This window comes from Cervus elaphus, chromosome 1, assembly GCF_910594005.1.
Source record: "Cervus elaphus chromosome 1, mCerEla1.1, whole genome shotgun sequence".
NCBI lineage: Eukaryota > Metazoa > Chordata > Mammalia > Artiodactyla > Cervidae > Cervus > Cervus elaphus.
The window spans coordinates 34115131-34187219 of NC_057815.1; the positions used below are offsets into that span (position 1 = coordinate 34115131).

Sequence of the window (72089 nt, forward strand, 5' to 3'; positions counted from 1 at the left end):
AAGGACAAATAAGTAGTAAATAGGGGAGGGGTGATCAAGGGAAAGAGGTCAAAATAGTGAGAAAGAGTGCAATGGTTTTAACCTAAGAAAAGAATGGGTTGTTACCTATTTCTCCACCAGAATCTCCAACACAGTTACTGAATGCACACAATAGACATTTAGAAAAGGCAGAGGAACCAGGAGGTCAAATTGCCAATATCCGTTAGATCAGAGAAAAAGCAAGAGAATTCCAGGAAAACATCTACTTCTATTTCATTGACTATGAGAAAACCTTTTGACTGTGTGGATCACAACACACTGTGGAAAATTCTTAAAGTGACAAGAATACCAGACCACCCTACCTGCCTCCTGAGAAACATGTCAAGAAGCGACAGTTAGAACCGGACATAGAACAACAAACTGGCTCAAAACTGGGAAGGGAAGATGTCAAGGCTGTATATTGTCACTTTGCTTATTTAGTTTCTGTGCAGAGTACATCATATGAAATATCAGCCTGGATGAATCACAAGCTGGAATCAAAATTGCCAGGAGAAACATCAATAACCACAGATGATACCACCTTTATGGTAGAAAGCCATTAAGAAGAGGAACTAAAAGAGTCTCTTGATGAAGGTGAAAGAGGAGACTGAAAAAGCTGGCTTAAAACTCAACATTCAAAAATGGAGATCATGGCATCTGGTCCCATCACTTCATGGCAAATAGATGGAGAAAAACAGAAACAGTGACAGATTTTATTTTCTTGGGCTCCAGAATCACTGCAGACGGTGACTGCAACTGTGAAATTAAGACATTTGCTCCTTGGAAGAAAAGCTATAACAAACTGAGACAACATGTTAAAAAGCAGAGACATCACTTTGCCAGCAAAGGTCCATATAGTCAAAGCTATGATTTTTCCAGTAGTCATGAACAGATATGAGAGTTTGGTCATAAAGAAGGCTGAGTACCAGAAAACTTGATGCTTCAAATTGTGGTGCTAGAGAAGACTCTTGAAAGTCCCTTGGACAACAAAGAGATCAAACCAATTAATCCTAAAGGAAATTAACCCTGAATAATCATTAGAAGGACTGAGGCTGAAGTTGAAGCTCCAATATTTTGGCCACCTGATGGGAAGAGCCAACTCATTGGAAAAGACCCTGATGCTGGGAAAGATTGAGGGCAGGAGGAGAAGGTGGCGACAGATCAGATAGTTGGATGGCATCACTGATTCAATAGACATGAGTTTGAGCAAACTCTGGAGACAGTGAAGGACAGGGAAGCCTTTTGGCTGCAGTCCATTGGGTCACAAAGAGTCAGACATGACTTAGCGACTGAACAACAAGACATTTCATTAACATCTGTGGTTTAACTTTTGAAGAATGGTAAGAAATGTGGAAATAGCAACAAATATGGTATCTTGGTAAAATCAGAATAAGAGACTAAATAAAATGAGTTGTCATCCATTTTCAAATCAACATTAAGAAATTTTTTTTTGATACTACTTCAAAAAATCTCTGATAAGAATGCCATTTCTGGGAGTCCTGATATGTTTGGTCAAATCAGCTTGTCTTTGAAACCTCTCTGAAAAAGGATTCTGAGTTTCAGCTGAAAGTTTGCTCATGAAATCATGCCTAAATTTTCCCCCAGAGAACACTGTTCTCTAGGAATAGCTTCAAGTCCAGAGAATGTTTTCTCCCCCTAGAATTTCCTGTCTTTCTGGTCTGAGAGAATGAGAGGGCAACATTCTTTTAGCTCCATGCTAACACTTTTAAACAAAGCCTTAATCACTCGTCTTGAAAGTCAAGACATATGTGTTTATAACACCTTCTACTGATCCTTGGCATGCTTTTATCCAAGAATAATAAACATCAGATTTCTCTGCTTTTGACTGTTTTCCTGATTCGAAATATAAAATATAGATATAACCAATTAATTGTCACTTAAGAAATCTTGGCCTTCCTAAATACCTTTTGTTGCTTAGAATTAAGTTTCAGGAAGCCAATCCTTCACTGTTTCTTCAGTTTTTGGAGAATTGAAAATGCAACTAAGGAAGTCAAGTTATTTTTATTTCAGGAAGAAGAGACTGTGTTTAATACTATACATGAATTCTCAATTATCTAAATATGATACGAAGAAAATTACTGAAATGCTGCTTACAAAAAAACAGGAAGAAAGAAACATGTCCATATAAAAGTTCTCTCTCTCAGGAACAAATTATAGAAGTTTGATGCTTTGCTCATATAACGATTTTAAGTATTCAGAATATAATGTTGTTGCTGTTGTTTAATCATTAAGTCATGTCCTACTTTTTTGCCACCCCATGGACTGTAGCCCACCAGGCTTCTCTGTCCATGGGATTTTCCAGGCAAGAATACTAGAGTGGGTTGCCATTTCTTTCTCCAATAAGAAAATAATGGAAAACCTTGATTTTGGGTATCTTAGATAAATAACTTACTATTTTCATATTAACACTCACCATACTTTTATATCATTTGGTTCCTGTTTAAAGTTTTCTGTTAATATTAGTATGATTTATTGTGGAAAGTATAGTACATTCTATACTGAGAACCAGACCATCAGTGGCTGACTTTATTTTTCTGGGCTCCAAAATCACTGTGGATGGTGATTGCAGCCATGAAATTAAAAGACGCTTGCTCCTTGGAAGGAAACTTATGACCAACCTAGACAGCACATTAAAAAGCAGAGACATTACTTTTGGGCAACAAAGGTCCATCTAGTCAAGGCTATGGTTTTTCCAGTAGTTATGTATGGATGTGAGAGTTGGACTATAAAGAAAGCTGAGCACTAAAGAATTGATGCTTTTGAACTGTGGTGTTGGAGAAGACTCTTGAGAGTCCCTTGGATGGCAAGGAGATCCAACCTGTCTATCCTAAAGGAAATCAGTCCTGGGTGTTCATTGGAAGGACTGATGCTGAAACTGAAACTCCAATACTTTGGCCACGTGATGCAGAGAGCTGACTCATTTGAAAAGACCCTGATGCTGGGAAAGATTGAGGGCAGGAGGAGAAGGGGACGACAGAGGATGAGATGGTTGGATGGCATCACCGACTTAATGGACATGGGTTTGGGTGGACTCCGGGAGTTGGTGATGGACAGGGAGGCCTGGTGTGCTGCGGTTCATGGGGTCACAAAGAGTCGGACACGACTGAGCAACTGAACTGAACTGCACTTGATGTTTTGCTTATGTTTAAGAGGCATATTTCTGTGTCTTAGAATCCTGGGTTGGAGTCATCGTTCCTGCGGTGATACTGAAGCACACTCCCTTTTAACAGAGGTGTGTCTTTCACACCATTGTGCTATGCTGTGCTCAGCCGCTTCGGTCATTTTCACCTCTTAGTGACCCCATGGACTGCCACGTGCCAGGCCCCCCTGCCCTTCACTATCTCCAGGAGTTTGCTCAAACTCACGTCCATTGACTCAATGATGCCATCTAACCACCTCATACTCTGTCGTTCCCTTCTCTTGCCCTCAATCTTTCTCAGCATCAGGGTCTTTTCCAATGACTAGGCCCTTCACAACAGGTGGCCAAAATATTGGGGCTACAGAATCAGTCCTTCCAGTAAATATCCAGGGGTGATTTCCTTTAGGATTGACTGGTTTGATCTCCTTGCAGTCCAAGGGACTCTCAACAGTCCTCTCTAGAACCACAGTTCTAGAAAATACTTATATATTCAAGATTTACACCTCACTGAAAACATTGGCTAAAGTGAAGATACATGTTAATAATTTAAGAAGCCATTCAGTTGCCATAAAAAAGTGGTTTTGCTTCTTCCAAATTCCAGATTATTAGGAGATTTTTCTCTTGAGTATTACTTTTTAAAGTCATTATGCACATCAAGACTGTCATAGCCACAAGGAATCATAGAAGTTTTATTATCTGTTGATGTGAATAAGAAACTAAAATTTCCATATTTAAAACTGTCAGATGAATTTTAAATGGGTAACATTAAATTACTGACATAAATGTTCAATATTTTCTCATCTATATACAGTTGTTTCTTGATAGAGTAAAACTACAATCTAATTTCTTAGGCTGAACGATCACTTTTCCACTTTGTCCCCAAACTTGCTATCAAACATATCCCAAATGCAAAGGGGTGAAATTAAATCATTTCCTAAGTGTGCCTGTGTGTGAGAGAGATAGAAATAAGCAGAAAGATAAGGAGATATCTCTGAATGGCATATTTCTTAAATCAAACTTTTCTCAAATAATCTTATGATTATGAGGAGGATACTTGGAAACAAACTTTTGTTCAAAGACTTTCAAAGTCTTTTTCAAAGACAGTTGCATTTTTTGGTATAGTTAAAATGTAAAAGTTGGGAGCCCAAATATCAGGATTGATTTTATTTTTTTTTTAATCCAACATTGTGAGAAAATTTTGAGAACTACAAAACCCTGGCTTAGGTTCTATAGGCTTCCCAAGTGGCTCAGTGGTAAAGGAATCCACCTGCCAATGCAGGAGACTCGGATTTGATCCCTGGATTGGGAAGATCCCCTGGAGGAGGAAATATCTACCCACTCCAGTATTCTTGCCTGTAGAGTCCCATGGACAGAAGAGCCTGGTGGGCTGCAGTTCATTGGGTCACAAAAGAGTCAGGCACGCACACATACACACACTTTAGCCTCTGAGGGTAAAGAAAGAAGACAACTGGGACATTATGATGAAATTACTTAAAACTTTTCTAATTTCTGCTCATAATGCAGTATTCTGTGAAAGGGACACAGGAATTTTGGGAGGGGACTGTAGAGGACGTGTATAAAGCAAACAAGCTGCTACTTACACTTTGTTATTGTTTTTTGTTGTTCAGTCACTAAGTCTTGTTTGACTCTTTGCGACCTCATGGACTGCAAGATGCCAGGCTTCTCTGTTCCTAACTATCTCCCGGAGTGTGCTCAAATTCAAGTCCATTGAGTTGGCGATACTACCTAAACATCTCAGTTTCTGCCACCCCCTTCTCCTTTTACTTTCAATCTTTCTCAGCCTCAGGGTCTTTTCCAATGAATTGGTTCTTTGCATCAGGTGGCCAAAGTATTGGAGCTTCAGCTTCAGCTTCATCACCAGCACTTCCAATAAATATTCAGAGTTGATTTCCTTTAGGATTGAGTGGTTTGATTTACTTGCTGTTCAAGCAACTCTCAATAGTCTTCCCCAGCACCATAGTTCGAAGGCATCAATTCTTCGGCACTCAGCCTTCTTTATGGTCCAACGCTCACACGTATACCTCCACTGCCTCCTTTTCAAAAGCATAAATATCTTTTAAGACATAAACCTTTTAATGGTATTTAAAACTTTGAAATAAAAAGTGTGCTAAAGTACATATTAAAGCAATGGTAATTTTAAAATGCACTTAGTCAAACCACAATAAAGACATGCAAAAGGTCAGAGTCAGGCTCCCCTCAACAACATGATAACATGAAAATTATCCACTTGAGAAAAAATAGCAAAATAAAGAAACTTTTAAAGATGTATAAACAGTATTTGAGGCTTCCCAGGTGACTCAGTGGTAAACAATCTACCTGCCAATACAGGAGACACAGAAAGGGGTCTCTGGATCGACCTATAAGTCACTGGATCTGGAAGATCCCTTGGAGTAGGATATGGGAACCTACTCCAGTATTCTTGCATGGAAAATTCAATGGGCAGAGGAGGCTAGCAAGCTACAGTCCATGTGGCACAAGGAGACAGACAAGACTGAGTGACTGAGCACACACACAGAAGATATTTGAGGAGACAGAGTTTCCAGCCAAAAGATTCGTGGTGAAAAAGGACTTTGAGAACTGGTAGAAAGTTTACAGGCCTCAGTTCAGTTCAGTCGCTCAGTCATGTCTGACTCTTTGCGACGCCATGGACTGCAGCATGACAGTTTTCTGTCCATCACCAACTCCCAGAGTTTGCTCAAACTCATGTCCATCAAGTCAGTGATGTCATCCAACCATCTCATCCTCTGTCGTCCCCTTCTCCTCTTGCCTTCAGTCTTTCCCAGCATCAGGGTCTTTTCTAATGAGTCAGTACTTCACATCAGGTGGCCAAAGTATTGGAGTTTCAGCTTTAGCATCAGTCCTTCCAATGAATATTCAAGGTTGATTTCTTTTAGGATTGACTGGTTTGATCTCCCTGTAAGGCCTCCTCAGACAACCATTTTGCCTTTTTGCATTTCTTTTTCTTGAGAATGGTCTTAATCACTTGCCTCCTGTACAATGTCATGAACTCCATCCATAATTCTACAGGCTCTCTGTCTATTAGATCTAACCCCTTGAATCTATTTTGTCACTTCCACTGCATAAGAAATTCTCACACTGTTTAGAAAGTTCTAGGACCCACAGCAGATTTCCCAAACTGGGGATCTGGCAAAGAGAATGAGAATCCCCAGGCAATTTGACTTTGGAGGCCAGTGGGATTTGATTACAGAACTTCCACAGGACTGGGGAAACAGACTCTTGGAGGGCACAAACGAAACCTTGTGCACACCAGGAGCCAGAAGAAAAGAGTAGTGTCCCCACAAGAGACTGAGCCAGACTTGCCTGTGAGTGTCCAGGAGTCTCCAGTGGAGGCGTGGGTCAACAGGAGCGCTGAATACAACAGTGCAGTGTAGGTCCTTTGGAGGCAGGTGACCTTTACCCTGCCATAGTTTGGCCTCAGGCCAAACAACAGGGAGGGAACACAGGCTTGCCCATCAACAGAAATCTGGATTAAAGATTTACTGAGCATGGCCCCGCCCATCAGAACAAGACCCAGATTCCCCCACAGTCTGTCTCTCACATCAAGAAGCTTCCACAAGCCTCTTATCCTTCTCCATCAGAGGGCAGACAGAATGGAAACCACAATCACAGAAAACTAACCAAATTGATCACATGGATCACAGCCTTGTCTAACTAAATGAAATTATGAGCCATGCCGTGTAGGGCCACCCAGGACAGATGGGTCATGGTGGAGAGTTCTGACAAAACATGGTCCACTGAAGAAGGGAATAACAAACCATTTCAGTATTCTTGCCTTGAGAACCCCATGAACAGTATGAAAAGGCAAAAAGATAGGACACTGAAAGATGAACTCCAGGTCAATAGGTGTCCAGTATGCTACTGGAGAAGAGTGGAGAGATAACTCCAGAAAGAGTGAAGAGACGGAGTCAAAGAGAAAATAACGCCTAGTTGTGAATGTGACTGGTAATGGAAGTAAAGACCAGTGCTGTAAAGAACAATATTGCAGAGGAACCTGGAATGTTAGGTCCATGAATCAAGGTAAATTGGAAGTGGTCAAACAGGAGATGGTAAGAGTGAACATTTTAGGAAGCAGCGAACTAAAATGGACCAGAATGGGTGAATTTAATTCAGATGACTATTACATCTACTAGAGTGGGCAAGAATCCCTTAGAAGAAATGGAGTAGCCCTCATAGTCAACAAAAGAGTCCAAAATGCAGTACTTGGGTGCAATCTCAAAAATGACAGAATGATCTCTGTTCATTTCCAAGGCAAACCATCCAATATCACAGTAATCCAGGTCTATGCTCCAACCACCAATGCTGAAGAAGCTGAAGTTGAACCACTCTAGGATGACCTACAAGACCTTCTAGAACTAACATCCAAAAAAGATGTCCTTTTCATCATAGGGGACTGGAATGCAAAAGTAGGAAGTCAAGAAATACCTGGAATAATAGGCAAGTTTGACCTTGGAGTACAGAATGAAGCAGGGCAAAGGCTCACAGAGTTTTGCCAAGAGAACACACTGGTCATAGCAAACACCCTCTTCCAACAACACAAGAGATGACTCTACACAAGGACATCACCAGATGGCCAATACTGAGATCAAACTGATTATTTTCTTTGCAGCTGAAGATGGAGAAGCTCTATACAGTCAGCAAAAACAAGACCAGGAGCTCAGTGTGGCTCAGATCATGAACTTCTTATTGCAAAACTCAGACTTAAGTTGAATAAAGTAGAGAAAACTTTCAGGTATGACCAAAATCAAATCCCTTACAATTAGGGGCCTCAGTAAAATGCTACAAGTCACGATCCATGATCTCCCCAACACCCAGAACCATCTAGAGATGAGAAATCTGAGACTTGAGCTGAGCTGGGCAGAGCTGGGCTGGACTCGCCTCATCTTACTATCAGAACCAATTTTTACTTCTTCTTCATGCTTGTAATTTTATGGCCTTAGTTCCACATTTAGAACAGCACTTAGAATGTATTTCCATTGAAAATGGGAATCTGTTGACTTAATTTCACAGAAAAATGTAAGAGCGCAATACTAGATCACAAATCTTGATCAAGGTAATAACACTGAATCTTTAATGAGTGTGAGATGGGCTGCACTCGGAGGAACAGGGAGGTTTTACAGAAGTGCTGAAGGGGCATCAAAGGCAAACAAGCATCTCACGTTCTGTTTCTGGGCAACTGTTTACTAATCAGAATCCAGACTCCCCTCTCCTTGCCTGTGGAGGCTGGCTTGTTTTATAAGCCTTGAAAATGCAGTTTTGAAAGTCAGATGTTGCTAGTGGCTGAGTTGAGTCTATTTTCTTTTACCTTAATTTCTAAGTTACAAAATGCCCTTTTGCTTCACTCGGCAGCGCAGACTCTGACCACTAGAGGGAGCTGCTCCATCAGCTGTGTGATGAATCGACTTCAGGCTCCGCATTCTCTTGCCTCTGACAATACCAGTTTCCTCAGAAGCATAAATTGATCATTGACCTGATTATCTCTATTTCGAGACCTTCAAAACGTACTCACCCAGCCTCGGAGTTCTGAGTCGAAACACTGCTGTTGAGCAGAATGAGTTCTCGGAGACCTGGTTTTCTTTCTGCAGAATGTCTCCTGACTGACACTACTTACTGGTGAAGTGTAAACTGAGAGTCCTTCCGGGGAATTCCAACAGTAAACAGCAAAGGCATAGGCCCCCTTCTCTCTCCCCAAACTCTCCTCTCCAAAAACCTCACTGGGTGCTGGATTAAATGATAGAGGAACTGGGGAGGGTACTGATCCTGTGAGTTAGGGTGGGGCCAAATGACTACTTACACTCTGAGTCAGCCAAGACCTGGATATCAAGCACATGCAAAGTAGGAAGAAATGCAAGAAACTAGTATTCCCAGTGAGTAAGCAAAAAAAAAGAAAAAACTGAATAGAATTTCTTTAGAAAAATTAAAATTTTTTCAACTGGTTTCTATGGAAAGTTTGTGCTCTCAAGCATATTCTGATTCCAACAATCCTTCAGAGGTCCACAAACTTAGAAGAACAAACCAATATTACAGGGGAAGGTGAACAGACTGTAAAACATCTATAAATGATGGAAGATGAAGAGTTCCTATCTCTCCTGGAGGTTCTAAGTTTTATGAATCTTAAATAAAATCCATTTACGAATCATTTTCCTGTTTCAAATTCATAGCATATTCATTTAGCAAAATTAATTGTCTCTGTGTACCAGGAACTGTTCTAGGTACCAGAAAGTGTGTATGGAGCACAGGTACTACATATGAGATCATCTTTGCTTTTTTAAAATGCTTATACTTTTGAATTAAATGTGCTATTTTGAAATAATTGTGGATTCACATTGAGTTATAAGAAATAATGCAAAGATTCCATCCACCCTTTATCCATTTTTCCCCAAAGGAAACATTTTACAAAACTAAAGGACAATTTCACAACCACAATGTTGACATCAATACAATCAGTAAAAGTATGTTTCCATCACCACAGGAGCTTCCCTGATAGCTCAGTTGGTAAAGAACCCATTTCTGGGTTGGAAAGATCCACGGAGAAGGGATAGGCTACCCACTCCAGTATTCTTGGGCTTCCATCATGCGTCAGCTGGTAAAGAATCTGCCTGCAAGTGGGAGACCTGGGTTCGATCCCTGGGTTAGGAAGATCCCCTGGAGAAGGGAAAGGCTACCCACTCCAGTATTCTGGCCTAGAGAATTCCATGGACTCTACAGTCCATGGGGTCACAAAAGAGTCAGACACGACTGAGTACCTTTCACTTTCACTCCATCACCACAAGGATCCCTCATGCTGTCCTTTTATAGCCACACCCAATTCACCTTACCACCTCCTGTAGGACCACTCCTCAACCCCTGGTAACCACTTATCTGTTCTCCATTTTTATAATTTTATCATCTTGAAATTGCTGTATAAATGGAGTCATACAGTATATGACTTTTTGAAATTGGCTTTTTTCACCCAGAATAATTCTCTAGACATTCATCCAAGTTGTTCATAGTTCATTACTTTTTATTGCAGAGTAATATCCCATGATATGGATATATCATAGTTTGTTTATTTCTCCATTGAAGGACCTCTGAGTTGTTTCTAGCTTTTATGTATTACAAGCAAAGCTGCCATGAACATTTATGTGTAGGATTTTGTGAGAACATAAATTTTGATTTCTCTGGAATGAATGTCCAGGAGTACATTTGCTGAGTTGTGTGGTAGTTGCATGTTTAGTTTTTTAAGAAACTGCCAACTGCTTTCCAGAGCTGTACAATCTTTATTATTATTAGCAATGTATAAGCTATTCGGTTTCTCTGCATCCTTACAAGTCTTTGGTATTGTCACTTTTTTTTTCTTTTTTTTAGCTATTCTGATTGGCGTATAGTGATATCTCATTGTACATTTATATTACATTTATCTGATGGCTAACTAATGGTGTTTAACATACTTTCTTATGCTTACTTGCTATCTATATATCTTCTTTAATGAAACATCTCTTCGTGTCTTTTGCCCATTTCCTAGTTGAAATTGAATGGTTTGATTGTTTTTGTTTAGTCACTTAGTCATGTCTGACACTTTTGCAACCCCATGGACTGTAGTCCACCAGGCCTTCTGTCCATGGGCTTTCCCAGGCAAGATTACTGGAGTGGATTGCCATTTGCTTCTCCAGGGGGTCTTCCTGACCCAGAGATCGAATCCAAATCTGCATCTCCTGCATTGGCAGTCAGATTCTTTACCACTAGAGAACAAGGGAAGCCCATGCTTTGATTATTTTGCCATCGAGTTTTGAGAGTTCATTAATTTATACATACATATATCTATATATTTTCTAGACACTAGTACTTTGCCAGAAATGTGGTTTGCAAATATCTTCTCTCAATCTGTAGCTTGTCATTTCATCCTCTTAACAGAGTGTTTCTCAAGGCAAAAGTGCTTAATTTTAATGATATACAATCTATCAAATTTTTATAGATCTTAATTTTATTGTCAAGTCTAAGAATTCTTTGCCCAGCTCTAGATCCTGAAGATTTTCTCCTGTTTTTGTTGTTGTTTTACAGGAATCTGATAGCTTTACATTTTATTTTTAAGTCCATAATCCATTTGAGTTAATTTTTATTTAAGATATGAAGTTTAGGTTAAAATACATGGGGTGGGGTTGCCTATGAATGTTCAATTGCTTCAGCATGATTTGCTGAAAGGCAATCTTTCTCCCACTGAATTCCTTTTGCATCTTTTGTCAAAAATCAGTTGGCATATTTGTGTGAGTTTATTCATAGGTTCTCTAAACTGTTCAACAGATCTCTGTGTCTATCTCTCCACAAATTTCATACAAGTTTGATTACTGTAGCAAATGATGTCTTGAAATCAGATAGACAGATTGCTCCAATTTTGTTTTACTTTTTTCAAAATTGTTTTAACTAGTTTACTTTTGTCCATATAAACTTTAGAATAATTGTGTCTTCACACAGAGAAAAAATCTTTCTAGGACTTTGGTGGGAATTTTATTTTGGGAAGAATTACTATCCTTTCCATGTTAAATCTTCCAACTCATGAACATAACATGTCTTTCATTTATTCAGATCATCTTTGACTTCTTTCATTAGCATCTTGTAGTTCTCAGCATATACTTTCTAGATATGCTTTGTTAGATTTACACCTAAGTATTTCATTGTTTCAATGAATCACTGGGCAATTGTAAACAGTATTTTTTTTTTAATTTTGATGTGTACATGTTCATTTATAAAAACTAGTATATATACTATATATATAATTTATAATTGATTTCCTATGTTTATTGTATATCATGCAATGATACTGAATTCACTAATTAGTTCTAATGTAATTCTTTTTGGGGTTTCCCAGGTGGCCCAGTACTAAAGAACCTGCTAGTTTCCTTGGGATTTTCTATATGGATAACCAGGTCATTTGCAAAAAGATAGATTCATTTGTCCATCTGATCTGTATTTCCTTTGGTTATAAAAAGCAAGCTTTTTGTTTTAGCCTTCCTTTTATTTAAGTTTGTCTGTGTTTGTTGCTATTTTCAGATTGCCCATTATTTGGCTGCACGAGCAGCAGCAGCATGGGATATATGAGCGGGAAAAATATCCAGTCAAATGATTGCAGTGTTTTGCCCGAGTCCCAAGGCCCCTAGGCAATCTGCCTTCTCTCTACTTTTCAGAGCATTTTCATGTTTGCTTGATATATATAATGTGCAGGGGCTGTTGTTCTTAGCAAATAGGTGTTGTTTTTAGCAAATAGGTGTTGTTCTTAGAAACAGGGAAAAGCATGTCTACTCCATATTCCAGAAGTAGAACCCAGTGTTATTTTTAAATAATATATTGAGATATTAGCTTGTGTCATTTTTATGCTTATTAATTCTTGCTACCCATTTTGTCCTCTGCCATAGAAATCTTGGAATCTCTTGCCTAGAAGCAATCAACAAAGCCAGATTTCAGCGTGTAACTTCTTAAATAAGCTTCTCATGCACATTTTGAAGATAAGAATGCCAGATATTTATTTTTAATTTTCAAGAGCCAAACTTTGTTAAGCTGGGGAGAAGGGGGAATACTTTTGCAGACTTTAAAGCAGCAAAGCGTAAAGGACTTGAATACAGAATGCTTAGCATGAAACATAGAAATACTTATATGATCAGGATATGATATTGTAACAGAGAAAGCATTTCTCCCAGCCTGGAGGCAGAAAAGAGAGATAGTAAGACATAGGTGAGTATACTTCCTTCCAGGAATGAGACTGGCTTGGTGAAAAACAGAAACCCTTAAGTGGGTTTAAGAATCTAAGGAAAGAAGAGTCTGCTTTATACCAAAAACAGAGACAGAGTGAGAGGGGGAGTCCTTCGTGTGCCCTAAACCATCACAGTTTAGATTCAGAACAAAAATGGAAGATAGCACATTTAGGTAGGGAGCCAGAGAATTCCTGACCCTCAGAGCTGGCTTCCTTCCCACGGCTCCAGCATGCTGCAGCAGGGGTGGGGAGCAGAGTAAGCAGGTCACAAAGTCCACAGGCCTGAAGATCAGATGGCATGACTGCAACCAAGGGCACCAGCTGAGATGCTGGTACTTTCAGAAGGATGAGCAGGGACTGGCAGCCTGACATACTCAGGTGGAGACAACTCCGGGCCAGAAACCCCACCTCTCCTCCGCGCTACCATACAGGCAGCCCCTGCACCCAGAAGGCATCATGAGGAAGAGAAGCAGCGCAAGCAGAGGAGGGTGAGCAGGGGGAGAGGGAGGAAGGGGAGGAGAGAGAAAAGGAGGATGAGGAGGGAGTCGGGAGGAGGAAAGGGCAGGCAAGGACAGGCAAACAGGGCAGAAACCTAGGGAGGACAAGGCAACCCTAACAGAGACCTTGAATTTCTAATCAACTAAGTTTAAATACTGGGCAACTACACCAAAAGACTAAATTCTAAACGAGAAGAAAATAAGGTACTTTGAAGTGGCAAAATACAGTGGTTGGCTGTTTGTTTTCATTTGTATGTTTCTCTGTCTCCGCCATCATTAGAATAGGCACTATGAGAATTCAGTTTGGCTAAAGAGAGGTTAAAAAGGACTACACGCTTACATATGCAGACAGGATATTACTGCCCTGCCTAAACCTGAGGTCCTGGAGTGGACTTTAAAGCTATCATAGTCCAATCGGCATTGTATTGAGAGGAGACAGAGGCGCAAGCAGAGAGTTAATTACATCAGGGTCACAGAGCTAGTTAGTAAGAGAGCCAGAACAACATTCCACACCTCTGAAGTACCCTAAAATCTGAGTGCTCAAAATCAAGAACCACTTTTATCCACAAAAATAGATGGTGGGAATCTCTGGGTTCACCAGATGCTGCTATCTCTGGTTTATAAGCAACATACAACTCCTCCACAGTTGGGGCAAACCGATCAGCAGTCAGTGAGGACTTCCCCAGCTCTTGGCTTTCACTGCTAATTCCCTTTGTTGGTGACTTTCAGTGTTTTGCAGGGCCAGTTGGTCGTGACTGGTTGTAGCGCACTGGATTCTGTTTTAAAATCCCCTGGTTGCATTTCAAAGCTAAAAATAAAATTACGTTGTATCATCTGATATGATCTGATGATCAGCTACCCCACTCCCTCCTTTCTGAAAATAACAGAGGTAAGTAGATTTTAAAATTCTGTTCTTTCAACAGCCAAATTCAGAGAACAATTGCATTGTACCATAAGCACATCTAACTTTAGAGAATTCAACTGTACAGATTCAGCTTTAATCCCAGAATGAGAAAGAGACAAAGAGAAGTAGAGACAGAGACCAAAAAAAGACAGAGAGAAATACAGAGAGAATTTCATTCTCTCCAATTTTGTCAAGAATAATTGGACTCTGACTAACTGACTTCCCTTTATCTTCAAGAGGATCTCCTCAGAGGTTATTTCCTCTTGTTTCATGAGCTGCTAAAAAAATATAGAAACAATTGTGTGGGTCCCAGATCTATGGAGTATGTATCCCAATTAGCGTGAATTGTGTGTGTTAGTAGAGAAAACTGCTTCTGTGTGCTACAAAAGTAGGGTGCATTTTAAGTGTGACCTCACCTCATTTTACTCTTCTCTATCCACTTTCCTTTACCCTAACTTCCACATCTGTTTTTAAATTTTATTTTACATAATTAAATATTTCTGTATCCCAGCTTACAAAAATCAGAATAGTAATCAATTTTGCTTACTCTCAGCAGACTCAACCAAACTTTTCTTTCACCCATCTTCAAATTATTTACCTGATTATATCTACAAGTTAAAATGAAGTGGAGAATAAAAAAAAGAAAGAAAGAAAATGAAGCGGAGCGGAAAAACATCCTGCTCTTTAGGATGGAAAGCATCTTTCATTTAATAACTAGTCTATTTTTGAGACTATGAACACAGATGATGATATCAGATAGGTGTTTCAGTGGGGCGGTTTCACTCCACCCATATGGATCTAACCTCAACTTAGTGTTGTAACTAAACTTGATTGAAACAAGAGTGAGCTTTAACCTTTTAAGATCAGAAAGCACACCTTCTTTTAAAAGGTAATTCAACTTTATTTTTGTTGGAGACTCACCCAGGGTATTTATTACATACTCCGCAAAAACAAACAAGAATCTTAAGAACCTGAATGAAATACAAATAGTTACTTGAAAACCTGTAACTACACAAGGTGAAATTTAAGATTTGAGTTGGGAAGGCCCATTTGTTCTTGGCAAATTGCAAATAAATAAGTCCCCTTCCTTTGTGCCATAACCACAATGTAGTAGCTCACAAGTACAAGATTCGTACTAAGATAAATAAGATCGTGGAGAATATAAGTCAGAGTACCCAACAATTTCTCCTTTTTGTGAGTCTTCACTTTAAAATTACAAGTTCCAATTCAACGTAGACAAACTGGACTTGCACTTTATCTCTTTTTTTAAAATGCCTCTATTCTTTAGCTTTTTCTAATCAAGGAAATGAATGGGTATCTTGGCAAGAGAGGCCCTGAGGAAGAGTTCAAGTATTATACTATACTTTTTTGAGCGAGTTCAAATAGCTTACAATATATTATCATAAAAACAGATTGTCATCAATAGCATAATTGCTGCATGAATAATCTTAGAACATGTGAGACCTTTCAAGGCTTTTTTGTTGTAAGCAATCATTATGCTCACCGTAGTAAAAAAAAAAAAAGTGCCTTCTGGGAATTTGTTTTTTTAAATACACGGCTTTCTCTAGTTCATATTTCATGGTTTCAGCATGAGATAGCTAAAAGATGAAAGAAGTTTTCTGTTCTGCCTATCGAGATAATACTATATGTAGCCATTGATGACTTATGCAGTAAATTAGTGGGGAAAAAAGTTGCAAATATAATGAAATATTGGTGAGCTAGTCCTCATTACCATCATAATATTTGGTGCTGAAATTTGATAACTCTTTCTGCACATAGATGCCAAAGAGCATCTTAACATTAATCAAAACCCCACAATGCCTTAGATGAAAGGGATGCAGTTAACCCAATTTTGCATATAAGAAACAGAGTGGTAGAGACCAGCACATATTTTTTAAATTATTCACAATGGCACAATATGTCACTGGGGAAAATGGAAATAGGTGTTGAGTCCCACAACCGCTGCTGCACTCAGCGGTGCCCTGTAATGGGATAGAAGCCTGATAATTAGGGCCTCTTATTACTACAGATGTCCTCACTCACTCTTGCACCCTGCATTCCCTCAGCACTGATGAATTCAGGATTAATTTGAAATACATGACTGAAAAAATAAAAAGCTTTCTTCAACTCCTTTAGGGCAGAAGCCAGTTCTTTGATTTTCTCCAAATTTCTTCCTATTTTTCAGGCTCAATATGATGAAATGTGCAAGTAAAAGAAGAGTTCATAGGCTGGGCACTGTTAAAAGACCTCTTTAAGAATTCTCTGGAAAAAAAAAAAAAAGAATTCTCTGAGACTTTACTATGCTGATGAAGATCTCAAAACTCCAAGAAGGAAATATTATTTGCAGAATTATGTTACCACCAAATTCCCATATCATGGGTGTGGAAGACAGGCTAATGGCCTCCCAAGTGTATCCACGTTCTCACCCCTGGAACTTTATGGGGAATTAAGGTTGTCTATCAGCTGACTTTAAGCTTAGAGAAGTTCTGGATTATCTAGGTGGGCCCAACATAGCCACCAAAGTCCTTTAAAGTGGAACTGGGAGGTGGAAGAGGGTCAGTAAGGCAGCATGAGAAGCACTCAAAAGCCAGCCGTGGCTGGCTTTGGAGATGGAAGGGAACACAGGAATATAGGCAACCTATAGAGGCTGGAAAAGGCAAGGGGGTGATTCTCCCCTGCAGCCTCTAGAAGGAAAACAGCTGGGCTCACAACCTTATTTCAGCCCAAAGAGACTCAATTCAGACATCTTGCCACCAGAACTGTAAAACAGTAAATTTGTGTTGTGTTAACTCACCAAGTTTATAGTCATTTATTACAGCCATAGCAATGTCCCACGGTGGGACACCTATTAATCTCCAACTAACAACTCCCAGACTTATAGTCTGTGTTAGAATTTAGGAGGAGGGTAATGCTATCCTACCTGGAACAGGGACCCACATCAAGCTTGCAATCAATAAATATTATAGATTGAATAATTAATTTTTGTCACATGAAAACTTTTGGTATTTTTTCAGTGGGTCAATCTGTTCACCAATCCCACTAGCTTCCTATTTTAACTTTAAAATAATGATAACTATCAATTACTTTGAATTATGAAGTAAAAATGTATTTAATTTAAATGATGTTAAACTACCACACAATTGCACTCATCTCACACGCTAGTAAAATGATGCTTAAAATTCTCCAAGCCAGGCTTCAGCAATAAGTGAACCATGAATTTCCAGATGTTCAAGTTGGTTTTAGAAAAGGCAGAGGAACCAGAGATCAAATTGCCAACATCCGCTGGATCACTGAAAAAGCAAGAGAGTTCCAGAAAAATATCTACTTCTGCTTTATTGACTATGCCAAAGCCTTTGACTGTGTGGATCACAATAAACTGTGGAAAATTCTGAAAGAGATGGGAATACCAGACCATCTGACCTGCCTCTTGAGAAACCTACATGCAGGTCAGGAAGCAACAGTTAGAACTGGACATGGAACAACAGACTGGTTCCAAATAGGAAAAGGAGTATGTCAAGGCTGTATATTGTCACCCTGCTTATTTAAATTATATGCAGAGTACATCATGAGAAACGTTGGCCTGGAAGAAGCACAAGCTGAAATCAAGATTGCCAGGAGAAATATCAATAACCTCAGATATGCAGATGACACCACCCTTATGGCAGAAAGTGAAGAAGAACTAATGAGCCTCTTGATGAAAGTGAAAAAGGAGAGTGAAAAAGTTGGCTTAAAGCTCAACATTCAGAAGACTGAGATCATGGCATCTGACCCCATCACTTCATGGTAAATAGATGGGGAAATAGTGTCAGACTTTATTTTTCTGGGCTCCAAAATCACTGCAGATGGTGATTGCAGCCATGAAATTAAAAGACACTTACTCCTTGGAAGGAAAGTTATGACCAACCTAGACAGCATATTAAAAAGCAGAGACATGACTTTGTCAACAAAGGTCCATCTAGTCAAGGCTATGGTTTTTCCAGTAGTCATGTATGGATGTGACAGTTGGACTATAAAGAAAGCTGAGCACTAAAGAATTGATGCTTTTGAACTATGGTGTTGGAGAAGACTCTTGAGAGTCCCTTGGACTGCAAGGAGATCCATCCATCCATCCATCCATCCAACCAGTCCATCCTAAAGGAAATCAGTCCTGGGTGTTCATTGGAAGCTGAAACTCCAATACTTTGGCCACCTGATGCGAAGAGCTGACTCATTGGAAAACACCCTGATGCTGGGAAAGATTGAGGGCAGGAGGAGAAGGGGACGACAGAGGATGAGATGGTTGGATGGCATCACCGACTCAATGGACATGGGTTTGGCTGGACTCTGGGAGTTGGTGATGGGCAGGGAGGCCTAGTGTGCTGAGGCTCATGGGGTCACGAAGAGTCGGACACGACTGAGTGACTGAACTGAACTGAACTGATAATAAACACTGTACATCTCAAGTTTTAATGTGCATGCAAACCACCTGATGAAATACGTGTTTCTAAAAAAGTGTCCAGGTGATGCTGATACTTGTGGTCTGTGAGCCACATTTTCAATGGCAAATAAAAAGAAGGTGGCCCCTGCCAGGCCCTTCATGGCTCTCTGCTCTGAAAGCCTTTCTGTTCTAACATGTGGAATCAGCAGCAAATTCTCCTTGCCCATGCTTTTAGGACCATTCCTAAGCAGAAGATATTCAAGCAATTTTAGTTTAATACTTAGAAGACTCAGTTAATATTTCTAGTTAATATTGTACATTTTAAATTTTAAAATAAATATATCCTCATGAAAGACAATTGGTAAAATAGAGAAAGAGAATAATTTTAATCATCCACAGTCTTAGCACCCCAAAATATACCCTATTAATATTTTAATGTTTCCTTCAAGACTTCTTTCTCTGCATAGATTCAGTTGTATATATTTGAAATCATGCTCCCTATCTCAGTTTTGGCAAATTGAATTATGAGTCCCAAGTCTTCTAATAGAACTGGGATTCTAGAGTCCCAATTCCTCTGATAGAATTAGACATCCACAGGCTTGCCATTCTGGTAAACAGTGTCCAATTCTTCACTCCCTTCTAATGTATGTACTCATTCTTGCCAAAGCTGGTGAGCAGAGGATACTTCTTCACACCTTGACTTTGGGCTTGGCCAAGTGACTTAAATTGGTCAAAGGGATATTAGTAGTTATTCAGGTATGGCAAAGTCAACAGATCCAGAAATAAATGCCACTGAAGAGAGAGTTTGTTCACTTACAGATCTCAAGAAAAGGAGATACGCCACACCACAGGCCACACAGGGTCAGTCAGGAGGCAGAAGGAACAAGGGGAAAATGTGGGCACGATCTTTATTGTGGTTTCTGTGGGAAGGAACGGGTGAAGCAGCGTACGCAGATTGACTATTTTTAATAGTTTCAGTGGGTTCTGTGTTGTTCCTAATTGTCTGGCACCTGGCCCTGGGGTGATTAGAGCAGGGAAGTATTGGCCAGGAATGTAAGAGCTCCATAAAAGAGAAGGTTGGGGGTATGGCCTCTATATCAGTTTGCATATGAAAGGCATACTGGAAAAATTTAGCTATTCACTGTCTCCAGGAATTAGCTAATCCTGGGAGGGGCAGTCCCTCCAGTGTCAACAAGGCCCCCAAAATGCTAAAGCATCAAAAATACAGAATAAAAAGACAAAGCAACATGATGCAAGCACAGGCTTGGAATGTGCTGACATGGCTGGGCTTGTTCCCTTGCAATGTGTTTGTCCATCAAGAGACAAGCTCATGCAGCCGAGGCTACAGAACAACCACAAGTGGAGCAGACGTGAACCCAACCCAAGGCCAAGACCTAAGCCCAGCTGCCACTGAGCTGGAAGTTGAGCGAAACCTCAGCCAACCCACATAAGTGAGAAGTTAATGCTTACTGCTGCATGCCTCTAAGATTTTATAGCTGCTTGTTATATAGCATTATTGTGACAATAGCTAACTAAGACTAAAATAAGGACTAGAAATAGGGGACCGCGGTAACAAATCCTAAAACATGTGCCAGCAGCTTGGGGACTAGAGAGCAGGCAACAGGGTTATTGTCACGGGAGGCTGGAACAACCTTGATCCCTGTTATTTAGTGTTGAAACATTTGTTATAGCTGTTACTTTAAATAAACCAAAAGTCTGAAATTGGACTTGATAAAGTTGGCATGACCAGCAAGCGCAATGCACGGTGTTGATAGGATAAGTGGGCTGCTGCTAATTGCATTTGAAAAGGTACTGTAAGAGATGAAAGCAGAGAAAAACAAGGCAAGTTTTCAAAGAATTGAGAGTGAACAGAGCTCAGAAATACTAGCATTTGTAGGAATGGAAAATTCAACTGTTTTGAGAAAAATTTACATCAGCTTGAATTAAAAGTGATCATGGCTCTTTTAGATATGAAAATACCTTCTCTTTCCCCAACTATCTTCAGGCAGGAAGCAAGTTGAGAAGGTTGCTCAGCTACCAAATTGGGCATATTCCCTCATGCTGTCTTCAGACACGGCAAGAGGGAAGTTTTGGCAAAGAAGGACCTCCCAAAGAGTAGTACCAAGAGCTTGAGGGAAGACCAGACTGGGGTATAGGAGGATCCTCCCAGGGCACAGTAATGGAATCTAATCCAAGAACATTCTCTTCAGCCAGGTAGGGGAACCTGGCAACATTTGCCTACCAGGATTTTGCAATTGCTATAAGCCCATGACTACTATATGCTTCTCACTCTTCCCCTATTAGAATGGGGGTGTTTACTGTGGTCATCTTGTTCCTGTTCCACTTTTGTACGCAAGATGTGGGAGGAGAGAGATGACTTGTCTTTTTTAGCTCAAAGGTCTCTAGACCAATAGGAATGACATCTGGATGTAGATCCAGAGGTGCTTTCTTCTTAGCCTGGTGCCATCATGGGATGAGAGTTGGAGGGATGTTGGAATGGGGGTGAGTATATGTGGCAGGGATGTGAATAACAGTGTTGGAAAGCAGACCGTGGTAGGCTGAATTCTCTATTCTGCTGCAATAAAAATTATGTATAACTTTCTTGCCACTTTCTCGCGGCAGGGAGAGGAACTTTTCCACTCCTCACATTTAGGCCAGGTGCTTGACCACGGGACTGGCTTTGGAAAGTTAGCAGACACGAAGCAAGCAGATGCTTAAAACGTGCTGTGCAGACACTGTTGTTCCGGTGCCCCCACGCCCTCTTGCACTCCAGGGGTCCCCCATGAGAAGAGCTTCCCCCAGTAGCAGATGTCCTTCAACACAGGCTCTAAAATGAATACAGTGCATCATACAAAAGCCTGCAGCCAAAGTCAGTTTATCCAAAGCCCAAAGCAGAGCCACATCCTAGCAAATCTGCAAACGTGTGCATGAGAAATAAATGCTTATTGTTGTATGCCACCCAGATTCAGCGCTTCTGTTATAGAGCTTTATTGAGGCAATGGCAGACTGAGACATGTATTTTCCATGTCACTATATATCTTTAAGAACACTTTAGTAGAAACATCAATTGCCTTGAGTAGGTTCACTTAAGTAATCATTCCTTGATTTTTAAATTAAGTTTTTTATCTTTTTTTTCCTAGTGGGTGGAGGGAGCTTTATTTTTTGCTCCTTTTAACCATGTTATAGTAACATGGTGATAATAAATTTTTCCATACTTTGGCTTATTTCAAGGGATTAAAACTGGATAATAACAACTCCATCACAGGTGGTGCTAGTGGTGAAGAACTCGCCTGCCAATGAAGGAGACAAAAATAGGTGCGGGTTCAATTCCTGGGTTGGGAAGATTTCCTGGAGAAGGAAATAGCATCCCCTCCAATATTCTTGCCTGGAGAATCCCATGGACAGAGGAGCCTGGTGGGCTACAGCCCAAGGGGTCATAAAGAGTCGGACATGACTAAAGTGACTTAGCACTTGCAGGGCTGGTGTTAGGATTAAAAGACATCAAACATACGCTAAGCATATTATCTGTTTTATGATCAGCATTCAGTAAATAATCAATTTTATTGTTTTTCGTAGTAGAATCTTAGAAGTTAAAAAAAATCGAACACATTTGACATGAAATGTAAATCTGTTTTCAAAAAAAGTTATACCAATTTGCACTGCTAATAGCAGCATGGTTACCTTCAAACAATTGCGATTTTTTTAAAAACTTTGGCCATTTTGACAGGTGGGAAACAGTATCTCACTGATATTTTAATTTTTATAGCTTTCACTGCAAATAAGATGGAAATTCTTTGATGAATTTTCTAACGTGTTTTTTCTCTTCTGTGAACTAACGGTTAACAGGAGAGTTCCCGTCAGTCCGCATGAGGCTAGCCTTCCTCTGACAGACTTCTCTGCCACCAAAGCCTGACTGAATCCGCCCTGTCATAGTCATGCGTGGCTACCCAACACTAGAAGTAGCTAGTGCCTCCTGTTGACAGGATGTACTGGGTTCAACACCATAAATTATTAAAGTTTATTTCACTTGTTCCTATTTACTTTTTAAAATGTCACTCTAGAAAGTGTTAAATTACATATTCCTCTTGGGCAGTGCTAGTAAGACCCTTGAACATCATTTGTTCTGAAATCCTCTGTGGTTAACATTGCATGGCCATCACCTGTGGTCTGTTGTCAGACCTTCTAGATAATGCTGTGCAAGGTCCAAATCCCTCATCTCCAGTTTCTTCTCCATTTTATTCCCCAAGTCCTACTTCTTCCTGATCCAGTTCCCTCCTCCTGTGGTTGACCTTCCCATGTCTGACAGCACATCTGTTAGATCTCTTATGTTTTCCTTGTGGAGGAAATGGCAAATTTGATAAGGATTTTCAACCTTATAATGTGTTTTAGACAGACTGTATTCTCTTTTATCTGTATGTCCATATCCTAGTTATACTATTTCTATCATCAAAGAATATGATTCTGCAAAGTTCGTGTTTTCTCTTTGAAATGTCACAAACGTACAAAGCTAATAAACAACTTCATATGCTTTCAAAATTCCCCACCTCTGCCCACACTCTCCAACACAACCCTGCATCTTCTCAAACCACATTAGTGAAGACAAATAAAGGTTATGCCTGTAGCCGTTAACAGTCAAAAGGTTCCCTAACACCGACTCCAATTAACCGAAATGTCACAGACATTTACTCATCATTCCTTGGGGGTGTTTTAGTCTAGAGAGCAGGGTGGATATGCGTTAACTTACCTGGCTATAATAGGAAAACCTTAAAAAGCCAGTTATGAAGTATTCTTTAAAAAAAAGTCCTTGCTAATGTAGAATTCTTAATGTATCACAGAATTATCATATGTCACTTGGAAATTCAGTCTCATTTTTTAGATTCACAGTTCTTGCCTGACTGTCTGGATTTTTGTGATTGTGGGGCTTTTTCACTTTAGGGAAATGTCTGTAGCACATTTTAATCCCAGACCAGCTTCCTCCACCCCCCATGCATGCCCAGCACACTTCTCTTCCACCTCCCTTGACACCCCCTAGCCCCGTGGCACCCAGGGAATCAAAAACCAATTTGCATATGTAATCATGTGAAATAAAAAACTCAAGTGTACTCTCTGGGGTACACTCGCTGCCACTCAGCTTCCTGCAACTCGTTTCCTAAGAACCTTTGAGAGATGCTGAGAACACCATGTTGGCCGTTGACCTTTTAACAGTTTGGCCGTTCTCTGTTCCCACTGGCTCGAAGCCCAGCTCTGAGAAGGCACAGGAAGTGGGGCAAAGGAAGAGCTTGCTTCCTTCTAAGACTCTCTGGGGCACACTCGCCGCAGCCGGAGGGGGAGAGCCTGGCAGGCTTTGAATCAATGTACTTTTAAAGCATTCATTACTCTGACAATGTAGTTCCATGAAACTAGCTTTTATTCCTTTTACACAAGTCACACAGAGATTTCCCAAAACATAATATCAGGAAGTCAATAACCACAGCCTTGTTTTATGAATATGAGAAATTGCTCTGAAGATGCCTAAATATTTTGATTAATCTGAAACTAAATGAGCTGATGTGCAGATATTTACAATATCAAAGGACGGCTCTGATCAAATCCGTTTCAAAAATACAACATAAAAGGGTAGGACATTCATCTTAAACAGCAATTTTAAAAATGGGTGCTTTGGTAGTTTGAGGTTTTCAGAATCTGATTAAACATCAGAGTGATCTGTTTGAAGGGAAGGACCTCACTCTGGATTTAGTAGTTAGATCAGAATGTAAAAGCACCTGCTGTACCTCTTGAATGTGAAGTAATAATGAACAATCCCGGTAAATATCTGAACAGCAACTAGTGCTCTTTCACCTATATAGTCTTCTCATCTTTGAAGCAGAATGGGAGATATTATTAGTCTTAATTGCTGATGTTGCTGAGGTCGAAACTTCCTGCTCAGTTGCTGAGGTCTAAGAATCACTCATCCTTCTTGAGCACAGGCATACCCACTCAGGGCAGAATTTCTGCAGATTGAGCTTGAGTTATTTTTAGGTGGGGTTTGAAAAGCAGTTGCAACTCAAGTGGCACAAGTGCACGCCTTCTTGACTCAGCAGCTGAGAGTTCCTTTTCGTGTTCCTCTCCTTCTCCCAACTTCTAGAGCAGTGACATAGAGACCATTTGGGACGGGGTGCATTATGCATGTACCTCATTTCTCCAACATGATTGGAAGCCCCTTGAGGTTTACAACATATGAAACTTTATCACAGGGCTCTGAACATCCCACACTGATAAATGCTCATTGATAATAATGTCCTGTAAAATTTCAGAGCCCACCATGTCCTGACCCCAAGGCAGAAGAGTAAGGGTGTCCAAGGGCTAAGACGTCTTATCAAGGCACAGTCAGAGGACTGGAGCTGAGGAAATGGCAGGGCCTAACCTGGAAGAGAAGTTAATGACTAGAGGTCTTGAGAGAGGAGGCAAAGTCAACAATTAGACATCAGAGAAGAGTTTTCAGTTCCGTTCACATTATTTCTTAAGACTCTTGAAATCATGCTCAGATATAATGGTCAGAGCCCCTAACAGGGTCTGACCCACTGCTGCCCTACACCTCAAATGATGCCCATGTTTCTCCTGTTCTTCCCAGCAGCACAAACCAACTGGCCTCTCCTAGTATTAGCAGGACTATAGAATTTCAGATTTGGAAGGACACTTTCTTGCAACCATCAGTGACCCTACCAATTAGTGCACCCATCAGTGACCCTACCAATTAGTTATCTAAGTTTGTTGCTTCAAGAACAAAGAATTTATTGTGGGTGTGGTGACACAGCTATTTTGTCACATTTTTCTCCTGGCATTTCTTCTTTTCCAAAAATATGGGCAACCCTGATCTTGTTGCTTCAGGGAGAGGAGTCAGCTAGTCAAAAAGTTTTAAAGGTGGGGACTTAGAGTTTGGGGATGATGTATAGACAAAATATATGGGAGAAGTAGGGGTCAGACAGCCATAATTTCATCCACTCCCTGCCTCAGTTCAGTCGCTCAGTCATGTCCAACTCTCTGCAACACCATGAACCGCAGCACGCCAGACCTCCCTGTCCATCACCCGGAGTCCACCCAAACCCATGTCCATCGAGTCGGTGATGCCATCCAACCGTCTCATCCTCTGTCGTCCCCTTCTCCTCCTGCCCTCAATCTTTCCCAGGATCAGGGTCTTTTCAAATGAGTCAGCTCTTCGCATCAGGTGGCCAAAATATTGGAGTTTCAGCTTCAACATCAGTCCTTCCAATGAACACCCAAGACTGATTTCCTTTAGGATGGACTGGTTGGATGGATGGACGGATGGATCTCCTTGCAGTCCAAGGGACTCTCAGGAGTCTTCTCCAACAACACAGTTCAAAAGCATCAATTCTTTGACATTCAGCCTTCTTCACAGTCCAGCTCTCACATCCATACATGACCACTGGAAAAACCATAGCCTTGACTAGACGGACCTTTGTTGGCAAAGTCATATCTCTGCTTTTTAATATGCTCTCTAGGTTGGTCATAACTTTCCTTCCAAGGAGTAAGTGTCTTTTAATTTCATGGCTGCAATCACCATCTGCAGTGATTTTGGAGCCCAGAAAAATAAAGTCTGACACTGTTTCCACTGTTTCCCCATCTATTTACCATGAAGTGATGGGACCGGATGCCATGATCTCAGTCTTCTGAATGTTGAGCATTAAGCCAACTTTTTCACTCTCCTTTTTCACTTTCATCAAGAGGCTCATTAGTTCTTCTTCACTTTCTGCCATAAGGGTGGTGTCATCTGCATATCTGAGGTTATTGATATTTCTCCTGGCAATCTTGATTCTAGCTTGTGCTTCCTCCAGCCCAGCGTTTCTCATGATGTACTCTGCATATAATTTAAATAAGCAGGGTGACGATATACAGCCTTGACATACTCCTTTTCCTATTTGGAAGCTCTCTGCCTAGAATAGGGTTTTCCACGGGCTGAGAAAGAGAAAGTAAAGAGGAGACAACTAGAGCAGACAGAATGGTGGGGGTCCTGGGGCCAAGTTCCCTTCTTTCTGGGTGGTGCTCCTGGGGAAGCAGTCAGATCCCAAAGAGGAAATGGCTTCTTGCAAAGTCTCAGCACAGATGGTCCATTGTCTCTTAAAGTTTCCCTGCCCTTACGTGATACAGCAAAACATCTCTGTGAGCCTCCAACCCTAAAGGGCACAGCTGTGCTACAGGCCAAAGGCAGATTTAGGGTAACTCAACTTCAGCAGATGACTCCCCACTTCCCCAATTTACTAGACATGGACGGAGTAAATCCCTCCAGAACCTTTGTCTCAACCCAGGACTGAAGAGAGAAACAAAAACTACCTGAAATTATTACTCTTAGCTAGGCAGTAGGAGAGTTAACATAGAATTGATTTAGAAGAAATGTTTACGTTACTTTCTTAACTGAGTCTTTGGAATGAGATTCATATATCTACTATACATATAAAACATCTATAACTACCTAACACACAATAAATGCTCAAAGCATTATTTATGTTATTAATATTTTTATTAGTGAATTCAAAGTCAACTATAAAATCTGACAAACCTAGACAGCATATTAAAAAGCAGAGACATTACTTTGCTGACAAAGGTCTGTATTGTCAAAGTTATGGTTTTTCCAGTAGTGAGAATTGGACCGTAAAGAAGGCTGAGGGCCAAAGAACTGATGCTTTTGAACTGTGGTGTTGGAGAAGATTCTTGAGAGTCCCTTGGACTCCAGGGAGACCAAACAGGCAATCATAAAGGAAACTAACCCTGAATATTCACTGGAAGGACTGAAGCTGAAGCTCCAATACTTTGACCACCTGATGGGAAGAGCCGACTCATTGGAAAAGATCCTAATGCTGGGAAAGATTGAAGGCAAAAGAAGAAGGGCATGACAGAGGACAAGATGGTGGGATGGCATGATCGACTCAATAGATATGAGTTTGAGCAAGCTCTGGGAGGTGGTGAAGGACAGGGAAACCCGGCGAGCTGTAGTCCATGGGGTCACAAAGAGTTGGACATGACTGAGCAACTGAACAACAACATAAAATCTGAAAGGTATTTTTCATTTGTACACTGTCAGTTGAATTCCACATTTTTGTGTCCAGACGGAAAATGTTGATTCAGTTCATTGCTCTCTTAAAATCCCTTCTTAAAAAAAGAAAATGTTAATCAGATATTTATCGTCCCTTTAAGGGAAATAAAGAAGGAGAGAGTATGGTGTATATGTCTTCGTTCCACAGAATTTGTCGTAGTTGTTTCATTCAGCACTTTGCCAATTCCTTGGGCAAGAGGAGGAACAGGCATACATCCTATGAGATTTTTTCACTCAGCTAGATTTGACCATTTGTTCCAACAATGCTATTTTAAGTCTCAGTTATGCTAACCAGTATTTTGGCTGCCCACTCAATAGCACATGATCTTAATTAATCACCATATGACTCTACTTCTTCAACAGCTTCTGCTCCTACCCCTTGCTCTTTCATGTTACCATTTCTGCAGACCTCTCATTCTTAGAGCACTCAGTCCGTCTCCCTCTTCCTTTCCTTCATCCTGAGGTGAGGGTGTAGCCCTACAGCTGAGGACTGATGCACAAAAGTCATACATCAATGCCAATTAGTGTCACAGCAAACCATGTCTCCAAACCACGTGTGCCCTCAACACTGTGTAGCAGTGTCCGCCTCCCTCATCCAGGGTAACAGCACTCTCTTTTGGTTCTCCTCTCATCAAACTGAGCTTTGTCTCTCAGGCCTTTGTAAGTACCTTTCTTCTTTTCTTTACTATTGGTGTTCCCTGCATTCTAGCTCTCTTCCCACTCAACACTCAGAAATTTCAGCCACTGTGAAAATCGGACAATCATACACACTAATTAACCCCACATCTGTATCTCCAGTCCAGGGCCTCTGAGCTCCATAGCTGTATCTTAACAGACATCTCAACATCACTGATATATTTTAAGTCTAAAGGTAATTTGTCTTCTATTATTCCATTCAGCAGCTACTGCCTTTTCAATTTTGGTAAAGACCGCCACCACTCCTTTTGTGTACCTGGTCAGATTTCTGTCTCATTGCTTCCTAGAACACTTGATTCTATCCCATGGTCATTAATAAATGAACGTATTGCTCATTTCTCCAATAAAAATGTGACAGACACTATCCCTGCACCTAGTTGGTATTCAATAGCTATTCACCAGATGATTGACTAATTTTCATGATCTAGTAGCTCAATAATCTTCTCAGAAAGGAAAATGACAAAACTCAACATTTAGGAACTAATGTTTATAATCATCTTTTACCTTTTCTAAATGCTTATGAAAGTGAAAGTCTCTCAGTCATGTCTGACTCTTTGCGACCCCATGGACTATACAGTCCACGGAGTTCTCCAGGTCAGAATACTGGAGTAGGTAGCCTTTCCCTCCTCCAGGGGATCTTCCCAACCTAGGGATCGAACTCAGGTCTTCCATATTGCAGGTGGATTGTTTACCAGCTGAACCACAAGGGAAGCCCTCTAAATGCTTATAAACAATCTGTATACTGCTTCACTTGGGGTAAACATCAAGCTTATCAGTTTATAAGACATGAAGTTATAAGACTGAGTAGATTTGTCTCTTCTGGAAATCAGAATAAATCCTGTGTCATATGTGTTGGACATATGCTCATGCAATGTGATTCCTCATAGATTGCCATTTGTGGTTTCCCAATCTTGCCTGCCCTTTTCCTAGTAGCATACGGGACTTCCCAGTTGGCACTAGTGGTAAAGAATCCACCTGCAATGCAGGAGCAGCAGGAGACATGGGTTCGATCCTTGGGTCAGGAAGATCCCCTGGAGGAGGGCATGGCAACCCACTCCAGTATTCTTGCCTGGAGAATCCCATGGACAGAGGAGCCTGGCAGGCTAAAGTCCATAGCATCTCGAAGAGTCGGACATGACTGAAGTGACTTTGCACACACACATGACGTAGCTAATGTGAACTCATTTGGATGGCTCTCTTCCTGTCTCTAAGAAACTTAGATTCCTCTTACCAATGTTTATTCTTCCTTTTCTGACTGCAAATACTTCTCTTTGACCAAGAAGAAAAAAAAAAAAACTGTAGTTTGATAGTTCTGCTTTTTTTCCTGTTGTCTGTTAACATTACACAATTTCTCTAAGTAGCAGGTACCCCTTCCTTATTTTTCCTGCCTTTCCTTCCTCCTCCTTTTGTTGTCCTATGTCCTCTTTGCAAACTGCTACTCAGTTTGGATTTTAAACTTCCTGATCCAGCTTTCCCATGTTCCCAATGCTTTACATTTCTGCTTAGATGTTTCCTCTCCTTCCAGCTTCTGGTTACATCATTTTAAAATCTATATTAAAATCTCAGCAATAAAACTGGCAGATAGAAGTTATTGAACACTTTATTGTGTAGCAAGCACCATGCAATCTTTTAATTCCACAATAAAACCAGTGGAAAGTGAAAGTGAAGTCGCTCAGTCATGTCCAACTCTTTGCGACCCCGTGGACTGTAGCCTACCAGGCTCCTCTGTCCATGGGATTCTCCAGGGCAAGAATACTGGAGTGAGTTAGTGGAGTAGGTATCAAAAGTTTATAAATAACAGAAGTAAATCCAACAAACCACCAAAGTAGTAATTAGTAAAACTTTACTGCACACACACCAAAAAGACAGTTTGCAAACTGGGAAAACTCAAACCAAAATATGGAAGGAGGCTCTGGGGTATATTTTTGTAAGGCAGCTTGTGTTAAGTCACTTCAGTCATGTCCAACTTTGTGTGACCCTGTGGGCTGTAGCCCACCAGGCCCCTTTGTCCATGGGATTTGTAAAGCAGCTTATAAAATGACAAAGCAGTGAAGTGACTATTTATTCTTCACAGTGATAGACTATAATATTAGAATTTCCTTAAGTGATAGGGAACTAACCCGTGGTTACCGTGACAATTTTGGGAAACAGTTTAAGTTTTCCTTATGATTTCCAGAGGCATCAGCAAGAAATGACCCAGGTCAAGTTAAGTCTTGCAAAATAAACTAAATTAATTTCTGCTGGTTTCGTCTGCTTAGGGAATTTTCAAGGCTGGTTTCCATTTGTTTTTTTATTTTAACATATGTATCGTTAAAAATCCCTCTATTATAGATGAGGAAATGAGTCTTAATAAGATTCAAAAGCTTTCCACGGTCACAAAGCTGGTAAAAGGCAGAGCCAGGAGCTCAAACCCAGTTATAAATGACTGAAATCCTAAGTTTGAGGTTTATTGGCAAACTCTTCTTATGTGTGTGAAAGTTGCCATGAAACAGGTCACAAAGTCAAGTCTGAGTAAAAAGGCCAAAGGGTCTGTATTTTAAACATGTTGAAATGTTCTTTGCTTCCACAAAGACAAACAGTTCTCCTTTTTTTCTTTTTTTTTTTTAAATTTTCCCACTATCTGGAGAGATACATAGGGGAAAATATTTCTCTAAATAGACCAAAGGCAGTAATGTGAGCTTGGTGATAAAGTGGCAGCAGATACCCAAGGTACAGGAACCAGTATGTGGAAAGACCATGCTTTGCTGGAAAGCACATTTCCTACCTCAGTGGTTCTCCAAGTATGGACCCCAGACCTGCAGCATGAGCCTCACCTGGTAGATTGTCAGAAATACACATTTTTGGATCATGACCCACTGAATCGAAAACTCCCTGGTGAGACCTGCAATCTGTGGCTTATCAAGGCCTCCAGGTGATTTTAATATACTGCATGCCCACCTAAAATGTTTGAGAACCACTGCTCTCCATAAAACGGACACCTACCACTCTGTTCCAGCTTCTTGCTACCAGGAAGGGAATATGAATCCCAGGTCTTCAGACTCTCCATGTTTAAGAAAGCTGGAAGTCTCAGTTATTTTCATTCTCCCAATTTTAAAATACTGCCTGAAATGTTTTTAATACTGTATAAGCTAAACAAAACATGTTTACAGGCAGGTTCTGGACTGCAGACCATGAGTTAAAGACTTTTGAATAGAATTGAGTTACAGTAAATATTGGAGTTATTTTATTAGTAGCTATATATTGAAATGTCAATTAATTGGCCAAACAAATTGCAATCTCCTCTTCATTACAACTGCTTGTTGTTGGGGAAAGTGTTGCCTACCTTACGACCACCAAATGGAGTTTAAATGTTTTGATCATTGAGCATTTGGGGCCTTAAGGACAATGGAAAATTATTGACAGATTCAAATACAGCCATGATTTTCTAAAAGTTGAGTCTTTAAAGATCAGTTTGATTGTATTATGGACACTCAATGGGAAAGTATAGATACAGAGCAGAGCGATTAGAAAATTATTCCAGGAGTCCTAGTGGGAGATGGTGTTGGTAATAAAATTAAGGAGAATTACACAGGTTTAGGAAGCACTTGGGCTTCCCAGGTGACGCTAGTGGTAAAGAGCCCACCAACTGGTGCAGGTTAGATGTCAGAGACACGGATTCCATTCCTGGGTGAGGAAGATCCCCTGGAGGATGTCACGGCAAATCCACTCCAATATTCATGCCTGGACAGAGGAGCCTGGCAGGCTATAGTCCATAGGGTTGCAAAGAGTCAGACATGACTGAAGCGACTTAGCACGCAAGCACAATAAGCATTTAGGAAGTTGAATTGATATGGCTTTGTGGTTACTGGTCAGACTTCAATAAGTCAGAAGGCCCAGGTGCCATGGGCCATCACTGGAACTAGACTGCAGCATGCATGCTCCAGATGACTCCGACTACTCACCCCAGTGCTCCAGAGAAGCCCAATCTTATTCCAGCTCTCTGCACCCGCTGCCTCCTTCACCCCATGCCTACACCATTCTCTGAAGTCCTAGGCTTCATACACCACATTTACAAATGCATATACGGCCTTGAGAAAACAACCACCATTTACTAATCCTATGTGAAACTATGTTGAGTTACAAAACAATCAACTTCTGGAAAATAGCCTGTCTACTTTAAGTTAGCTATTCCTTGCCCTCTGTTCATTATAGGATATATTTAGAGCCCATTATCACTTAGCTATTAATTCTAATAAAGTTCTGAACCTCTAAAACTATTTTTCTATGTCTCATTTTCCTTTATTAGCACAATTTCATCCTGCTGACCTGACGAAGGTCTTCTTGCTCATCAATCAAAATCGAAGGCATAGTTTTGATGTTACATCTACACTGAAACACTGAACCTCTCAGTTTAGGGTATATTTATGACTTGGGGTATTATGAATTTCCAGGGCAAAATAAATCAGCACCAACTATTTTTGTACTCCATCACCATCCTAATGACAATATGGTAGATAAACATTCATAATCTGCTTATTTCTTTTAGGAATTTAGAATTTAGATCATTAATACTCAGCAAAAAAATGATGGGCAATACACATAAAAAGAAAATATTAATATTAGGTCAGGAATATAGGCAATACACATATCAACACAATGCCTAGTAGAGCATCTTTTGAAATACAATAATCATTTGGAAATTCTTCATCAGCTTAGAACTATCTTTTTCAACCTAGGAATGATTATAAAGGGACTGGGTCAGCATAAACTCCCATTAAGATCTCATCCCGTTAACAGATGGAAATATGAACCAAAATTAAGAATATATATTTTTACATCCTGTATAATGTTACATGCTTTCCACTCATTCTCAGACCCACTGCCCTAAATTTAACTTTCTTTGGTAAGTAAAGCTCAGGTACAAACTGTGGGCAAAATGGAGACAGCATGAGGCCAACAAGGAATACAAGATTTAGGACAGAAAAGGTGGCCCATCAACACTTCTTAGGTCCTGAGAAGAGCTCCCTTTCTCCTTTCATGATACTAGAAACCTAGGGAGACAGAAAGAAATATGGACAGATGTAAGACAGACAGACTTGTCCCCTGGCTCTAGTTGTTTTTCAACAATACCGCAAAAGCGGTATTTAGTGAGATGAAGTCCTGTCCAAGGCATCCTGATGATGGCTGGCTATTTAGTGAGAAGAAACACTAGGACATGATCCAGATGAAGAAATGGACTTCCCACTTGTACAGGAAAATTGAGGGTTTCATATCTTCTTCACTGTGGGCTATCTTTTGCTGTAAATCTAAATGGAGGTATTTACAGCCTAGTGGGATTAGGAAAGAGGTGGGTGACACAAACAGCTTCCAATCATTCCCAGGGGGGAAAAAAGTGAGCAACAGTTCCACTACTACTGTGTCTTCCAGGATTATTAAAACAAAAAAATTGGGGGTTTAGAATTGATGCTGGGAAAGTATTATCTTTATAGGAGATACAAAAGCTACATAGTAATAAAACAAATCGTAGGCAAAAATTATCACCTCCCTGGATGCCATTCCTTAAATAACACCTTCTTGGTTAAACTTAGTACATTTTATCAGTAACCATAATGGCATATGGATTTTAATATTGCTGCTAAATTCCATACAATTGATAAATGCAAAGATGAATTAGCATGATTTCCTTTTCTCAACAGAACTAAGCTGATGTGAAGTTGGGCCACCCTGTACAACAGAACCAGAATTTTTCTCCCTTTCAAGGTTATGGAGAAGGAAACTGAGCAAATAAATTGAATTTAAATAATGAAAGAGATGGGTCTAATATTTATCAAGCATGTCTACCTAGGCTAAAATATTTAATCCTTTCAAAGCCATCTTTCAGAGGCATGTGTGTGTGTGTGTGTGCACGCTAAGTCACTTCAGTCATGTTTGACTTTTTGTGACCCTATGGACTGTAGTCTGCCAGGCTCCTCCATTCAAGGGATTCTCCAGGCAAGAATACCGGAGTGGGCTGCCATGCCCTCCTCCAGGGGATCTTCCCAATCCAGGGATCAAACCCAGGTCTCTTACGTCTCTTGCATTGGCAGATGGGTGCGTTACTAGTAGCACCATGTCAGATGGAAGCCCATCTGAGGCACAGGTGTTATTTTATACTTTATAGGTAAAGAAACTGAGGCTTAGGAATTTAAGCAGCTAACTGAAGGTGGCACAGCCAGAGAGTGGCAGGAGCTGGATGCAAACCTAGGTATATTTTATGTGTATATTTCTTATTCCAAATTCTGGGCTCCTTCCTCACGCATTTTAGTTAACACTGGAGCCATTTTACAGATAAGAAAACTGATCATTAGCTTTTTCTATCCTTTGACAGGTAAGAAAACTGCAACTCCTAGTAGTTAAGCTTTTTCCCAAAGTTACATAATTTCTTAATGCCACAGAATTCAAACCTGCTTTTTCACAACAGATTGGCTGCCAGGACACAAGCATCACAACTAAATCTAAGCCAAAATGGGAAGGAAAAAGACTCATGTCAATATTGTTCTCACTAGACAGAGATTACAGCAAGTCTACACCACAAGATCTACAAACAGGGTGGTATCAACAAAAGAACCATAGAAAAAATTTGAGAAGGAGGTGACTGATACACGATAGGATTTCTTCAAGTATGCCTGGATCTTGGACAAAATGAAAGCTGCATGTGGGCTTGGTATCATCATTGATATTTCCCTGTAGAAATTCAAGACCAGCAAGTAGTATCACTGATGCCCTGGAACACAGAGACTACCAAAAGCATGACAATAGGCACAGGTTAGGCTGACTGTGCTGTCCTGACTGTTGCTGCCGGTGTTGGTGAAGTTGAAGCAGGTATCTCCAAGAATGGGCAGACCCGTGAGGGTGTTCTCTTCTGGCTTATAAACTGAGAGTAAAACAACTAATTATTGGTATTAAAATGGATTCCACTGAGACACCCGGCAGCCAGAAGAGATACGAGGAAATCATTAAGGAAGTCAGCACCTACATTAAGAAAACTGGCAAAAGCTCCAACACAGTATCATTTGTACCAGTTTCTGTTTGGAATAGTGACAGCATACTGCAGCCAAGTGCAAACACGCTTTGGCTCAAGTAATGGAAAGTCACTCATAAAAATGACAATGCCAGTGAAACCATGCGGCTTGAACCTCTGGATCCTGCCACCAACTCTTGCATCTGACAAACCCTTGCATCCACCCCTCCAGAGTGTCTACAAAATTGGTGGTATTGGTACTGGCCTTGTGGAGACCGGTGTCCTCAAACCCAGCATAATGGTCACATTTACTCTAGTCAACATTACAACTGAAGTCAGATCTTTTGAAATGCATTGTAAAGCTTTGAGTGAATGACACAAATAGTGGAAAATTCTTAAAGAGATGAGAATACCAGACAACCTTACCTGCCTCCTGAGAAACCTGTACATAGGTCAAGAAACAACAGTTAGAATTGGACATAGAACAATGAATGGATTCAAAACTGGAAAAGAAGTACACCAAGGCTGTATATTGTCACCCTGCTTATTTAACTTCTATGCAGGGCACATCATGCGAAATGCCTGGCTGGATGAATCACAAGCTGGAATCAAGATTGCCAGGAGAAATATCAATAACCTCAGATAAGCAGATGAGGCAGATACCACCAGTATGGCAGAAAATGAAGAAGAACTAAAGAGCCTCTTGATGATGGAAAAGAGAAGAGTGAAAAAGTTGACTTTAAATTTAACATTCAAAAAACGAAGTTCATGGCATCCAGTCCCATCACATCATGGCAAATAGATGGAGAAACAGTGGAAATGGTGATGGATTTTATTTTCTTGGGTTCAAAAATCACTGCATACAGAGACTGCAGCCTTGAAATTAAAAGACACTTGCTCTTTGAAAGAAAAGCTATGACAAACCTAGACAGCATATTAAAAAGCAGAGACATCACTTTGTCAACAAAGATCTGTATAGTCGAAGCTATGGTTTTCCCAGTATGGATGTGAGAGCTGGACCATAAAGAAGACTGAGTGCCAAAGTATTGATATTTTTGAACTGTGGTGCTGGAGAAGACTCTTGAGAGTCCCTTGGACTGCAAGGAGATCCAACCAGTTAATCCAACAGGAAGTCAACCTGAATATTCACTGCAAGGACTGATGTTGAAGCTGAACCTCCAATACCTTGGCCATCTGATGTGAAGAGCCGACTCACTGGAAAAAACCCTGATGCTAGGAAAGATTGAGGCAGGAGGAGAAGAGGACGACAGAGGATGAAACGGGTAGATGGCATCATTGACTCGATGGACAGGAGTTTGAGCAAACTCCTGGAGATAGTGAAGGACAGGGAAGCCTGGAGTGCTGCAGTCTCTGGTGTCACAGAGAGTCAGACATGACTTAGTGACTGAACAAGGACAACTTTCTAGGGACAAGATGGGCTTCAATGTCAAGAACACGTCTTTCAAAGATGTTGGTTGTAGCAGTGTGACCGGTGAAAACATAAATGACCCACCAGTGGAAACAGCTGGCTTCACAGCTCAGGAAATTATCCTATGGCATCCAGTCCCAATCACTGCCGGCTCTGCCCTTGTGCAGGGCTGTCACATAGCTCGTGTTGCTTCCAAGTTTGCTGCACTGAAGAAGAAGGTTGATTATTATTCTGGGAAGAAACTGGAAAGTGGCTCCAAGTTCTGTAAAGCTGGTGACACTGGCATGGTTCATATGGTTCCTAGAAAGCTCGTGCATTTTGAGAGCTTTTCTGACAGTCCTCCTTAGGATTTCGCTGCTTGTGACATGAGACAGATGGCTGTCTTGAGTGTCATCAAGCAGTGGATGAGAAAACAGCTGGAGCTAGGAAGATCACTAAGTCTACCCAGAAAGTTCACAAAACTAAGTGAATAATATGCCTAATGCCTGCCACCCCAGTCTTAATCAGTCCTTAAGTGTGGAAGCATATTCTCAGAACTGTTTGCTTCTGTTGGCCATTTAAGTTTAAAGGTAAAAGACTTGTTAATGGTAATGCATTATAAAACTTTAGAAGGAAAAGCAAATGTGTTGTGGACTGCTTGTGTTTTTGTGTGTATGGAAAGTTTAAGTTGTCAGTTTTTCAAATCAGCAATGTTTTTGGCCTTTTTTGAAAAATTTTTATTGGAGTATAGTTGATTTACAATTTCTGTTAGTTTCTGATATACAGTAAATATAATAGCTTTGAAACATATACATTACCATATGTAAAATAGCCAGTACAAATTTGATGTATGATGCAAGGAACAAAAAGCCAATGTTCTATGATAACCTAGAGGGGTGGAATGGGGAGCGAGGTGGGTGGGGAGGTTCAAGAGGAAGGGGCCATATGTATACCTAATGCTGATTCATGTTGATGTATGGCAAAAAACCACCACACTATTGTAAAGTAATAATCCTCTAATTTAAAAAATACAATATAAAAATAAATAAAATCAGTAATATCTAATGGAAACAAGTTGACCAAAAAGCTGTTATAAAAGTTGGAGACACATTAAAACAGAGTTTATTGAGAAACCTATATCTTCTTTTGGTCAAGACTGTAAATCACTATAGTACTACTGTTGCTAAGTCGCTTCAGTTGTGTCTGACTCTTAGCAACCCCATGGACTGCAGCCCACCAGGCTCCTCCATCCACGGGATTTAAAAGACTTAAGTAAGAATTTCCTATAATCTATTTTTGGTGTTTTACCTGCTGAAACCAAAATTTGATAATTCTGGATTAACTTTTTTTCTGAGTAGGAATTTTTCTCTTTTCTCCTTGTCTAAGAGGAAGAATCAGTTATATATTTTAAGGACACAGTGAAAAGCTGTGGGAGGGGGTCTGTTGGTTGCAAACTTTCATAGGTTAGGACAGATAAGCAAAAAGAATTTTTTATAGATAAGAGCTTATAAAAAGACCACATTCATGTATCTGGTAAAGATGAAAATTCTAATTTGAAAAGATACATGCACCCCCATGTTTATAGCAGCAAATATTTACAATAACCAAGACATGGAAGCAACCTAAATGCCCATTTAATGGGCAATAAATGACAGCTCTGTCAATGGGCATTTAGATTGCTTCCATATAGTGGAATATTACTCAGGCATGAAAAACAATGAAACATTGCCATTTGTAGCAACATGGATGTACCTAGAAGTTATCATACTAAGTGAATGAAGTCAATTAGACAAAGACAAATACCATATGATATCACTTATCTGTGGAATCTAAAAAGAATGATTAAAATGAACTTATTTACTAAACAAAAATAAACTCACACACATAGAAAACAAACTTATGACTACCAAAGGTGAAAGGGGAGGAGGAGGGATAAATTAGGAGTTTGGAATTAACAGACACACACTACAATGTATAAAATTGATAAACAATAAGGATTTACTGTATAGGAGAGGGAAAGCTATATTCAATATCTTATAATAGCCTATCTACAATGGAAAAGAATCTGAAAAAGTTATACACACACATATCACTGAAGCACTTTGTTATATGCCTGAAATTAATGTTATAAATCAACTATACTTCCATTTTTTAAAAGAATTCTGAAATATAAAAGTCCATGTGCTGCATACAAAATTTTGTGTAGTTACATTAATATTGAGTAAATTTTTCACTGTTTAGAATGTGAATTCTCATATTTACAAATATTGAACTAATTTAAAGAACCTTAAGTTTAGGCTTAAATAGTAGTAACTGTCCTGCTAGAGTTCATTGTATCTAGATTCTAGGAAATAAAGATGCTGGGAGTCGAAGAAAAGAAAATAATAAAATAATAAAAAAAAGAAAAAAGAAAAGAAAATATTCATACCCAGAACCTCTAATTTCTTCTCCAGGACCCTTTCCATTTTACAGATAATTATAACATTCTACTAAGTCCAATGTTTATAATTTTTTAATGTCATCTGTAACCTTTGTTGAGCATTTACTACTTAATCTACATAACATTCATGGTCATCTTGCCTCTTAAAATCTAGATAAGACTGGTCTCCAACACACCTCGTATTGAAAGCCTACATCCCTGTCCGAGATTTCTGTGCATTTCTGGGGGACTTTCATTTTCATGACCACCTTCTGCTTCAGCTGACTTCTTGTTCTCCACTTGGCATTGAGAGGGTAACAGGCAGGAAGGCTAGGGATCTCCAAATGGAGGAAATAGGCTGCAAATATCAGACACTTTTTTCTCTCCCTTAAGTGGCAGGAGGAAACGACCTACAAGTTTAAGATTTTTTTTTTCCCCTTCTCTATACAAAATTAAAAGGAGGTTTCTCTTAAAATTCTGTGTTGCCATGACGACACCTGGCTCCACCTGAATTTAACTTTTCTCAAACCTTGAGCTAACCAATGCGTTTTTCTTGTGGAAATGTTTTTCTTAAGCTATGTTAATGAACTATGTATTTACCCTAGACTCTGTCTTTCTTCAAGTCGGTTCCGCTTGAGACTCAGAACCAATAAGAGCTCAACAAACCTGCATGTTTTACTCATACATTTCTCTCCTAATCCATGTTAATGAAACTATATATTTGCTTGGAAACCTGCCTTTCTTCAAGATTCATGCCAATCGTTTTATGGCCCGGGATGACTCACCTGCTGCCAATGTTATCTCAAAATGCATGTTGTGGGTGAGGGGCCTGGTGCCACTGAGTTTTGAGACATCTCCTTTCTCTGATGAACAGCTTGCTGATAGGGGTATAACATACTGGCAAAGGCTAGCAGAGGGGCACTCTTTCTGCCCCCTTTGGATGTCTATGTCAGAAGCTTTCTCTATCTCTTTTATACTTTAATAAAACATTATTTCACAAAAGCTCTGAGCAATCAAGCCTCGTCACTAGCCCCTGATTGATTTCCTCTCCTCTGGAGGCCAAGAATCCCAGCATCTTTCACAGCTCAGCAACGACCTTTCAGCATCTTGCAACTTGTTTTTATTGGGTGGGTTTCTCAGCTTCCTTTTTTAGTTTTACAGACACACTCACACAATTATGCACACAAAGCCTCTGTGTAGCAGGTTTTACAGAAAGTTTAGAAAAATTAAGTAATAGATGGGGATTACACTACTGATCCATCACAATTGCTATTAATAGTCATTCTGTTCTAGAAAGTCTTTTGGCTGCTCAGCCATTCTCTTTCTGTCCCCTCCAGTGACTACCAGTTTTTTGTTTTGTTTTTTTTTTAATACAAAGTAGTTAGTCTCCATTTAGTCTGCCCTCACCCTCTGCATTCTACGGTGGGCCTATTTTTTCATACCCAGCTGCTCCAAGGTATTTTCTTCCTTTAAGACCACTTATTCCCAAAGGAAACTCTACTATCAACTATTTTTAAAAATTAGAATTTTTTAAACCACCTACCATCTATACCACATGATCTAAGGGGCACACAAGGAGGAAAATCCACTCTTAATGAGTAGCTAATCTAATAGGAAAATAGATGCATATGACTCAGCGCTCTCTTGGGCCTCACCAGCCAATGAAAACAATGAGGTAACATGATATTTAACAGCTCTATCTCTACAACATGCCTGCCTCCCCCACAGGAATCCCTGGACCCATGTCCTGACAGATATGAGGAAGGCCAATACAACAGAAATTCAGCTACTACAACTGTGAAGACTAAATAACTTATGATTAGAGCAGGGAAAGACGTCTAAAGGCTGAAGAGAGTTATAAAGATGACCATGGGTGAAAGGGCTCACCTGAGGTTTAAATCAGCTATTTCCTTTTCCGAGCTTGAGTCACCAGGGTTCAATGCTAACAGCTTCTAAAGGTCTGTTTGTTCAATCTATTTTAGTTTTAATCTCCCCCAACAAAAAATCTAGGGTTATCTGGGGTTTCCATTTTGACCAAACGGAAAGTATTAACACTCAGAAAGCAACCAACAATGGAAATGCATTCAACTTCATGTTACAATGTTTCTGTTCTAAGCAATGAGAAAAACCAGTAAAGTCAGTAAAAAGGCAATCTTGCAAAACAATTTTAAAATAATACTGCTGCCACAGGTCTCCCTTGCTCTCTGGGTCTAACTAAAGGTTTTTATTCACAAAGTTCTAGCAAAGTTATTTGGTGGCAAAACTTGAACTGAACAGACATGAGACTGTTTGCAGTCATTATTCATCCTATTTCTTGGGAGTAGTCCCATGTTTCCTGAAGAAACAGGCAAGTGTTTGATTACAGGGTACTGCTTCACCACACCAGTAAGACAGGGAATGCAGAATCTACCTTTCCAAAGCCTAAGACAGGACATATGCAGCCCCAAGGGTTGCAGACAAAGGCTTGTGTACCTATGCTGGCATCTGCTAGAGGAAACTGAGAGCAAAGTGAAGGGAAATCATGGCAAGTGAGGGAAGCCACTATGACTCCAGGGGCCCAATTTTCAGAAGGCCAGATGAGAACATGTGATCTGTCAAAGGCAGAGGATACTAGATAGAGAACTGGTGTAGACATCTAGAGTCGTGCAGAAGCTGGGGTGAGTGAGAATATTTGAGAAACTACCAGGTTCTCCAGCCAAAGCCAGACTTGCCTATCAGGACCTGTGGCCCAGCTACTTATCACCACCTACAAGGCAGGCTGTTGAGGACAGGACAGTAAGACTGCAAACATTCTACTGGAAGTTTCCAAGCTTCTCCTTTTTAAGATATCTGCTTATTTAAGTTTCGGGTTGGTTTATTCAATGTTTATTTAATTTTCAGAAAAAATGGATTATTTTTAAAAGTAAAAAGTGGTAGAAGATAAATAAAGGCTTACTAAAATAGATCTTAAACTTGGGAGCACATAGGGATCAATTGGGAAGATATTTTAAACTGATCCCTACACCCATCCCAGACACACTGATAAGGAAGTCTCGAAGTGCTTCACAGGCACATGGAGTTTTCAAAGTGACCCAAGGTAAAGTTGATGTGTAGGCAAGGTTGAGAATTATTACCTTAGGAATTTTTTTTAATTTTTAAAAAGAGAAAGAAAGACTTTCCCCCTGTTTTTGTACAAGGAATGAAAGTGCCAAAGATCCAGAAAAGTTCCAAACAGGGTGGTGAGTACACTTTGCAGTTCCTGTTTTAATCACATGTACTAACCACACAAAGGAAGCTTCATTTCTGCAGACTATCAGTTTCTCTTTCATCCTTATTGTTTGCAATCCTAGATGTAGAAAACAGTTTTCAGCCAATGATTTCATCTTCCCCAAACTTGAGGCCTTGGATGTACCCTACATTTATGTACCATTAAGGACTAAGGGGATGTCTGCTATATGTCAGAAGGGAAAACAACTTCCCAGAAATTCCCTGGTATGTTGGATGGAATGTAGCAAGAATCAATGTCTCAACAGGGACCTAACTTCTTTCCTTCCTTCTGCTGGAGTATCTGCATAATTCTCTCCACATTCTTAAGCAATTTGGCTTTTTCTTCTTTTTTCCTGAATTACCTAAAAAAAAAAAAAGAAATGTTGCAAGCTAGTCCCTCTCTTATCTGCTTTATAATATGGCTCCAGAATGTTTTGTCTTTGATTCTATCATATTTACCCCCATGACTGCTTAGTTTATTTGTGATAGTGAACAATTCTCCTTCTTAATCTGTTGCTGGGGGGAAATGATTAGCCAAACAGGATTCATATTCTTCATGTGTTGTTCAAGCAAACATGTTTTCCAAACTATTATTTATTTTTCTCTCTCCATTTGGACTTTTTCTCCCTTCTCCTCCTTCAGATGTCTTCTTCAGAGGCTCTGCCTTTATCCTTGATTCAAACTGGGTTCCTTGTTATCATTTCTCAGAGCATCATGTACTTCACTTTTCATAGCACTCATCACAATTTAATTAAATGTTTATCTCTGTGCTTATTTATTTAATTTTCCTACTAGAATATTTGAGGTCAGGAAACAAGTCTGTTTCGCAGTTTAGTTTGTTGCTGTTTAGTTGTTTAGTTTGTCATTGTTTGGCTTGGTTTCTGATTTTATCTTTGTTTCCTCTGTGTGTGTGTGTGTGTGTGTGTGTGTGTGTATGTGTGTGTGTGTGCACGTGCATGCATTTGGGGATTTTCTTGGTGGGTTTTGCTTTGTTTATTTGATTGGTTTTGGGAGGGAAGGGGCCTTTCCTTTTTTTATTACCACATGTCCAATCAGTGCCTAACAGGAATACAGTGTGGTTGGTAAATAAATAGTAATTCGATCAATAGATTAAATAGATTCAAGTAAGCTGGGACCATTGGATATGTTCATCAGAAGGTCACTGGAGACTTTGTGAAAAGGTGTCAGTTAAAATAGAGATAACTGGAAACCAGAAAGCGATAGACTGCAGGTGGGCTGGGAGGCCAGAGAAAGGAGAGGTTGTACACTCACCTTTGCATAGCAGGACTTGCAATTATCACATAAAAATATGTGTCCAAAATGTAAGACTTCAGCCAATGAGTCACACCTAACATGAACATACATTTCAGAGTTGCACTTTCCACTTTTATGTAATTATGATTCAGAACAAATACCTTGATGATATTTTATTTGCTATGGCAAATTTGCACCTTGTTTTGTTGGCATTTATTTAAATGTCAGTAAGACTCTCTCCCACCGATATTAAACTCTATAATTAATCATTCGTGAAGCCTTCTTTAATCAACTTTTCCTTAAGTGTTTCCCATTCCTGTCAGACCCATTCATTTCCCCTGTGATGATCTAAGAATTGGTTTTAGGTGATGAATTGACCATGTTCTTCCAGAGCACATTTTTCTTAAGAGTTTGAATACATTCATCTTCACTCATCTCAGTTATCATGCTCAGTATGATAGCCTGAGCTACAATAAACACAACATAATGAGTAGCATCTGTCAACCCAGTGGCAAACGATGTCAAGCATTTTCAAGTTTCTTGCATTTTTATATAGTCAGTGAGTCAGTGAGTCAACTAACACATGCAACTGCCAACCATGAGTAGTATCCAGAAATAGAATTATGTACATACTATGATATGTAATATGATATGACATATAAAACTAAGCCTGCCCTCATGGAGTTTATAGTCCAAGTGGAAAGACAGGCATGCAGCAAACAGTAGAGTTAAGTAGCTATAATGGAGGCAAATATAAATGATAGAGGAAAAGATTGAAGTTTGGGGTAATAGGGGGATCAGAATAGCTTCCTGACTTAAGCTGTATCTTAAAAACTGAGTAAATAAAGGGATTTTAGTGAAAGGAGTAATGGGGAAAAAGAACAGTCCAGATATGAAGTGGTTCAAAGACCCAGGACCGTGAAACAGTATGACCCCTTGGACATGCCAGTCATTAGGCATCTTGCAGGTCATCGGGCACAGAGCTAGTGAGAAATGATATGGGAGAAGCAAGTAGAGTCCAGCTTGTGGGGTGTCTTGTATGCTGTATTGAGCACTTTGGATTATATTCTCCTGCCAATGGCCAATGTGGCATCTCTGCAGTGTTTCAAATAGGGAATGACTTGGTGAGACAGGTGTTTTCGGCAACTCACTCTGGCAGCTGTTTAGAGATTGAATTAGAAAGTTTGATGTCTGAAGACATGTTATGCATTCATTCAAGCATTTTAAAAATATGCTTTTAACTGCCAGATACTGTCTAAGCTCTAGGAATACAGGAATGAACCAAAGAGACAAGATATCTAGGCTCACAGAGCATTTTAGCAGAGGCAAACAGATAATAACCAGACAAGTGAAGAGATAAACAAGAAAAGTAGAAGATAATGTTAACTACTGTGTAAAAATGAAAAATAGGCTGACATAAGAGAGACTGTCTGATGGCTACTTTAAATTGCATAGAAAGAAAGACCTCTCTGAGCAGAATCTGAAAGCCGGTCAGTCTATGATTGGGAGATAAGCATTTCAGACTAAGGAAACGCTGATGCCGAGAAGACAAAAGTTTAGCCAGTTCAAGAAATGGAAACAAGGCCAGTGAACAGGATCAAGAAGGTGAAGGGTAAGCAATTAAGTTTAATAGGTAGACCCAGACTAGATTTCAAAGGCTATGTGGCCTGAGGCAACAGATTTGGGTTTTATTTTAAGGTCCATAAGAAGTCACTGCATTGCTGTTGCTTAGTCGCTAAGTTATGTCCAACTCTTTGCAACCCCATGAACTTGCCTGGAGAATTTCATGAACAGAGGAGTCTGGTGGGCTACAGTCCACCGAATTGCAAAGATCTGGACACAACTGAGTCACTGCATGCTTTTAGGCAAACAAGTGACATGGTCTGGCATGTATTTTTATGTGATCACAGGCTGCTTTGTGGAAAGTAGACCAGAGCAGAAGTCGAAGAAAGTTGGAAAGCTATAGTAGGTATCATCATGGGAGGGATCAGGGTGAACTAGGTTCATGGCAGGAGAAATGGGGAGAAGCAGAGGGAACTGGGACATGCTTGTGTAGAGTTAAAAAAGTCTTTAAAAAGTGAAAGTGAAGTTGCTCACTCGTGTCAGACTCTGCGAACCCCTGGACTATAGCCTACCAGGCTCCACCGTCCATGGGATTTTAAGAGTACTGGAGTGGGTTGCCATTTCCTTCCCCAGAGGATCTTCCCAACCCAAGGATCAAACCCAGGTCTCCTGCATTGCAAGCAGACGCTTTACCATCTGAGCCACCAAACATAAGTTTCAAAAAAAGGTCTTGGTGGGTGAATTAAATCTGGGGAACACGAAGAAAAGTGACATCAAAGAACACTGATGAACATTCAGCATGTGCAGTGGGTGGATGTTGGAAATGTTTGTTGAGAAAGGAGCAGGTCAGAGAGAAAAAACTGGGAATTTCTATGGGACCATGTTAAATGTGAAAGAACCATTACATCCAAGTGGAGATGACAAGTTGGCAAATGGATGTACATGGCTGGAGTTCCAAGGAGAGGTCAGAGCTATAGATAAAGATTTGAAAGTCACCCCCATGCAATGTTTCTAAAGCTCTGGGACTGGCTGGGACAACAAAGAGATGGTGTAACTGGAGGAGAGGATGTTACCCAAGAACCGGCTGAGAAGGAGATGCAACTATAGTTTGAAAAAGATACTGTAGCCTCACAGAAGCCAAGAAAAGAATGAATGCTTTTACAATATAAATTTTTTTTTAAGTAAGATATCATTATAATAAGCGGAGCTTCTTTTGCAGCAGCCTAGCTTGTCCCTGTCTTTCTCAGCTCTGAAAATTTAGTGCTATAAGAGATCCTGACACAGAGTAACAATAAAATAAATCTTGCTAAGCCTAAAGCTCAGGCAAGAGGCCAGGGTTGGAGGTTTGTATAGATGTGGAAAACTTCAAAATTGAAGTCATTGGAGTGGGTGAGTGAGACTATCCAAAATGGGTGTAGAAAGCCAAGGGCAGAAAGAACCCAACAAATAACAATGAAACATTTAGCAACACTTAGCAGCTAAAGAAGGAAACTTCAGTGAGGCAGGAGAGGCGCCAGGAGAGCATTATTATTATGGCTGGGGTGGAGTGTGAAATGGAAGTCCCTTGCAGACCTCAGAGAAGTAAACAAAAAGGATCTTGGTTGTAATGGATGGGGAAGAGGTAAGAAAGCCAGGAAAGTAAGTTTGAACTATTCCTTCAGGAAATGAGGAGTTGTTTAATGAGTAAAAAATTTCAGTATTACAAGATGAAAAAAGACTTCTGTGAATATACTTAACACTATAGAGCTGTACATTCAAAAATAGTTAAGACATAAGTTTTACATTATATGTATTTTACCATAATGTAAAAAAAAAAAAAATTTTTTTTTTTTTCTTTCAAAAAGAGACCATCTACCTCTGAAACTGGAGATAAAGAGATGAAACTGAGGTTGATGAGGAGTTATTTGACATCAGCACAGAAAACAGAGAGAAAAGCGTACATTAACATGACTTTTCTAAAATATAAGGTGTGGTCGTCAGTGCTAACAGGAGAGCAGGCAGGAGTGACTCCAACCTCAGTTATCCTTGACGTTTGGGAAAGATAACTTAGTGAGATTATTTTACACAGGAGTCAAACCTTGTTTTTGCCTGTTCCTCTCCTGCTAGACAGTTTTTCCCTGAAGGGTATAACTCATTATTATAGTCAGTCAGTGAGAATAATACACGGGTAAACACAAACTCTTGTATTTGAGTTTTGATTTACATCAAACTTAGTATTCACATTATTTCTTTTGTTCTGATCACACAGAAGAAATAAGATCATGACTTCTGCAGACAAGTAGTTTTCAAAATGCATTTATTTGTTGACAGCTCACCTTGCAATCTCAGGATGGTCTAAAATTAAATCTAGAGGATTAAGAGGAATAGTGGTAATTTTTCTGGAAAATTACCACTGTGGAAAATTACCACTGTGGAAAATTCTGAAAGAGATGGGAATACCAGACCATCTGACCTGCCTCTTGAGAAATCTGTATGCAGGTCAGGAAGCAAGAGTTAGAACTGGACATGGAACAACAGACTGGTTCCAAATACAGAAAGGAGTCAGTCAAGGCTGTGTACTGTCACCCTGCTTATTTAACTTATATGCAGAGTACATTATGAGAAACGCTGGGCTGGAGGAAGCACAAGCTGGACTCAAGATTGCTGGGATAAATATCAATAACCTCAAATATGCAGATGACACCACCCTTATGGCAGAAAGTGAAGAAGAACTAAAGAGCCTCTTGATGAAAGTAAAAGAGGAAAGTGAAAAAGTTGGCTTAAAGCTCAACATTCAGAAAACTAAGATCAAGGCATCCGGTCCCATCACTTCATGGCAAATAGATGGATAAACAGTAGAAACAGTGAAAGACTTTATTTTTGGGGCTCCAAAATCACTGCAGATGGTGACTGCAGCCATGAAATTAAAAGACACTTACTCCTTGGAAGGAAAGTTATGACCAACCTAGACAGCATATTAAAAAGCAGAGACATTACTTTGCCAACAAAGGTCCATCTAGTGAAGGCTGTTTTTCCCGTAGTCATGCATGGTTGTGAGAGTTGGACTATAAAGAAAGTTGAGACCAAAGAATTGATGCTTTTGAACTGTGGTGTTGGAAAAGACTTTTGAGAGTCCCTTGGACTGCAAGGAGATCCAACCAGTCCATCCTAAAGGAAATCAGTCCTGAATATTCATTGGAAGGACTGATGTTGAAGCTGAAACACCAATACTTTGACCACCTGATTAGAAGAATTGACTTATTAGAAAAGACCCTGATGTTGGGAAAGATTGAGGGCAGGAGGAGAAGGGGACGACAGAGAATGAGAGGGTTGGATGGCATCACCGACTCAATGGGCATGAGTTTGAGTAAACTCCGGGAGTTGGTGATGGGCAGGGAGGCCTGGTGTGCTGCAGTCCATGAGGTCGCAAAAAGTCTGACACGCCTGAGCAACTGAACTGAACTGAACTGAGTGGTAATTTTTATTTTAAATATGAATTGTAATATTTAAGAATCGAAAGCATTTATTTCATAATGTCAGCACTCATAATATACAAAAAGCACCAAAAATACGCACAGAAAACACCTCAGCACAATGTGACTTCTTCCCACCTAAGTATTAATGCCAGCGAGAGTAGAAAGAGAGCACATGTGTCTGAACTTTGCCTGGCATTTAATTTGCCCCAGTGCACGTGTGCAGAAATATTTTATTTGCTTGCAAAATTTTATTTGCATCTATATATACAGGCTTGAATTTTTTAAAAAAAAACAGCAGTATATAGGTACAACTCTTTATCATGGAAATGTTTATAAACAATTTTTGTTTTATTCATAAATATTTCAGTGTGTATCTCTAAAAGCTAGGAACTTCTTTTATGAAACATGAATATACCATTATCACATCTTAAAAAATAAATAACTCCTTAATATCATTGAATGTCCACTCAACATTTGAACTTCCCAATATATTTTTCTAGTAGTTCAAATGGGAACCCCAATAAACTCTGTATATTACAATTAGTTGACATGTACTCTAAATCTTTTTTGATCTGTAGGTTCCCTTTTTTCTTTCTTTTATTTCCCCCAGCCTCTTCCTTTTATATTGAAATTAAACAATGAATAGGCCAGAAACTATGCTAGACATTTTATGGATATCATCATATATATTTATCACCAGAAATCCTTACACACAGATAATATATGACCTAGATACAGGGACTTCCCTCTTGGCTCAGCTGGTAAAGAATCCACCTAGTAATGCAGGACATACATGCGCGGTGGGTTCCATCCTTCATTCAGGAAGACCCTGGAGAAAAAAATGGCAACTCACTCCAGTATTCTTGCCTGGAAAATTTCATGGACAGGGAAGCCCGGTGGACTAGAGTCCATGGGGTCCCAAAGAGTCAGGCACAACTGAGTGCACACACACACCTCTAGATACAAGATCAGGAAATAAAGGCTTAGAACATGGATACTGCAGTAGCAGAACTGAGTTTATGTTGGCAGACCTCTTTGACTCCTAAGCCCATGTTCTTTCTGCTAGTGATGGCCTCCCAAGTCACAATGTACTTGGGTCTCCAAAGCTCAAGACTATCTTTGATTACTTTTAAAATGCTATCCAAGCAAATTTGAGCCCAGGCATCCCATTTATCTGAGTTTCTGTAACAAGTGCAATATGTGTCAAACCTTCCAACCATTTAGATATTTCCAGTTAATTCTGCCAAAACAACAGAAATTACTGAAATACCAGGTGAACGATCCTCCCAGCCCCAGCTGCTGGTATCAGCTTTCAGCCTTCAGAAGGTGAGAAGGAGATGAAAATTTGTTGAGAGTGACCAGAGAGTGCTATAAGGAAACAGATTCAAAATGGTGCCTCGCATACTTGCCTCAGATTTTGCAGAGATGGTAACTCTTCAATGATGACTCTAAACATAATGAAAGTCAAGGCAGACTCCATTTTTATCACACACACACACACAAAAAAAAAAAAAAAACCTTGTGACGAAGCAAAAAGTTTAAATCAGTTGCAGTCTCTCAGACAAATAATATTATGATCAGGGTTTGCATTCTTGATCCAAAATCCATCTTAAAAAAAAAAAAAAAACTACTATTTTTGAAATTACATAAAATAACAAATTAATATTTCAAGTGCTGTAAATGAGCATAAATTTACCTTGTATGTTGATGTTTAAATCAGTCCCAATTTACTATAATTGCATGTAGAGTTTACAAAATTATATAATCCTATTAAATCTCCATATTTACAATTGTTAAACTTATATTCAGTCTCCCAGACTTGGGTCTATCATTTTCATCTTATTTTTTCAGATATATGGTGAATGCCAACTTTATGCCCAAGTAAAAGTTTATTTTATTTCTGAAGCCATTCAGTATACATTTAATGAACCAATCTTAGGTGACAAGTCCAGTGTTGTTCAGTAGCTCAACCGTGTCTGACTCTTTGTGACCCCATGGACCACAACACACCAGGCTTCCCTGTCCATCACCATTTCCCAGAGCTTACTCAAACTCATGTCCATTGAGTCGGTGGTGCCATCCAACCATTTCGTCCTCTGTCATCCCCTTCTCCTCCTGCCTTCAATATTTCCTAGCATCAGGGTCTTTTCCAATGAGTCGACTCTTCACATCAGGTAACCAAAGTATTGGAGCTTCAGCTTCAGCATCAGTCCTTCCAATGAAAATTCATTGTTGATTTCCTTTAAAATTGACTGGTTTGATCTCCTTGCTGTCCAAGGAACTCTCAAGAGTCTTCTCCAGCATCACAGTTCAAAAATATCAATTCTTTGGTGCTCAGCCTTTTTTATAGTCCAGCTCTCATAACTATACATGAACAGGAAAAACTATAGCTTTGACTATACAGATCTTTGTTGGCAAAGAAATGTCTCTGATTTTTAATATGTTTTCTAGGTTTGTCATAGCTTTTCTTCCAAGGAGAAAACATCTTTCAATTTCATGGCTGCAGTCACCATCTGCAGTGATTTTTGGAGCCCAAGAAAACAAAGTCTGTCACTGTTTCCACTGTTTCCCCATCTATTTGCCATGATGTGATGGGACCGGATGCTGTGATCTTCATTTTTTGAATGTTGAGTTTGAAGCCAGTTTTTTCACTCTCCTCTTTCACCTTCATCTAGAAGCTCTTCAGTTCCTCTTCACTTTCTGCCGTAAAGGTGGTGTTATCTGTATGTCTGAGGTTACTGATATTTCTCCCAGTAATCCTGATTCCAGCTTGTGCTTAATCCAACCCTGCCTTTTACATGATATACATTGCACATAAGTTAAATGAGCAAGGTTACAATATATAGCCTTAACATACTCTTTCCCCAATTTAGAACCAGTCTGTTGTTCCATGTCCGGTTCTAACTGTTGCTTCTTAATCTGCATATAGGTTTCTCAAGAGGCAGGTCAGGTAGTCTGGTATTCCCATCTCTTTAAGAATTTTCCAGAGTTTGTTGTGATCCACACAGTCAAAGGTTTTAGTATAGTCAATGAAGCAGATGTTTTTCTGGAATTCTCTTGCTTTTTCTATGATCCAACAGATGTTGGCAATTTGATCTCTGGTTCCTCTGCCTTTTCTAAATCCAGCTTGAACATCTGGAAGATCTTGGTTCACATACTGTTGAAGACTGGCTTGAAGAATTTTGAGCATTGCTTTGCTAACGTGTGAGATGTGTGCAATTGTGTGGTAGTTTGAACGTTCTTTGGCATGTTAGATGCTAGATACTAGAGAATTAATGACTAATAAGACAAGATTACCATCTGTAAGTGGCTCAGTCCCTTAGAGAACTGACATGAAAAGGAACAAAGACAATATAATGCAATGAGTGCTGGGTGTATAAAATGCTTAAAGGATGCGTGAAAGGGAATATCTAATGCTGCCTAGAGTCAAGGAGGCCTTCACAGAGGACAGCATCTATGAACTAATGGTTGAAAGATGAGGGTGACCATGATGAAGATGGTGGTGACGGCCGTGGTGATGGTGTTGGTTTTGGTGACTGTGCTGGTGATAGCAGCTATCGTTACTGAGCACTGACTTATAACTACGCCCTGTTTTATAATATCTCACTAAGTCTTCACACTAGTCCATCAAGATCAGTTTTACCCACATTTTACAAAAGAAATAGTTGAGATCCAGGAAGTTAAGAATTTTATCTAATCACACAAGAAATAGGTGAAATCAAAACTACCTACCAAAAAATAAAAATAAATAAACCTACCTACAAAAACATCTGGTTAAACCAAAATTCTGGTTCCAACAATAGCTTCTTATACTAACTATTTATAATACTCTCAGCCTCTCTGCCCAGGGCAAGCAGACAGCAAGCACAGGGGATCTGTATGACAGCATCCTAATTTCCCTCCAATGATCCTTGGTTAGTGCTACCTCCCTCAGTGACTTAAGCCTTATGCACAAAATATACTGTGCTTTGAATTTAGAAGCTACTAAATTAAGAATTAGACTCACAAGGAGATTGAATAATCAGAATAACAGCAGAGAAGAGCCAGTGGGAAATAATTTTTCAGAGTCAATAGTCTTTCTCTTTCATAAAGCCTCAGACAATTGCACTATCATGCCACAGTTGGAATATTTCAACTTTATGTCCACCAGGAATCTATTTTTGCATGATATTACAGAAAATACTGAAAAAGAAATGTTTGCTTTGGAAAAAAAAGAAAAACAGAATTAGGTTTTGTAATTACTTGTGGTTCCATTTTTTAATTTTTTAATTTTTTTAAATTTTTTATTTTTTAATTTTTAATTTTCTTAAAAGCTACCTGGCATGGTCTTGATTTCTAAATGGAATAACTAGAGGATTAAATAACTGTTAACAGTGTAGTATTTAAAGTAGATTAATAGATAATCTGACAGAAAAAAAAACATAAAATGAATAAGCATCAAGGGTACTAAAAGGCAGATGACTACAGTGAAAATCAAGGGACAGCTGGCCAAAGGCTCCATAGTGGTGCTTTAAATGGAAGATAGAAACTGTGGTCCCTCCCAGTGAAATATTATGTACATTTTCAGGGACAAGATAAATGAGTATGAAGGTAGAGGACATGAGCAATGTGCTGTGAGAAATGGAACCAAATATTCTCTAGGTCTTAAAACTCAGTGTTGTCCCCTCCCACCCACTTCCTTATGCCTGGAGTCATGGTAAATGGCATTCTCAGACTGCATGCTGTGAAGTCTCAAATATAAATGTGTCTGCATTGATGCAAACTTAAGACTAAGAGTGGAGGTCCCTCTGTACAGTGGTTCACAAGGACACATGACTTACAAAGATGTGGCAATGAAGACCTAGCAGGGGAAAAACAGAAGCAAAAGAGTGGGGAATTAGAGTGACTCTCTGTGGCTAAGAGCTTGTGGTTTCATTGACATTTGTAATTAGACAGCCTTTGGCCTGTTCAGACACATCACTCTGGGAACGTTCCCTTCCCTGTCCTGTATCATCAATTTTTCCTTGTCTGTTGGTTGGATCATTTCCAACACACACACATAGTTTTATCTTTATCATCTTATAAAAATGTCCTCTCTGGACTGTACTTCCCCCTTCAGCTACTGCCCATTTCTCTGTTCTCCTTTTCAGCAAGACTTCTTGAGATATTTGACTATTCACTATTTCTTCATTCAATTTTGTTACTACACTCTAATTAGGCTTTTGCCATCACCCCTCCCCAAACTGCTTTCCAAGCTCATCAATGATCTCCATGTTGCTGAATCCAATGGTCAGTGCTCAATCCTCATCCCCCTTGGCATAACAGCAACATTTCACAGAGCTGATAACATTCAATTTCTCGGAAATACTTTCTTCACTTAGAATTCATGGCTGTGCACTGGCCGCCTCCCTTACTGCTTTATCCTCCTCTCCAAGCCCAGTGCTCAGTTCTTGGACCTCTTATTTCGCCACACTCTCTTGAGACCTCCTGGTGTTATATACCGTCTCTATACTGATGACTACCAGAGTGGTACTTCCATGCTGGATCTCTCCTCTGAAATCCTCTCTCATCCATTCAACCATCTACTCTATTTGACTGTCTAAAAAGCATCTCAGAATTAATATTCCCCAAACAGAACTCATGATCTCTTTGGCACCATCAGATTTGGATCACCCATAATGTTTCCCATCTCAGTCAGAAACATCCATCCATTTGGGACTTGCTCAAGCCCCAGAAGCTCAGATTTTACATCTAATTTCTGTAAAGTAAGAGTTTTTCTTTCTTTTCCCAAGAGAGGTCCTAGTGAAATGTCATAGATCCCTTTAAGGAAGGGCTGGGTGCCAGAAGTACCACAAATCTTCCTTCTAGTCTTCCCCAAAGGGAAAGTGGTAACTTACTTACCAGGTGACTGTGCACTATGGAAATGGAAATACCCAAACTTTTCTGGGATTACTGAAGACTGGCTCTGAGGTGGGACCCATTCCTAAGAACCCAAAATGCCAGTGTGGCCTACCACACCCCACACTGTGAGGACCTCTGGAAGTCGGGTGATAAATGTAATGTTGGCCTAAATCTTTCATGGACCCAGCAGATGAAGAGATTCACACTGTCATGATTTCCCTAGTGCCTCAAGGTTTAGCTGGAATTGACATTCTCAGGAATTGTCAGAATCCCCACAAGAAGGGCCAAGTAATGATGGTTAAGATCATAGATTCTGGAGCTTGCTTGTTCAAATCCTATGTATGACACTATCTGTGTGGCCTTGGGCAAATTACTTTAGTTAAGGTCTCTGTGCTTCAGCTTACTAATCTTACAAATGAGATAATTACATCTCTTGAGGATGGGGAGAGGATTAAATGAGTTAGTATTTGTCAAATGCCTAGGCAGAGTAAGTGCTACATGAGTGTTACTTAAATAACATCCCTAATCCCTTTCTTTATCTCTCAAATCAATCCAGAAATCCTTTTGGCTTTACCTTCAAATCATATCTAAATTTTGAGTGCTTTATACTACACTCCCCTCCACAACTCCCACTGCTACCACCACAGAGCCAGCCTTCACCAACTCTGACTGGATTATTGTAGTAACCTCAGGCCCTGCATTACCTCTCTAACCTCTAATCTCTAATCTCTAATCTCTCAGCAGGCTCCTCTGCACCCATCCCACGACCACTGCATTCCGTCCATACCAGCTGCTCCCTGAGTGCTCCGGACTTGCTGTCACCTCAGTGCCTTTGCACTGGCTGTTCTCCCCCAAGGATGCTCTTGCTTCACTTATCCTCACGCGTCCACACTCTTTGATGTTTTTCACAAATGTCACCTTCCTAACAAAATCCACTCTGATCATCTCTATTTAAATGCAATTATGCCCCCATATGTATCTCCAACATAGTCATGCATACTCCTTATCCTGCTCTGTTTTAATAGGCTTTCTAAAATGTATGCAATTTACTATAATTACTAGATCCTGCAGAAGATCGTGAAAAGGTACCAAATGATTAAAGGCCTATTAAATAAAAGGTACCTGAATGCCTGAGTCACGGCTTAGAGCAGAGCAGTCCAGGAGAACCTCCATGAGCAAGGACTGACTGCTTGCCAGGACGTCCATCGCCAGTTCTATATAACACAGGTTGCTGCCTTCACCTGGCTTTGCCATCTTTCAAGAGCCTCCTCAATTGATCATCAGCTAATATCCCAGGGGTGAATGGAGCCATGCAGATGAAAAAGAAAATAACGATAGCACCTACAGGACCCAGCAACCAGAGAGAAACAGCAGAATGCCTAAAACTGGCAGCTCCTCATAAACCAGAACTGCTGGAGAATAAGGATGCTTTAATTTCTGAATGAGATTTAAAACAGAGTAATAACAACGGTGTTCAAAAATTCAGTTCTAATATATGAAGGGAAAAAAAAAAAAAAGAGACTCTAGAATTCAAAGAGTGTTTTTGTTTATTGTTTTGTTTTTTTATACAAATCCTACAGATGAACTAAAGGAGCTGTTATTTTCTGTTAGGGATTGAATTCAGGCCTATATGATTAAGCAATACATTTTCTCAACACCGAAAATAAAAACACAAAGAAATGGAAACCATAAGAGAAATTTTTTAAAAGGGATTGCAGGACAGATGCAGAGACTCAACATGTGAATAGTGAAAGTTCCAAGGGAGGGAAAGAGAACAGATGTAGGAGTGCATTAATTAAGGAAATAATAGAAGACATTTCCCCTTGTTTGAGGAAAGGCTCAAGTCTGCAAATTTAAAGTGCTCATTGAGTTCCAGGCATAATTAATGAGGGAAAAAAATTTTAAAAACCCAGTTGGGCATATCCAGGCAGGATTCCTAAATTCAAGCATAAAGAAAATGTATAGGCTGTCACACATAAAAACTGTATTACATACAAAGAAAAGGGCCAACACCAATAGGACTGAGGCCCTAGACAGGAGAAAACAGAATTACCCCCATAGAGCCCTGAGGGACGAGGATGCCAACCCCAAAACCTGCTCCCCACTGAGATAGCCACCTGTCAGGGTGAGAGGGGGTGTGGGCAAATATGTGGGATCCAGGGCTGACATCACTCACATCTTCCACTACAGCAATGCTTCAGGAAGGACCCTAAGGCAACAGGATAAGCCAGAGTTCCCAGGAGGGCACTGGAAGGGGGGGAAATAGCATGAGTATGCATCTCTGTCTCTCTGCCTGTGCATTTGTATGCGATTTTCCAGTTACACGTACATATAGTGAAGTGAAAGTCTCTCAGTCGTGTCTGACTCTCTCCGACCCCACAGACTGTATAGTCCATGGGGATTCTCCAGGCCAGAGCACGGGAGAGGGTAGCCATTCCCTGTGCTGAGTGATTCAGTCATGTCTGACTTTTTGCAGCCTCATAGTCTGTAGCCCGTGAGGCTCCTCTGTCCGTGGGGATTCTCCAGGTGAGTATACTAGAGTGGGTTGTCATGCCCTCCTCCAGGAGATCTTCCCAACCCAAGGATCAAACCCAGGTCTCCCGCATTGCAGGCGGATTCTTTACCAGCTGAGCCACCAGGGAAGCCCAAGAATACTGGAGTGGGTAGCCTGTCCCTTCTCCAGGGGATCTTCCCAACCCAGGAATTGAACCGGGGTCTCCTGCATCGCAGGCGGATTCTTTATCAGCTGAGCTACCAGGGAAGCAGATATACATATACTTAAATATAAATTGAAAATGATAGAATGCCAGGGAATCTGTAATATTAGTGCCAAACAATGATCATATAAAGAGAAGAAACATCCTACAGGGGAAAACATAAAAATGTCTAAGAATACTAAGTGATCTCAAATCCTCAGAAAGGGAGGAAGGAACAAGCAGAGAAGGGAAGTGTAAGTTTTCTTAAGGTTTCAACTGAGTAGGGAAGTAAAAGTATTACAGAGGTGAAAGAGGACAGCAAGGAAATAAACATGTCTATGGAGAGATATGGTCGTATCTTGTTTTCATATTGATATCAGAGAAAGAAGTGGTTCAATAGAAGTAAATGAAATGGGAGAGTAATGCCTAGAAGGGTAGGGAAATGTGATAGAAACTCTAAATTCAATAAGGAAAATGTAGACAATTAATAGTACTTTGATCAACCCACCAAAATTAAGGGGAGGGGGAACAGCACAATATAAATAATATGCATGAGGTAAAATGAAAGAAAGAAAATCGAAGATATCTGTTTTCAATTAAACGTAAATAGATTGGATTCATCTTTCAAAGATAAAGATTGCCAGATTGGATTTTTTTTTTTAAGTGGATGTCTCATTTTCAAAACAAAATTTGTTTTAATGTTGGAAAGAAATAAATAGGCTAACAGATATCAGGGAAATACTTTAAAAAAGAAAGAAAGAAAGAAAAGTTGAGAAAAAGCAGCATACAATCATAACTAGCAAAGCAGCATTTAAGATTAAAAGCATTAATCAGAGACTTCCCTGGTGGTCTAGTGGTTAAGAAGCCACCTGTCAATACAGGGGACATGGGTTCGATTCCCTGTCCATTCGGAAAGATTCTACATGCCACATAGCAACTAAGCCCTAGAGCTGCAACTCCTGAAGCCGGCGCTCTAGATCCTATGCTGCAACAAGAGAGTAACCCGCTCTCACTGCAACTACAGAAAAGCCCATGAGCAGCAAGAAGACCCCGCCCAGCCAAAAATTAATGTATTAACTAAAAGCATTAATCAGGACAAGAGGAAGTTTACCAAAAGTAAAGACTCCATTTACGAAAAGGATAGAACAGTCACGAATCTCTGTGTACCAAATAATCTAAAAAGCTAAATACATGAAACAAACATCATTAAGATGTTTCTTTTTAAGAAACATCTTCTTGAGGTCATCTTCTTAAGAAATGATACATAAACCTTAACTCTATAGTGGATTATTTTAATGATTAATTTTATTATATCATTTTTATATTCATATTCCTGTGTTTAATGTAGGTGACTGTGTTTATACTTTGATAGAGACCCTAAGGTTCAGTTAACCCTATAAGAAGGGCTGGAGATATTAAATTCACTTATGAAGATTCCAACCAGTCTACTTGTTTTGAAAGCTGGTGATCCCTTTACCACACTGCGCTGACTCCCTTGGGCCAAAGGGAACCCAGGCAAGGAGCATCACAAGGCCCAGCAGAGAGAGAGCAGAACAGAGGGTCCCTGGGGCCCCCCAGAGGAAAGGCTCTGGCCCTGCTGGTGCAGCACAAACTCAGGCGCTCCTTCCACCCTGGGCCTCCGCCAGGACCCTCTGAGTCTCACACTGCAGCCCCACTCCTAATGCTTGACCCTGTGGGAGCATCTTGAAGGGAGATGGGGAGTTCTCTCTGTCCTCTGCCAGCCACTCCCTAGATTCACTCCTGGCACTTAGAAAGCATTCATCCCTCTTTAGTTTCCACAACAAACATATTTTGAGCTCACAGTGTGTACAAGACCCTGTCCTGGGCTTCTTTATTTTGTTGTTTTTTCAGTCACTAAGTCATGTCCAACTATTTTTTGTGACCCCATAGGCTGCAGCACACCAGGCTCCTCTGTCCTCCACTATCCCCCGGAGTTTGCTCCAACTCATGTCTGTTGAGTCGGTGATACTATCAAATCATCTCATCCTCTGCCACTCTTTTCTTCTTTGCCTTCAATCTCTCCCAGCATCAGGATCTTTTCCAATGAGTCGGCACTTCCCATCAGGTGGTCAAAGTATTGGAGCTTCAGCTTCAGTCCCAGTCTTTCTAATGAATATTCAGGGTTGAGTTTCTTTAGGATGGACTGGTTTGATCTCCTTGTTTTCGAAGGGACTCTCAAGAGTCTTCTCCAGCACCACAGTTTGAGAGCATCAATTCTTTGTTGCTCAGCCTTCTTTATGGTCCAACTCTCACCTCCGTACATGACTACTGGAGTTTTGACTATAAAGAGATTTATCAACAATGTGATGTTTCTGCTTTTTAATATACTGTCTAGGTTTATCATAGCTTTTCTTCCAAGGAACAACTATCTTCTTAATTAGGGCTCTTTTTCCCCCAATATTCTCTTCAGGTCTGGTGAATGTGCCAGAGCTGTAGGATTCACATGTGGCTTCCAAATGCTCCATATTCAGGGGTTGTCTGACAATGGTCCATAGGCAGTGCTGACCCATGACTTAGTTTCTAGATAGTGAGCTTTTAGTAAAGCTAAATCTATTCCATTTAGACAATTGCTCTTTATTCTGATACTATTTAATATGTCCTTCCTCTTTACAGTTTAGACTTTAACTTATGAAATGAGTTATCGTTAATAATCTTACTTGAAAAATAAATGTTGCCAACCCTATGAATGCCCCCTCAAATAATTTAATATATGATAGATATAAGATATATAACTCTGTGAATTCAAATATGTGGGGAACCCTGTTTTCTGTGGCTTCCTATCTACACATTTTTCAATGTGTGTGGCCATCCTGTGCCACATGCAGGATCTTAGTTCCCCAACCAGGGATTGAACCCACGCCCCCTGCAGTGGAAGATTAGAGCCTGAATCACTGGACTACCAGGGAGGTCCCCCCTTCTCTGTACTTCTAAGGACTATCCATGCTGCACAGCTACACTTCAACCACTACCTCTCAATCTGCAAACACATCTTGACCAGCAGTGGAAATGGTCCAGTCATTCAAGGAACCAGATTTCCCCTGGAGGGAAGGGGACTATGTGATATAGAGTCCGGTCCTCGGAGGCTGGAAGAACACACTGCATTGCAAAGAGTTGCTAAGCCTGGTGGATCTGTTCCCACACTGCCAACTGATGTCATAAGCTTGGTCCCCCACATATGCTACTGGGGAAACACCACAATCCAGTGTCACTCTAAAAGAAAAATACCAGCACTGTTGTTGTTCAGTCACCAAGTCATGTCCAACTCTTCATGACCCCATGGACTACAACACACTAGGCCTCCCTGTCCCTCACCATCTCCCAGAGTTTGCCCAAGATCATGTCCATCAAGTCAGCGATGCCATCCAACCGTCTCATCCTCTGTCGTCCCCTTCTCATCTTGCCTTCAATCTTTCCCAGCAACAGGGTCTTTTCCAATGAGTCATCTCTTCACATCAGGTGGCCAAAGTATTGGAGCTTCAGCTTCAGCATCAGTCCTTCCAATGAATATTTAGGGTTGATTTCCTTTAGGACTAACTGGTTTGATCTTGCTGTCCAAGGGACTCTCAAGAGTCTTCAACACCACAGTTCAGAAGCATCAATTCTTTGGCCCAGATACATCCATAGTAATCATCACAAATATGGCAAAGTTGCCCTGAATTTACCTTAAAATCTAAAAAAAAAAAATTAAAATTGAAGATTAAAATTTTACCAATATCAAACCAATGATAGAGAGGTATTGTCTTCATTTACACCACACTCTTACCTTCCTAAATTTCAAAATGATTTGTGAGGTTCTCTCCCTCATTCAGTGGTTAAAATTTTAGGAAGTTTACTTTTGACCCAGTTTGAATTTAGAAGTTCAGCTCATTTGACATGGTACTTCACTTCTTTCTTCCACTGGAGACAGCCTGCTATTGGGAAATTTGGTCTGTCTGAGGGCAAGTATCTGAGTTCGAATCTTGACTGAAAATTTTTTATGAGCTGTGTTGTTACTTTCAGCAAGTTTTTAATATCTCTAAGCCAGGGCTTCATCCTTTGTAAAATGGGCATCATAAGACAAACAGCACAGTTGTAGTGTATCTGGTATAAAGTATCTAAGAAATGCTAGTAGTATTTTTTAATCTAATTAGACTTCAAATTTTACTTTCAAATAAATTTTAAAAAGATATTATTTTTTTCTGCTTGCACTATTTTTTTAAAAAGCAGTTGGGAGGAAGTGTTTAAATTTACTTCTCAAGTTTGTAAAGAATGACACAAATGAACCTGGAGTGAACAGGATCTCATGCCAAAGGCTCTTGCCCACTTGTGATGCCACAGATCCACAAATAAGAACCACGAGTAATCTGAGCTTTGATTTTGCCCCTGTCTCTTTAGCCAAGCAGTGTCCTTAGCACTGTGCTTCAGTGCTGAATCATTACTGACTCACAGGTTTATAAATACTGCTACTTGAATCACTTGGAGTTTTCTTTATCGGTCCCCTACTTCCCTCTCTTAAGTTTCAATTAAACCTGACCCCATAAAGGGAGTGATATCTGACTTCCCACATTAGCGGGGCTGCTGTCTCTATGACGTACATGATACATTTATAAGAAGGAACATTCTAAAAATAAGCTTAATGTATTCTCATTCAATTCACTAAATAGCTGATGTAACTTGAAGACAGTAAGTCGCCCTCATCAGTGTTCTGTAACAGCTTACTAAATGTCAGAAAGAAATAGAAATGTTCTAAGCTAGGACCCCATTCTTAATTCCTTACATAATAAGCTAGAATGCATACATTTTACAGAAAAGAAAGCTTTAAAATAATGTAAATATAATAGCATTCAACATCTAAATCTCATTTGGTAGGAATAGTTTAAAAATAACATTCATAAAGACAGCCAAGGTGCTGTGTTGAAAGCAGTTGAAATGTGACTGCCAGTACATGAAATCATTTCAGTAAGGAATGTACTGAAAAAATGGAGGAAGAATTATAGAATAATGCACAAGTAAATCAACACTGTTAGACCCAACTCATCATCTATGCTAATCATATACAGCAGCAAAGATAATCCAAAAATTTTTTATATTTGTTTTGTTTTGAGGGCTTCCCTGGTAGCTCAGTTGGTAAAGAAGACCCCAGCTCAATTCCAGTTCAATTCCTGGGTCAGGAAGATCCCCTGGAGAAGGGAATGGCAACCCACTCCAGTATTCTTGCCTGGAGAATCCCCATGGACAGAGGAGCCTGGTGGGCTACAGTCCAGGGGTTCACAAAGAGTCAGACGTAACTGAGTGACTAAGCACACACACATTATTTGCAGTAGATTTATCTTCCCAATCATATTTAAGATTTGTTTCCCTTTTTGGATATTCATTACCTGATGGATAGGGAAACATACCCAATGGCATCCTCAATGGCACAGACAAATAAAATTTTGCCAGAAATAATCAACAGCACAAATTGCGTCTGTCATTAGGACATGCACCTGGAACCCTGAGAGTGTGGAAGGGAGTAAGACCAAGCACGTTATTGATGGCTCTGCCATCCATCAGCCACCCCAGGCAGCCCAAGGGAAGCATGATTGCAAGCATGCCTACTCATTGCAGTCCTCCTTCCCTCTAGGCATGTACCTCACCTCTTCAGGGCTGTCGTGGTTAGAACATCGTGGAGGATGGGCCTCATGAGAAAGGACCACCTTGGCCCTGAAGGAGAGCCTCCTGGGCTTCTCTGAAACCACATATCATCCATATATGTTTTGAGACATGCTTTAGATGTTTCTTTTAGAAACCCTGAAACTATTCTAAAAATTGATTGTACTTTAGAACAGACTTACAGCCAATGATGGCAGAGTCTACCTAGAACTCTGCTTCATGACCTTCTGCGATAAAACCTTTCAAATTGTTGGCTAGACTGTTCAGAATGACTGTGTAGCTTATTGTGTTGTTGAACATGTTGATGGTGTTGTCATGAATTCTAGACCATCAATGGATTCTACAATTCAAAATTCAGACATTAAAATCTTTGCTAATTTGCAGAGACTCTTAATCAACATTTTTATGACATCCAGAAAGGTGACATTGTGATTGCAAAAGTCCTAAGTGATCTAAAATCAAATATTTGTAAAAGAGTGATTGCTTTGGAAGGAGACAAAATCCTCAGCAATAACTCATCAGATTTCTTTCAAAGCTATAGTTGGGACTTCCTTGGTGGTCCAGTGGTTAAGAATCCACCTTTCAATGCAGGGGACACAGGTTTGATCCCTGATCAGGGAACAAAGATCCCACCTGCCATAGGGCAACTGAGCTTGTGTGCCACAGCTACTGAGCCTGCTATCTAGAGCCTGTAATCTGTGACAAAAAGCCACTGCAATGCAAAACTTGCACACCACAACCAGAGAATAGTCCTCATTCACTCCAACTAGAGAAATCTCGCTCACAGCATTGAAGAATCCGTGTGCTGTGACAAAGACCCAGCACAGCCATATAAATAAATAAATAATTTTTTTAAGGCTATAGTTATGTGCCAATAGATCATATTTGGTCAGAAGGTGGAAATCTACAGAATACTACAGACTGCAGGTACTGTTGGACCTATTCTATGCAAACTAATATGAGAATGTGTCTTGTTTAAGATTTGACCTCTGAGTGATTTGGATTTCTACCTTAACACCTTAAAGGCCACAGATTTTACAATGATTAGCAAGCATTTATTCTTTGACTTGCCTATTGTCTCCTGTTCAAGTGATTTATTGTTGCCACTAAAATCATATACTTACCAATAAAATATTTACTGTTCTAAAAAAAAAAAATACTTCCAAATTGAGGGAGCAAATATAAAGAAAGCTAATATAAATCTATTGAAAATGAATGACCCTCTGCTATATTTAAAATGGATAACCAGCAAGGACCTACTGTATAGCACATGGAATTCTGCTAAATGTTATGTGGCAGCCTGGATAGGAGAGGAGTTTGGGGGAGAATGGATACATGTATATGTATGGCTGAGTCCCTTTGCTGTCCTCTTGAAGACATTATAACTTTGTTAATTGATTATACTTCAACACAAAATAAAATTTTTTTAAAAATGAAAAGATCTAGCTATCTCTTTCTAGGTTGGCTATCCAGAAAGAAAAAAAAAAGAAAATGAATGAGCTAAGTTACATGCTGAGAAGAATTTGCAAAGAAATCTTTCTGATTCTTAAGAAGGAGATAAACCACAATTTATGCAAAAATTCTTCTTAATCTTTTAAATCCTAGGTAAGGTAACAATGAAACAACTAGTTTCAAATCTCCTCAGACACAGACAAAATCAGAAAAGTAATAGGAAACAATTCCTCAGTACTGAAAGTAAGGCATGTTGTCAACAAACTAGTTAGATTATCTGACCTATAAAATAAGGGATAAACAGGATCAGAAAATGTCACTAAAAATCAATTCAGCTTTCCCACCTGGAAATGCAGGGTTACAGGAAGAGAGTAAAGCAAATCTTGACAAGTTTCACCAGCAATCTCTAATAATGAGTGATGAGGGCAAGAGGTGAGAGTGACAATGGATGGACACGGATTCAGAGGCTGGGGCAGGCAGGGAAGACAAGCCCTGAAGACCTAGCAGAAAATCTGCAGCAACTCAGCTTGCCGCCACCCAGATGCTCCACAGCAGATGTGTTTTGACCTGAAGAAACACTTTCCGAAATGAGGAAGGAGGCAGGACCCTCGACCCCACTCTGACAGGGTAGCAAAGACCGTGAGAGAGATGGAGACCACTCCTCGTGGAGGCACATTTGTATTGGCCCTAACTCCAGCATATATTGAACCAGTGGCCCATGGAATGGGGTCCAAGCTTTCTCTCCAAAATTTTATCTCCCTAGCCATTTCCTCCTCATACATTAAAACACATTCCCAAATTAGAAGTAACTAGGAACATTGTAGAGGGACAGTCCTGCCCAATAGCAAGTCACTCTCCCAATTTGGAGGGCAAAACCCCTCAGGAAGATCCCAAAGAAAGTTGTACCCACCCTGTGTCCTTGGAGTTAGAAGCAGGATGAACAAAATACCAATTGTAAAAATCTGGCCTCTGGTACAACAATTTCAGCAAAAAGTGCAAACACAACTTCTGAGACAAATGTATAGATTTCCCCCATTTCTGATCCACATGTGACTCCCATTCGCCCTACCCTATTCAGGCTCCTGAATAATTCAACTGAAAACATTATCCAACAAATCCAGCACTCCAGGTTATCTATAAAAGAGTGATGAAAAATTCTTTTAAAAAACAGACTGGAGTCAGATAGCTTCTTTGTAACATTAAATGCCAAAAGAAAAAGGAATCATTACTTTTTAAGGGAAATAGCTATAACACAGAGTCAAATAATAATAACATGAAATAGAAAACAATACTGAGTTCTATAACTCAGTAAAATGTCCTTTTCATATAGAGATAACAGGAAAATCAAATTTGCAAATCTTCAGTAAGTGTACAATCAATATGTTCTACTCAGAAATGACAAGATTATGTGCTAATGGTCAAAAAGAGATGTATATAAAGAACTAACATTACTCTAGGAGGTGGGTCAAAGAGGATCTTGCTGTGATGTATGTCAAAGAGTGTACACTGCTGATATTTTCCTCTAAGAGCTTTATAGTTTCTGGCCTTACATTTAAATCATTAATCCATTTTGAGTTTATTTTTGTGTATGGTGTTAGAAAGTGTTCTAGTTTCATTCTTCTACTTGTAGCTGCCCAGTTTTCCCAGCACCACTTACTCAAGAGGCTGTCTTTTCTCCACTGTATATTCTTGCCCCTTTTGTCAAAAATAAGGTGCCCATAGCAAGATCCTCTTTGACCTACCTCCTAGAATAATGGAAATAAAAATGAAAATAAGCAAATGGAACTTAATTAAACTTAAAAGCTTTTGCACAGCAAAGGAAAATAATTGCAAGTGAAACTGACAAAGGATTAATCTTCAAAATATACAGCATACCAACAAAAACCTGGGAAATGGAAAGAATTGTCACTACTGATAAATTCTTCTTCTGCAAGATGACAGTCAGTAGATGTTATTTCATATTTATAACCTGAGAAAGTTTGCATTTAAATATTTAAAACAAATCTTCTGCATCACAGGCAGATTCTTTACCATCTGTGCCACCACGGAAGCCTAATGAAATTAAATGTTGACTTTAATTCACAACACTACTGAATCATATACTTACTTGTATTTAAAAAATGAAAACAGGGAAACCACATATGCTATATATCAAGATAGAATATAAATGAAACCAAGAAAAGGCAGAAAACATGAAATGAAATAGGAAAAGTAATAAACATATGTTATAAAAATAAATGTAAAAGAAATAATCTCATCTGCTAAAAGGAAAGATTCTTAATCAGGTCAAAACACAAAATCCAATTATACATTATCATTAAGAGTTATACTCATAATGACTCGGAAAAGTTAAGAAAAAACAAAGAACAAAAAAGCACAAGATGAAGTGTAAACATCAAAGTAGAAATAAAGGGGAAAAAACATTAAATATAATAGAGTCACTTTTGTTAAGATCTGAAAATTCACAATGAATATCACTATCAGAAACATATGTGTCAAAAAGCATACCCTGATACATACAGCTTAAAAGTTAAAAAGGAAATGACTATAGATGTGAAGAAATTAATATAATGATGCAATCCTAAAAGATTACATACATCAAAAATGAATAATAAATGATAACGTTATTTTTTGCTTTTGAACTGCGGTATTGGAGAAGACTCTTGAGAGTCCCTTGGACTGCAAGGAGATCAAATCAGCCCATCTTAAAGGAAATCAGTCCTGAATAATCATTGGAAGGACTGATACTGAAGCTGAAACTCCAATACTTTGGCCACCTCATGCAGAAGAACTGACTCATTGGGAAAGACTATGGTGCTGGGAAAGATTGAAGGCAGGAGGAGAAGGGGATGACAGAGGATGAGATGATTAGATGGCATCACCGACTCAATGGACATGAGTTTGAGCAAGCTCCAGGAGCTGGCGATGGACAGGGAGGCCTTGTGTGCTGCTGTCCATGGGTTCGCAAAGAGTCGGATATGACTGAGAGACTGAACTGAACATTATTTTAATATGTTTACAAATGCCAAATTTAAAGAAAGTCCACCTCCTTTTCAGGTTGCCATGGAATTTAATATAATGGAACATTGTGAAATATATGAAACGTTACATAGAACACTATGAAATGTTCCATTATAATGGAACATACATGAACTTATGGAATATAATCATAAATTCATTCTGAGAAAAATACACTTACACTGTCCTCCCCACCCCCACCAGTCTTTTCTCTTTCTTTCATTTTGGATAGATTTTAGCTACATTATCAAGTTCACTAATAGTTCCTTCTGTAGTGTCTTATATGGTGCTAATCCTATTCAATGGAATTTTTATTTTAGATATTTTATTTTTCATCTCTAGACATTCCATTTGGTTCTTTCTCAAATCTTCCGTTTCTCTCCTCATATGTTTATATTTTCTTTTAGCTCTTAAGCATATTGAAAATGTTTGTAATAGATATTTTGGTGTTATTCCCTGCTAATTTCATCATCTCTGTCACTTCTGAGTATATTTCTATTAACTTCTTCTATCCCCATTGTGAATCACATTTTCCTTAATCCTTCTTATGTTTGTTCTTTACCACTGGGAAGCCCTGTGTTAAGTTACATGCAAATTAATCAAGGCTTGTTTTTAAAACCCATCAATGATGAAAGTCTAGAGTAATCTTTCTACTATGATTAATTTTGTCCCACTACAAAGTGTGAACTTTCTGGGATCTCAACTGAATGTCCTGTGTAGTCATCAGCATCTATTTACTCTGTCTGTTGGGACACTGAAAGATTCCTAGCCTATGTCAGCTCTGGAACTTGCCCTGGCAATTTCCCTTTCCCCAGAAGTTAATTTTCCCTGACCTTGAGGAGTTTCATCCTATGCATGTGAAGCACAGTATTCAGTCCACAATTCAAGCAGATCCCTAGGTGGAGTTCTGGGGCTCTTCCTCTGCGTATGTGCCTCTTCTCTAGTGCTGTGCCCTGTGAATGCCTGCCAGCCTCGTCCCCCACGCTCCATTCTCTCCTCTATTCAACAGTACTTGTGGGTCCTGCCTGGGTTCTCTGTCCCTCAGCTGGCCCCTAGAGACTGTCTCCAGGCTAAGAGGCAACATAACTGTAGGGCTCACCTCATTTCTTTCCCTTATCAGAGACACCACAGTGCTGTGCTTCCTGTTGCTTCACATCTGAAACTGTTGTTTTTTTGTTCCACAGCTGTAGTTATTTATGGTGGGAGACTAATCTTGGAAGCTGTTACTGTCTCATGACCAGAAGTGGAAGTTCCAGCCAAAACCTTTTTACTAAGAAAATCTTTTTTTTTTCCCCAATTATTTTTATTAGTTGGAGGCTAATTACTTTACAATATTGTAGTGGTTTTTGCCATACATTGACATGAATCAGTCATGGATTTACATGTGTTCCCCATCCTGAACCCCCCTCCCACCTCCCTCCCCATCCCACCCCTCTGGGTCATCCCAGTGCACCAGCCCCAAGCACTTGTCTCATGCATCCAACCTGGACTGGTGATCTGTTTCACACTTGATAATGTACATGTTTCAATGCTGTTCTCTCAGATCATCCCACCCTCGCCTTCTTTTTTAATTTTTATTGAAGTACAGTTGATTTACAATGTTGTGTTAGTTTCCAGTGTACAGCAAAGTCAATCAGTCGCACATATACATAAATCCACTCTTTTTTTATTCTTTTCCCATACAGGCCATTACAGAGTATTGAGCATTCCCCGTGTTATGCAGTAGGTGCTTATTAGTTACCTATTTTATATATAGTAGTATGTATATGTCAGTCCCAATCTCTTAATCTGTCCCTTCTCCCCTTCTCCCCTGGTACATCTAATTTTGTTTTCCACATCTGTGACTCTACTTCTGGTTCGTAAGTAAATTCATTTGTACTCTTTTTTAAAATTCCAAATATCATATGTCTGTCTGATTTACTTCACTCAGTATGACAATCTCTGTGTCTATCCATGTTGCTGCATATGGCATTATTTTGTTCTTTTTATGGCTGAGTAATATTCTATTGTGTCTATGTACCACATCTTGGTTATCTATCCATTTCTCTGTTGATGGACATTTAGATTATTTCCATTTCCTTGATCTTGTAAATAGTGTTGCAATGAATATTGTGTTGTATGTATCTTTTTGAATTATGGTTTTCTCTAGGTATATGTTCAGGAGGGATTGCTGGATCACATAGTAATTATATTTTTAGATTTTTAAGAAACCTCCTTACTGTTCTCCACAGTGATGGTACCAGTTTACATTCCTACCAACAGTATAAATGAGATCTCTTTTCTCCACACCCTCTCCAGCACTTACTGTTCATAGATTTTTTGATGATGGCTATTCTGACCAGTGAGAGGTGATACATCATTGCAGTTTTGATTTGAATTTCTCCAGTAAATAGTGATGTTGAGTGTCTTTTCATGTACTTTTTGACCATCCATATGGCTTCTTTGGAGAAATGTCTATTTAGGTCTTCTGCCCAGTTTTTGATTGGGTTTTTTTTTTTTTATATTGAGCTGTGTGAGATGTATACAGACTTTGGAAACTAATCCCTTGTCAGTTACTTTATTTGCAAATATTTTCTCCCATTCTGAGTATTGTCTTTTTGCTTTATTTATGGTTTCCTTTGCTGTGGAAAAGGTTTCAAGCTTAATCATGTCCCTTTTCTTTATTTTTGTTTTTTTTTATTTACATGACTATAGGAGGTGGATCAAAAAAGATCTTCGGCAAATTATGTTAAAGAATGTTCTGCCTAAATCCATTTTGAGTTTATTTTTGTGTATGGTATTAGGGAGTATTCTAGTTTCATTCTTTTACACTTAGCTATCTGGCTTTCCCAGCACCACTTACTGAAGAGGCCATCTTTTCTCCATTGTAAATTCTTGCCTCCTTTGTCACAGATTAGGTGAGCACAGGTACTTATCTCTGGGCTGTCTATCCTGCTTCATTGATCTATGTTTCTGGTTTGTGCCAGTGCCTTATTGTTTTGATGACTGTAGCTTTGTAGTATAGTCTGAAGTCAGGAAGCCTACTTCCTCCAGCTCCTGTTTTCTTTCTCAAGATTGCTTTAATTAGTCAGTCTTTTGTGTTTCCATACAAATTATAAAACATCTTGTTCTAATTCTGTGAAAAATGCCATTGGTAATTGGATAGAGATTGCATTGATTATGTATATTGCTTTTGGGTAGTATAGTCATTTTCATAATATTGAATCTTCCAAACCAAGAATATGGTATATCTCTCCATCTGTGTAATCTTTGATTTCTTTCATCACTATCATATAATTTTCTGAGTACAGGTCTTTTGCCTCCTTGGGCAGATTTATTTCTAGGTATATCTTTTGATGCAGTGGTAAATGAGACTATTTCTTTAATTTCTTTTTCTGTTCTTTCGTTGTTAGTGTATAGGAATGCAAGAGATTTCTGCATACTTATTTTGTATCCTACAACTTTAATAAACTCATTGATGAGCTCTAGGAGTTTTCTGGCAGTGTCCTTGGGATTTTCTGTATATAGTATCACATCACCTATAAATAGTGGCATAATTACCTTTCTTTTCCCATTTAGATTTCTTTCATTTCTTTTTCAGCTCATTGCCATGGCTAGGACTTCCACAACTATCTTGAAAACACTGGCAAAAGTGAGCATACTTGTCCCCTTCCTGATCTTAAAGGAAATGCTTTTAGCTTTTCACCATTGAGAATGATGTTTGCTATGAGTATGTCATCAATTCAGTTCAGTCACTCAGTTGACTCCTACTTTTTGCGACCCCATGGACTGCAGCACGCCAGGCTTCCCTGTCCCTCATCAACTCCAGAGTTTGCTCAAACTCATGTCCATTGAGTTGGTGAAGCCATCCAATCATCTCACCCTCTGTCGTCCCCTTCTCTTCCTGTCCCCAATCCCTCCCAGCATCAGGGTCTTTTCCAATAAGTCAGTTCTTCGCATCAGGTGGCCAAAGTGTTGGAGCTTCAGCTTTGGCATCAGTCCTTCAAATGAACATTCAGGACTAATTTCCTTTAAGGTTGACTGGTTTGATCTCCTTGCAGTCCAAGGGACTCTCAAGAGTCTTCTCCAACACCACAATTCAAAAGCAACAATTCTTTGGTGCTCAGCTTTCTTTATAGTCTAACTCTCACATCCATACATGACTACTGGAAAAACCATAACTTTGACTAGATGGATCTTTGTCAGCGAAGTAATGTCTCTGATTTTTAATATGCTTTCTAGGTTTGTCATAGCTTTTCTTGAAAGGGGCAAGCATCTTTTAATTTCATGGCTGCAGTTACCATCTGCTGTGATTTTGGAGCCTAAGAGAAAAATGTCTGTAGCTGTTTCCATTGTTTCCCCATCTATTTGACATGAAGTGGTGGAACTGGATGCCATGATCTTCAACTTTTGAATGTTGAGTTTTATGCCAGCTTTTTCACTCTCCTCTTTCACTTTCATCAAGAGGCTCTTTAGTTCTTCTTCATTTTCTGCCATCAGGGTGGTGTCATCTGCATATATGAGGTTATTGATATTTCTCCATGC

The 72089-nt window shown here is 39.7% G+C and overlaps 1 pseudogene; it reads left to right on the forward strand.

The window, feature by feature from the left end:
• The first annotated feature begins 20517 nt into the window (after nucleotides 1–20517).
• On the forward strand, nucleotides 20518–37298 carry LOC122682721 (annotated as a pseudogene).
• The last annotated feature ends 34791 nt before the right edge of the window (nucleotides 37299–72089 follow it).